This window comes from Anthonomus grandis, chromosome 3 (genome assembly GCF_022605725.1).
Source record: "Anthonomus grandis grandis chromosome 3, icAntGran1.3, whole genome shotgun sequence".
NCBI lineage: Eukaryota > Metazoa > Arthropoda > Insecta > Coleoptera > Curculionidae > Anthonomus > Anthonomus grandis.
The window spans coordinates 45,019,150-45,091,238 of record NC_065548.1 but is presented as its reverse complement, the minus strand read 5'-3'; the positions used below and the strand labels follow the sequence as shown (position 1 = coordinate 45,091,238).

General features: G+C 33.3%; 3 protein-coding genes across 3 annotated transcripts; 1 reads left to right on the top strand and 2 right to left on the bottom strand.

Moving 5' to 3' along the window:
- Positions 1-28,427: 28,427 nt before the first annotated feature.
- LOC126734290 (procathepsin L-like) lies at positions 28,428-31,322 on the bottom strand. The gene is made up of 4 exons (XM_050437848.1): positions 31,237-31,322; positions 31,074-31,154; positions 29,210-29,542; positions 28,428-29,155 (listed from the first exon to the last, which is right to left on the bottom strand). Exons 1-4 carry the CDS (start codon positions 31,237-31,239, stop codon positions 28,592-28,594), a joined length of 981 nt encoding a protein of 326 aa, XP_050293805.1. The 5' UTR covers positions 31,240-31,322; the 3' UTR covers positions 28,428-28,591.
- Positions 31,323-41,887: 10,565 nt separating this feature from the next.
- LOC126733960 (procathepsin L-like) lies at positions 41,888-67,793 on the top strand. The gene is made up of 4 exons (XM_050437458.1): positions 41,888-42,036; positions 65,539-65,637; positions 65,710-66,045; positions 66,209-67,793. The coding sequence occupies exons 1-4, from the start codon at positions 42,034-42,036 to the stop codon at positions 66,773-66,775; spliced, it is 1,005 nt and encodes a 334-aa protein (XP_050293415.1). The 5' UTR covers positions 41,888-42,033; the 3' UTR covers positions 66,776-67,793.
- A 1,047-nt stretch (positions 67,794-68,840) lies between these two features.
- Positions 68,841-71,851, bottom strand: LOC126734664 (uncharacterized). The gene is made up of 2 exons (XM_050438365.1): positions 71,336-71,851; positions 68,841-70,897 (listed from the first exon to the last, which is right to left on the bottom strand). Exons 1-2 carry the CDS (start codon positions 71,352-71,354, stop codon positions 68,841-68,843), a joined length of 2,076 nt encoding a protein of 691 aa, XP_050294322.1. The 5' UTR covers positions 71,355-71,851.
- Positions 71,852-72,089: the final 238 nt, after the last annotated feature.

Below are 72,089 nucleotides of genomic sequence, written 5' to 3'. Positions count from 1 at the left end.
AGTTATGTCTAAATTCATTTAAAATTCAGGGGTGTGTTTGGAAAAAAAACGCTCGGACCCGTCGATTTATATTTCAAGTTGCGCATTTTTGTACGTGACGTTTGTATATACAGGGTTGCTAAAAAATAAATTACGACCATCAACTTCATTTTTTCAAATGAAAGCACCTTTTTTTATTTCATTTTTGAATTTCGCGTGGAATTCTACGTATGTTTCATGCATCATGTCCTATACCTAAAGTCAACAGTTATCAAAAAAAAGACGATTCATGTAACAAATAAAAAAAGAACAAAAATTAAGTTAAATGTGTAGCATTTTTTTTGTTCCCTTAGCATCATCTTAAAAAAAATACTACATACTTTCTTTTTATTTAGTTTACTTTAATTTGGAAAGAATATTGTTTATTAATTATTCTAATTTATTTATGTTAATCTCGGCAACATCGCTTTCGGAGGTATCCGTAATTTAAACAAAGTATGTACTGTGTGTTGCCTAAAAGCTCAAGGGACTTTTAAATAATTAAATGGACTCTTGAAGTACTTTTAATTTATTTCGACATCATTAAACCTGTTTTTTACATTGTGTTACATATTTTATTATTAACAACACAGTTTACGTTTGCATTTAAGTATTTTATTATCAAAAAATGCATAAACAAAATCCAGTCTAACTTGACCTTGCTTTAAACAATCAGCGCATATCGATCTTCGGGTTAAGGTTCAGAGTTGCCATATTGTGCTGGAACGGAAAAGCGGCTGATTTTATTATTTTCAATATTCAAAATGAATTAAAATCATTATCATTATTGATTGAAAATCATATCATTATTGAAGGATTTTGATAGGTCCTGGTTTATGTTCTTCAGTCGTACCTAATTATTTATGTAGATTTCCTAGCAGCTCTATTCCTTTTCCTGGTAAAAGGTACGTTGGCAACAACGGCAATGGTTCGATGGTGGGAGGTCACCAAGCACCAAGGTGAACCTTGATGCCCATCCATCTTTCTTTTTGGCGTGCGACCGAAGATCTGACAAGTCGTTCTAATTTTGCCTAGAAAAAAGGGCGAATCAAGTAAAGTTTTCCATTTCGAGATGTGTTAATATTTTAAACTTACTTATTTTTCGCACTGCATCTACCGATGTAGTTTTCCTTTTGCTGACGGGCGTGGTTTATCTGATCTTGTGATTTTTGAGTTTTCCCATGACATCACGTAAGTAGCACGTGGTTCCTTTGTAAGTATCTTTAAATCAGGTATTCCTTCCTTTATTTAGAGATTCCTTCGTCCTGCGTTGCTGCCAATTTCGACGCCGAGCCCTGCCTTCAATCTTTGCTGATAGCTGTCATACAGTTGACGGTGTCATACATCACGCTCAAGGCCGAGTCAACGCCTTGAAGCCATTTTCAACGCCGAGCCCTGCCTTCAACCCTTGCTGCTTCCAGACTGCTGACCTTCATCCTCATCCACCTAAGGTCATGCCTTCAGGCCTGTCAATCGCTGGATAATGCTTCCCTAGCATTCCTACGCAGTAACGCTGAGCAGGAAGAGTTTAAGCTGCGTGGCGGAATTGGTAAAATTTCATCATACTTATATGAACTTGGTTTAATGATTTATTTATTCTATTTTAATTGATTGTGGTATTTATTTTTGTTGGTACACATATTTTGATTTATAAGTAGCCCTGCGCGTACTGTCTATTTAATCCTTTTTTCCTGCGCAGAGAATTTATGAATTTTCCCCAGGTTTAACATCATATAATTAATGTCATATTCCCATTTTAATTTAATATAAACCCATAGAGCTACACGTTCTCTTTGTGATATTTGAGTGTTACTATCACTATTTTCAGTATCTTTTTTATCCATTTTTTTTATCACTATCACACCATCATTTGTAAATAGTTGTAAGTATTTTATTGACCGCACGGAATGCAATGTTTCAGTTGACATCTAGGGTATAAAATAAATTTTGTTAAAAAATTAAAATAAACCGTTTCACTTGAAGTTGATACCAGTCCAGACTATTGCTTTAAAAAAAAAAAACATAATTAACTTTCTTGATTTACTTAATTATAAACAACCTTATATCTTTAATTAAATCTTTAAAATCTTTAAATTTTAATCTTTAAAATTTAAATTAACTTTAATTAAATTAAGTGGCGTCCAAAGATGAAATCAGTAAGTATAAAAAGGGAGGGATGATCTGCCCACCACCACGCTCACCAGACTAAAAGCTGCCGTGCATTTATGAGGCAAAAAAAAAATATATCCATAGTGTAGAAAAATTGCCACATAAAAAAAAATGGCAAAATGGTTGCCATTCATGGCTTGACAATATCCAAGGCGATCAATAAAGTCTCGTTGCACATTTTTAATCATTTCCGGAGTTATGGCGCGCACTTCTCTGCGAATTCTCTTTCTTTTCTCTTTCAAGTCATCTAGACTATTTGGCCTATTAAGAAATACCTTCCACTTGAGGTAGCCCCACAAAAAAAGTCCATTGGTGTTAGGTCAGGCGACCTTGCAGGCCATTCAATGGGTCCTCTCCTTCCTATACACCGATTAGGAAAGGTTTCATCCAAAAATGTACGCACAGTGGCAGCATAGTGCGAAGGAGCGCCATCTTGCTGGAAAATTAGTTCTTCGTCAGGATAGTCTGGGTTCAATGGATTTGGAATTAAAGCTAGTAATGCTGGAACTAATTCAAATTGGAGAAAATCGAGATACACTTGTCCCGTTAAAGTCTGTTCAAAGAAAAAGGAACCTATTACTCTTCCGCGCACTATTCCACACCACACATTTAGTTTTTGAGGGCACTGGGTATACCTCCATCATCCAATGAGGATTTTCTGTTGCCCAATATCGACAATTTTGTCTGTTCACGCTACCATTCAAACAGAACGTGGTTTCATCGGAAAAAATAATATTTATTACTAAATTATTATTTAGATTGCACATGTTTTGTAAGCGTTCACAAAACTCATTTCGCCTATCGAAATCGTCATCAAATAACTCTTGCACAGGAATAACTTTGTAGGGGTGATATTTGTGCTTTTAAACTATTCGGTGAGCTATAGATTTCGCCATGTGTAAATTTGCCCCAATCTGCAACAGAGGAGTGCATGGATTTTCTTCCAAAGAAAGCAAAACGTCAAGTTGTTCATTTTCATCTCGAGCAAGATGACCAGATTGCGGCAGATCTCTATCATGACCGAATTCTCTAAATTTAGCCTCTATTCTACTCACCACCTTTTGACATATCGGAGGACGATCAGGATGGATTTCATTAAATAATTGAGCAGCATCTCTTTGAGTACGTGTTCTACTCCAAACCCAACCATGCACAGAATTTCTATTTTTTCTCGTTCCGTTAACTTTTTTTCGATAACTGTTGACTTTAGGTATAGGACATAATGCATGAAACATACGTAGAATTCCACGCGAAATTCAAAAATGAAATAAAAAAAGGTGCTTTCATTTGAAAAAATTAAGTTGATGGTCGTAATTTAATTTTGAGTAACCCTGTATATACAAACTTCACGTACAAAAATGCGCAACTTAAAATAAAAATCGACGGGTCCGAGCGTTTTTTTTTCGAACACACCCTTGAATTTTAAATGAATTTAGACATAACCTTTGGGATGCACTGTATACATACATACATACATACACACATACATACATACATACATATATACATACATACATATATACATACATACATATATACATACATACAACCCGAGCTAATAATAAAAAAAGCGTCCTAAAAATAAAAATAAATATTATATAAAATCAAATAAGTCAGTATATTGTGACGGTCATTTAAACATACCTATAGTCTTTCAAAATATTTTTGTTGTTCGGTTGAACAGTTGTTCGCGATATGCCAAACTCAAATTGAACTGACTTCGAATTGTAAATTAGTATTTTAGCATAAAATAATTAAGTTTCTTTTGAAATCAGTCATATACATGTCTTTGCAGCATTTATAAAATAAAACTTTTAATATATGGTACATTTATATAACAGTATAACTAATTAAATTCATTGTGTTTTCACTTACAAAATTACCTCTCTACCTAGGTATAAAAGTTATATAAAAAAATATGTACTTATTTCAAAAAGATTAATAACATTTATATATTTATTCCATTTATTTATTTTTTCTAAATATACAATACCGTATTATTTAAGTTGGGCTTTTCCTTTTGATATGTCCACATATAGAGAACTTAAAAAAATAATAGTTATTTGTATAACAAAAGGGAGCAAAGTGAACAATTTCCTTACGTGGATGAAGTTTGATCCAGCAAAAGCATCCACAGTGAGGAAATGACACTGCTCCTACAGTATTCATATAATGTTTTCTACTTTCATTCTTATTAATAAGTACAATTTAATGTAAAAAATTAATTTTATAAAAAAAAATAAGCAAGATATACTCAAATAAAAAAATTCAATTAGGCAGGGAAATAAAATTAAAAATTTTCTTATAAGGTAGTAGAAAAATAAATTTCTCAAATAATACTTTCTCAAAAATAAACTATAGTAATTTTATATAATATCCAAAATCAAATAAATCCATGTCCGCCCAAAGAAATTTTAAAAAATATTTATTCAAAAAAAATAATTCATTTTCCAATCCATTGGATCGTTCAACCAAATTGCATTTTTTTGATACATTAGGGTATTATGTATAAAATTAATAATTCAATTTTCTTGTTTGCATCCTTTATTTATATTTAATTTATTTAAAGAATCAATAATTATTACTATTCCAGGAAGGTTATTTTTTATTTTAATTAAATTATTATTCCATTAATTATTTTTTAAATTAATTCTTATTGCCAGAAACCGCTGCTTCTAGCAGCAAACATTGCTCTTTTGTTAGTTGCCCACCATTCACATAATATTTAAATATCCGAATGGGACAGTCGCCGAATGGTGACGGGAATCGGGTGCTTTTTAGTGGCGTCTGCCGAGCTCCTCGCCGACGGGGAACTAGCAAAAAATTTAAAGGGGAATTCGGGTAAAAAATAGCTATTATTTTACGAGTTTCGTCTAATTCGAACTGTAGGGGATGACGGAGCACGATTTTATAATAACTTTATTATCTGGCATAAAATTATTATTTAATGTACCTAATGTACCTACTTGGGAAAAATATGTAAACTGATAATACTTTAAATTATTTGTTTTTATAGCCACCAAACTAAATAAATGTTACATTATCAAAGTTTACGTAATTCAAGAACTAAATGGTTAAATTTTTTTCGTTAATAATTAGGTACTTGGGTATCTTATTAAAGGTTGTTTTGGTACGACTGGTTTCATTAGGATTTATTTTTAAATCAAAGTCTAAAGTTTGTGTGAAAAAATGCATATATTACTGTTACTAAACGTAACAACTAAAGATAGACATAACTACTAAGTAATGACATGTTTGAATTTTAAATGATTGATTACTACACTTTTTGACGTTTTTTTTATTTTGTCAGACTAATAATAGCATTACCAAAGACATGATAAGTAATAAACGTAATGTTTCATTCATAACCAGCCCAAAAATGTGGAATTTTATTGTTTTAAAATCAGTAGTGAGAGAGAAAAGGATGGAGAAAGTGTTGTTAGTACCCATTGGCAACAATGCATATTTCCAATTAATTTTTGTTTGGTTTGTTGCCAGTGGGGTAGAGCTTATGCACTAGTGCAAATAATATAGTAATCGAAAAATTTGTAATTTTCATTTTCCCTCCCTTACAAATCGGGTTAGGATTGTGTACTGTACAAATAATTTTCTATATCTATACGTGTTGTTTTCGTCGCTTTCGTGCAATTTTAAATAGAAGCGAAAAATGTCATTACATAATTAATTAATCTTAAAATTTTTTATGTGACGACGCTGGTGGTAAAAATACAAAAGTCTTTTGCTGTTTAAACGTAAACACGCTCTTAGACTCAATAATTTAAAGCGTTTATTTGTTTTAATTCCTTGGCAACATCGCTCGGGATTCATTCATTCATAATTTTTGACAGAACTCGAAAAATAGTAAAACGTGCGTAAGACTGTAGCGCAATGTTGCCGAAGTGACTAAATTTTTTAATGCTCCAAGATATTTTTGTTTTGACTACTGCTTTTATTAATATTTTTGCTTTTAAATTAAGTCGATTTTTTTATAAATTTTATTAATTTTCGATTAGTTTTTTTCATTATAAGCTCAGTTATGTTTCCGATTCAAATAACCTTTAAAAGGTATTACATTTTTTAATACTTAAAAAGCGGATAAATAGCTCTGGCAAAAGTGCAATATTGCAAAAGAAGGACAAAAGATTGAGAGGAAAATATATTTTGCCATTTTAAAATGTAAACAATGTAGTCTCTTAAGCTGAATTTATACAGACAAATAAAGTAAAATAAAAATAAAATAAGAGTTAAATGTACAAAAGTTCCATAACGCATTTATATAGCAAAATAATATAAGAATAAAGTAAGATAGTAGACGCGATGCCGCCGAGCAGTACACACGTGTGTGCGTCCTGCAGCGACAATTTTATAGTAAATATTAAGCAGATTGCGTGTTATTCTTGTAGTAAAATCTACCATTGTGTGAAGTACCATTCATTGTGCGAAGTTAAAGGATCAGTTAGTAAAATCAATAGGTGAATGTAAAAATCTTTTTTGGGTGTGCGATCGATGTGTTGATATAGTTAATATCAAACTGGATTTAGCTGCGAACCTATTAAAATTGGAGCAAAAGATCGAACAATGCAACGAGAATACGCAGGAAATCCTTGAAAATTCGGCAAATACTTCAGTAGTAAACAATAATGTGCAATGGTCTAGTGTTGTTAAAAGGAATCCGCCGTTAATAATCCGACCCAAGAATGTAAACCAAGATAGTGCTACAACAAAAAGTGCACTCGAGAAAAAAATTAAACCATCGGATTTGTCGGTAGCCGTAAACAAAGTCAAGCCTGCGAGCAATGGATGTATTGTTGTTGAGTGCGGCGATAATGAGTCACTGCAAAGGCTCCAAAATAAAGCAGTGGCGGAGCTTTCAGCTAATTATGATGTAGAAATTCCTAAAATGTTAAGTCCCAAAATTACTGTGGTTGGTGTACGTGAGGAGTATCTTAGGGAGGAAAATAACTTTGTACAAAGGATAAAGAGTCAGAATAGTCTTAAAAATGTACAGAATTTGGAGATAAAGTTAATAAAAAAATATAAGCCGAGTAATTCTACAAAATATAATGTGGTAGTGGAAGTTTCTCCAGAAGTTTTTAACATGCTTATAATGTGCAAAAGAGTGTTTTTAGATTGGGATTCATGCTTGGTGTATGAACATATAGGATTACTCAGGTGTTATAAATGTTGGAAGTTTGGACATAAAGCTGCAGTGTGTCGCCGAGAAGATGTTGTGTGCCCATTGTGTAACCGAAGCCATAAAAGTGATGAATGCAAGTCAGAACATAAGGAATGTACAAACTGTAAATATGCATATGAAGTTTTAAAAATCAAAGATATCAAATTTGATCATACCGTGTTTGACAAACAGGGTTTATCCTACCAAAAGACCATAGAAAGACAAAAATCAAAAACGCATTATTAGCAATTAAGCAATAAAAATGTTAACATTCAAAAAATATCAGATATTTTTATTTTACACGTTAATATACAAGGTCTTACAACACACTTTGATGAATTCTGTCAATTTATGGAAGACAAAAAACCTATGGTATGTTGTTTAAGTGAAACGCATGTAACGCATGAAACGCATTTGACATCTGACATCGAAGAAAATGAGTTTTTTATTGAAGGGTATACTGCAGTAAACTGTTTATCTAATAGTAGACATACCGGTGGGGTTGTTACTTATGTGAGCAATTGTGTGCCTTTTTCAATTGTTCTTAACGATTCTCAAGACTACAATTTTTGGTCCCTGGTTGTAAAACTAAAAATTTCGCAGGACAATATTATGATTGGTGCATGCTATAGATCTCCAAATGCAGACCCAGCTCCCTTTTTCCAGTATTTAGAAGATAGCTTAGGTGGTGTGATGTTTCATAGACAGCGAACCATTTTTTTAGGAGATTTTAATATATGCTGGTTAAAAACTACTAGTGACACAAGAAAAATAAAGAACATCATTTAGAGTTCAGTATTTAAACAAGTGGTAACAAAGGAGACTAGAATAACAAAAACTTCTTCTTCTCTTATTGATTACATAATAACCAATGATTTTAATCTGCAAGAAGTTCAAAGGGATTTTCAAAGCATAAGTGACCATGAAATAATTGGGGCAAATATACAAATACAGAAACCGCCAGAAGAAAAATCGGTTTTCTACTGCAGAAATCTGAGTGACGAGAATATTGCTAATATAGCTGAGGAACTAATAGGAAAAACATGGAATTACACCTCCGTAAATGTAAATGTTATTTATTCGGCTTTTATCACTAACATTCAGACAGCCTTAGATAAACTTGTACCAAAAATGAAAATTAATCCTAAAAAAACGTGGATAAATCAAGATGTAAAACAGTTACAAGAAAAAAGAGACAAGGCCTATAAAATATTCTCTATTACAAAACAGGAAGCAGATTGGGAAAACTTTAAGAAATATAGAAATGAGGTTGTATCTGTGATAAGAAAAAATAAAAAACGGTACTACGAACAAAATATTGACAACTGCAAAGGGAACAGTAAAAAAATGTGGAGAGTTTTAAAGGACTTAGTCGGAACAAAAAAGCAGGGCAGTGAGCGGTTTACTGAGCCAAATTTTGAAAATTACAACGGCTTATTAGAGGAAAACTTTAACAACTTTTTTTTGGACTCTTTGAATGAAGTTTCTGAAAGTATAGAGGATAGAGACTGGGAGGCGCCAGACCTAAATATTAAATCAAAACTCTCTCAATTTAAAACAATAATTATTTCACAGTTGAAAAAAATTGTATATGGTTTAAAAAACAAAGGCTCAAGTGATGATTGTTTAAATGTTTAATTGGTAAAACAACTTGTTGACGTGATTGGATATCCTCTACTATATTTAATTAACACTTCAATAGACACTGGGAAGGTACCTTATGACCTAAAAACTAGCGTTGTAATTCAAATCCCCAAAGTGAATAAACCAACTGTTCCTTCGGAGGTTAGACCTGTAAATCTTTTACCAACTGTAGATAAGATCTTAGAGACTATGATTTGTAATCAATTGAGGGATTATCTTGAGAAAAATCATTTGTTGTTTGAGGGACAATCAGGATTCAGAAGTCAACATTTCTGCGAATCTGCAATCCAGTATGTATGTACAAATTGGAGAGAGAAAATGAACAATGGTGAAATAGTTCTTGGTGTATTCGTAGATCTTAAGCGTGTGTTCGAAACCATTGATCGTAGAATTCTTTTAAAGAAAATGAGGCTTTATGATATTGATGATTATGCTCTAAGTTGGATTGATAATTATCTAAAGGACAGGTTTCAAAGGACAAAAATAGGACATAGGGTATCTCAAAAAAAGGAAAGTGTACTGGGTGTACCCCAAGGACGTGTTTTGGGGCCCTTATTGTTTATTTTTTATATAAATGACCTGAATAGGATATTAAATAGATGTTTTATACACTTATTTGCAGACGATACCGTCATATCCGTCTCTGGAAAAGATTATTTAGAAATTGTAAATATATTAAATAGTGAGCTTAATGTGTTGTATGATTGGTTATGTAAAAATAGATTAAAACTGAATTCTTTAAAGACTAAATGTATGATAGTAGGATCAGTAACAAAATGTAAATATTTTTTCGATTTAGGATTGTCTTATAAATGGTTCACCTATAGAGTTTGTAACTGAAATTAAATATTTAGGTGTAATCCTTGATCCGCAATTAAATTTTTCAAGTCATGTAAATTATTTATGTAAGAAAATAGGAAAAAAAGTAGGGTTTTTTAATAGAATATCGTATGTTGTTTCTAAATGGTCAAAAATGTTAATTTACAAAACTATAATTTTACCTCACTTCACGTATTGTAGTTCATTATTGATTTCTTTCTGCAACAAAGAAGAGATATAAAAATTACAAATACAGCAAAACAAAATAATGCGTGTATTATTGAATTGTAGCAAATATGTGCCAACTAAAGACATGTTAAATTCTTTAAATTGGTTAAATATTGAGCAAAACATAAAAAAGGCAAATCTTTCTATTGTATATAAAATTGAAAATAACTTATTGCCAGGGTATCTCAACGTTTATTTAAAAAGAAGAGTACAATTCCATAACTATAACATTAGATCTAAGCAAAACTTTAACATTAGGCAGGTAACGACATCCGCGTTACAAAAAACTTTGTTTTACGAGGGACTCTGCATGTTTAATAAGTTGCCTGAGGAGGTAAAGAATGCACCAAGTGTACATATGTTTAATAGGGGACTATTTGTTTATTTACGCAATCAAAATTGATTTTTTGTTTTCTGTTAAATAGATATAAGTAGCCAAGTGCTAAATAAAAAGATTATTTATTTATTATTTAAGAAGTTGACCAAAATCCAACTTTCATATTTTATTTTATGTGAAAACGAAACTGCGCACGTTATTTTGGTCACAACACACCCTCTCAAGACAGAGATGTACTATAACCTGGCATGTAATTGGTTACCCTTATTTCTTATTTGTTATTTTATTATATATATAAATATATATTTTATATATATATATATATATTTTCATTTTTCGAACATCTTAAAAACATTAAACCACTTCCACGCTTTTAAAACAACTGTCTAACGAACAATAAGTCGACATTTTAATATAATTGATTATAATAATTTGCCAGTCCACTGAGTCCACCCGGTACAACTAGTAATAAAACGCTGGCACATCAAAACGATTTAAACTCTACACACTGTGTAACCCAACAGATTCGATTGTTGGAGCGTCGCCCGGCAAATGAAGTAAGGGGCGGTGAATAGGTAATTCGGCGCGTGGAGCCGAGTGAAGCAACTTGTATTTAGGGATGGGCGGTTATTAAAAAATAACCGATTATCAGTTAACCGGTTAATTTGAGACTTAGGTTAAACCTTGAACGGTTAACCGTACGTAAAAAACCGGTTATTGTAATAACCTATTAAATTTCAACATTCAGGACATTAATTTTGTATTTATGTAACCAAAATCGAGGGTATTGAGATTGGTGAGCACAAAACAATCTGATATTTGGTTACACATAATAAATAACACCTCACATAAAATATCGATGTCAATAAAAAAAAAATTTAAAAATTTTGGGATCATTTTTATTAATACTTAAATTTTCCAAAAACTATCTTTTAGAGAAACTAAAAATACTAATTGATTGGAGTATTCGGGTGTCAATCTGCTCCTATGGTCTGTGCAAATATTATTTAATAATGAAACCACCCTTTCAGATGGGACTGATGCCCCTAAAACAGTCAGAAATCGCAATGCAATCCTGCAGGGTTTCAGGAAACGCCCCTTTGTTTTCTATCCAATAGCGGATTGGATCACTATTTCTTGATATTAATGGCTGAGTCAAGTATAGTTTAAACTCTGTTAGCAAACCTCCACTTGTATAATCCTTATCCATAGAAAACCTTACTATTTTAGCATCATGCACTTGCCAAATATTTTTTGTTATTCCTTGCTCTTTTGCACCTAAATTTTTATTTTTTCATTTGATTAAAAGCATCACCATGTAGTTTAATATTTTTGTCAACCTGTAATTTAATGTGACTAATAGCATTTGCAGCATTAAGTGGAGAACTGAAATTACATTTTTTGAATCTTGGGTTTCCGGTTATTGCTTCAATTAGTCGGTTGTCAGGTTTAACCTAAGGACAAGAATAACCGGTTAATAATCGGTTATTCGATATGAAAAAACCGGTTATTTCAAAAACCGGTTATCTTTGTCCATCCCTACTTGTATTTTATTCAGTAAACTTTGGCTGAACTGCCAATGTGTATTTTGAGATTTCTCTAGGTTTCGTAGATTCGGATTTTAGTCGTTCTGGTCGCTCTTAGGGTGAAGTGGAGAGTAGAAGGCGGATGGCTTGCCTCTGACTTTGCCAGCTTTGGTCTTGGCTTATTTCTAGGTGTAGGTCAAAATTAATACTAAAACAGCGGGTCTTTGCAATCCATCTAAGACTAAATCAAAACTATCTGCTATTGGTTAGTATATCGACGAAAATTTTTAAGCTTGTACGGACATAGAATGCTGCATCTACCTCATTAATAATAAGCTTAGATCACTATACCGATCTTAATCACAATTGCTTCTGACGAAACTATACTAAAAACAGGGTGTTCATTTGAAAACTTCCCACCACGGATTTATCGAAAACCACTGTTAAAAAAAACGCCGAAATAGGTCAAAAGGTTTGGCAAGGGGGACAACAACCTAAATTACTTCAACCCCTTTCACCCTCTGCCCCAGGGTCATCCCCTCAAAAATTTTAAATGGCAACGGGTATCGAGTAATAGCTTGTTTAAAAGGTCTTTCGAAGTCTTTTATTTTGACGTTTGATTTTTTTCAAGAAAATTAGAAAAATCTTTGTTTATCTTAATTTGCTCAGATAGAAAACAAAAACATGAAAATATCAGTTTTTATTTCAATAAGTGTTCAAAATGTTGCCCGTTAGGGTTTGCCAAATCTACAATTCGTTTATAATTTAAAACGGAAACTACCAACATAAACAGCAATTCCGAAGATTAGACGTGGAAAAAACTAAATAACAACCTGAATTTTTTTCCGCATTATTTTCATCAACACAGATATCCTGGGCGAACTGTATTTATTGTTATACCTGCTTATTTATTTTGCCGTCAGTTACATTTGTGACAGTCTTGGAATAGTGAAAATTTATTTTTTGAATTGAAGATTTTACTTCCAAAATGGTTTACACACTAGCCAAAAGAGTGGAAATCATTCTAATTTATGGTCCCCAAAATCAATGTGCTCGGCAAACTGCCGTCACGTTTAACGCCAGACATTTGGAGAAGATAACTTCGCATAGGTATGTTTTGGACCTTGTTACTAAGTTTACTAAAACTGAATCTGTTGCAAATAAAAAACCTGATCATCGGCGAATTTTGGATGAAGCCGCTCAATTTGAAGTTTTGGGTCATTTTGGAATAAATCCTAATACTTCATTACGCAAAATTGTTGCTGCCACTGGTATTTCATTAGGCTCTGTTCACACAGTTACCAAACTTCATAAATTTAATCTATTCAAAATGAAAATATTGCAAGAGTTAACCAAAGACAATTTCGATAGGCGGGTTGAGTTTTGTGAAAAAATGACTGAAGCGATTAATGATAATACTATTCATGTGATGAATATCTGCTTCAGCGATGAATGCAAATTTTATCTAACTGGATTTTGTTAATAAGTATAACTGTAGATATTGGAGCAATGAAAATCCTCATGCATTTGTAGAAGGGCATACCCAGTACCCTCAAAAAATGAATGTATGGGCAGGCATTTTAGGAAATAAAATGATTGGGCCATTATTTATTAACAAAAATTTAAATGGAGACATTTATTTGGATATGTTGGAAAATACCATAAATCCGCTTATCACTGAATCCATTGAAAACCAAATCGATGATGATGGAAACTATATACTTGATCAGGCTGAAATATATTTCCAGCAAGACGGCGCTCCTCTTCACTATGTTCTTTCCGTTCGGCAATGGCTAGATGACGAGTTTCCAGATAAATGGATAGAGCGAAGGGGGCCTACAGAATGGCCTGCTAGATCTCCTGATACAACGCCGTTAGACTTTTTTCTATGGGGTCATTTGAAATCTATTGTGTATACTCCTCAACCGGAACTTCGTCAACGCATCATCGATAGCTGCTATTATATCCCACAACATGTTTTTAAAAATGTCCGGCAGGAATTTGAATCGCCTATACTGTTAGATATTGCGGCCTAATAAAAGCTCTGTTTATTAGTCCGGCCCATACGTTGTCAAAAAATCTGGTCTGAAATTAATTTGGTTTTTTCTGGTGCGGATTTTCGTTCTTGGAGCCTATATCTGGAGGTTGTGGAAATCAGTAATACTCTCCCTTGAAAATTTAGACTCTTCTTTTTACAGAACTTACAAACAATGGGCCTTTAATGTCCATCTTCAACAAAAACCGGCAAAACTGGATTCTTCTTGCAGGACCTTCTTCTTGCTTGGCACCTTTGTACCATATAACATGAAAAGGATACTTTTCATCTTTGTGCATAGTTGTCCACATCTTCCATCTAGAAAGCGTCAAGGTCTCCAGCTACTTTTTTGCGCTTGCCGTGGGATCCGCGTTAAAAGCTTGCAGTATTTGCTGGTCAAACTTATTTTTAAACTATGTCTATATTATGAACAGAGTTGACAACACGTACTGGATTATTGGCAATGCCAACTTTACTAAGGCAATGAAAGGTGTTTTGAAACACCCTGAAGTTTGATAATCTTCGATTTGGATAACGCTCTTGGCACAAGCGCCGCGCCAAAGCTCTATTACCGTCAACTCGTCCATACGTGAAAACAATGTCGGCGTACTCTTCATTGGTAAATTCCATTTCATAATAGCGTCCAATGAAATGTAAAAGAATTGTAGATAAGCACTCAACACGAAGTTTATTTCCCCTTATTTTGGTATCATATCGATTCTTTTGATAACCCCGCTGACCTTGGTACCCAAGGTTAACTACCTTTGGAATTAATCTATTGCTCCAAATGGTGAGTAAGTCTATAATGGCTTTTATCACTCCGATCTAATTGGCCTAAAATATATGTATACAAAAAGAAACAAGTTTTCAAACAGATAAAAAAAAAAACAATTTACTATTTGAAATTCAGATTGGACAAAAATTTCTAATATTGTTGCTTATTTAAAACGTTTTATAAGTAATACAAAATGCAAAAAATAAAACGATTGGTGTTACTGGGGTGGAATATCATATAGGCAATTTATCTTTTAATAACATTTACCTATTGGACTTGTTTTGCTAAAGATATAGAATATACATAGATATATCAAATAGGTTAGCAACAAATATGCTTAACAGGAATCTGAATTAATTTTTAGACTAAGATGGAATTTTGAGTTGAGAATAGATTGTCACGTAGGAATTCGGCACCTTCAATAAAATGTCACGTTGGGTTTGCCACTTTGTTGATTAGTTGGCGAGTTCCTTGATCAAAACCTAATACTTGGCACGGTCACCATTAAATCAGGAATAATTAATAAGCTCTAAAAATATTTCAGAGATCCTGGTACTATTCTGAGACTCTTGTTATTTCCCATGAGTGAAAGAGAAACTAAAGAGATAAACATAAGCAAAATAATAAATTATTTAAACAACCTTACAATTTATTAAATCCTTCTCCTCAGTCGTCCTAATCCCTTTAAGTCTAACCCTCGATTAATAAGTATTTTTGTTTGATCCACCCATTGGCTTGGAGATCTTTCTCTAGACTTTTTTTTTCAACTCTGCACTCGATTATCGGTTTTTCCATCGTATCTGTACTTCTAATAATAAGTCCAAAATACTGCAAATATCTTATTTTTTTAAGTAGTCTATCTTTTACTTTGTGTTGTAGTATTGCTATTTGTTCGATGTTCGACCCAGGATATTCTTAGCATGAAGCGCTATACCCATATTTCAAAACGTTTCAATGTTGTGTTTCGATCCACGTTTTGGATTCACATATTGGATAAATGAGTTAAGGCTGGTAGGAGAGCCTGAATGTTGTGTATATTATTTTATTCGACTTTTTCCAAATTGTTACTAGTTTAATTGTAGCTGCTCTTGCAAGACTACATCTTCTACGTATCTTTTTTTCACATTCTCCTTGGTTTGTTATGAGAGATCAGGTCTATTTAAGAAACTATTTACTACTTCGAAGCTCCTAATTTCTCTAATGTGTTAAAAATTGTTCTGTGCTCTGTCAATTATTATAGTTTTTGTTTTATTCCTATTAAGCACATATTCTTTGCTTTTCTTCTCCAAACTTTTCATTATGTTTTTCATTTCTTTTTGATTGAAACCGATTAGTTTAAAACTAAGTTAAATTTTAGTTCTAAGTAGTAAATCATTGTTTGGCAAGGAGTTTTAATCGCAAGTAAAATACTTCTTGTACGTTCTTGTATTATATCGAGGAATAATATATTTAAATTGATTTCTGGTATTTATATCATGGACGCTCAAATTGGTTTTAAATTTATTTTTTAGAGATTTAGATATGAATTTTGAATTAGTAATTAAACCATGTATAAATACACCCAAATGTTGAGTTCTATGACTTGACATATTTAACCAATTCAACTCATTAATTTTATGTAATATGTGATCTGATTTTCCTAAATTAAAAATTAGACGAATACATGTATTCTGCACCTTTTGACTACGATATTGTTTCGCCTGACGAAGACAAGGACCATAAATAAAATCAGCATGGTTAAAGTGGGAAAGTACAAGAGTTTCACATAATATTGTCATTAACTTGGTACTTAAAAGGTTTCTATTGGAATATAGTTATTTAAGCGATATATATGATATTTTGTAGAAGTTGCTTAACATGATCGGGAAAATTAAGCTAACAATCAAGTATAATACCCAGGTTACGAGCAGAATTACAAAATGGTAACATTTGGTCATCTATTTTGATTTTAATATTATTTTTTAAATATTGGGTTTGATTTGTTTTGCCAAAAAGCATAAGTTTTGATTTTGGTGATCTTGGGATCTTTTAGGTTGTTTAATTAGGTTGGGTTAGGTTAGGTTGTTCGTTACAAGTAACAAAGTCTTTTGAAGAGAAGCCATAGTACACCTGGGTTTCGTCAGCAAAAACTTGTATCATTCCGACATGAAGAGAGCTTACAAGTTCGGACGTAAAATAATAAAGAAAAGGGGACCAAGGATAGAGCCCTGAGGTACTCCTGATAGTATGGCACTAGACTCAGTACACACCATTAACAAACACTTTTTGTGACCTGTTAGAGAAGTATGATGCGATGACTGATAGTGAGTCGACGTTAAAACCGTAATATCTTAGCTTTGCCAACAATAGTCGATGATTTATAGTGCCAAATGCCTTGGAGTAATCTAATAGTATCGGAATACTTTCAAGTCCATGATCCAGTGCCTCCATTATATCATCAGTTACCACAACTAAGGCGGAGAATGTAAAATACCCCTTACGAAACCCGTTTTGCAATTCTGAGATCATACCATTCTCATTTAAATATAAGTATTGTAGCGCGTAACTCGGTTCAAACCAATTTATTTCCAACCCGTGTAAGTCATACCTACATATTACTAAGTCCAGACAAGCAAATTTTGTTTTAAAAGATTCAGAGATTTGGTGGCCGTCAGCTTTTAGACAGTGGAGAAGGTAGTGGGAGAAATTTTAATAAGAGCGCCACTTGATTTAAATATTTTACACCAAACCCTGATATATTATGATGGTAATATAAGCTCCCCTTAATCAAGAAAATGATGACCTATATTTATGCTTGTACCTAGATCCTAAAAGCTGAAAATAATTTGGGAAAAACTCAAATAACAATCCATAGGTCCACCAGATTGTTATAATCATCCAAGAATTTACATAGTCACTTCCATTTATATAAAAAAATTAAATTCCACTGAGATATTTAAATTTAGATAATTATTCAAAATGTAATACTGTAGTAATTTTAAGTAAATAAAAAAATTGATAAAAGAATTAAGAGTTACTGAGGTATGCTTAAGGCGAGGAATTAGTAAGAAAAAAAAAACAAATCCGCACTGAACTAAGGGGAAAACCCAAAACGTGATCACGTGTTTTTTACAAGAAGTATATGTTTGGAGCCTAATTCACAATACCTCATTGGCCCTAAATACCTTTTACAAACTCTAGTCAAGTCACATTAATCTAAATAAAACCTTTAAATAGTAAGGTTCGAATTTGAAAGCCTATTAATGGTATGTTGGTGCAATAAAACCTATTAACCAACAACCAACACTATGACTAAATATGTTATTTGTAGCAAATAGCCGATCCCTTACTAGGTGATCCAGGCTCAATGTTAAAATCAATTATGTCGATGCTCGACTCAAATGAAAACCCTTAGGTTAATATTAATAGACTTAGCAAGAACCTCTTAACGTTTTTGTTTTACATAAAAGAAAATAAACCCATAAAATTCAAATTAATAAATCAACCCCAACCCTAAATCAAACCGTTCAATAAGAGAAAAATAAAATAAAATGTGCAAAGACTTGCGTGTCTTCTAATCTCTTGTGTATTTTGGCTAAGGTAGCTTAACTCGACAGCTCTAGAACCAGTCAGCTACAACCAGGGTAATGACTACATGGGCAAGTCGATTTCAATCAGACAGTACAATGCTCAGTCCAGCCTGTGTTAAGGCTCACTTCAGCCGGTTGCCAACAGTGTTGGGATGACCAGAAAAAAACAGAGAATAGGAAGAGACCAGAGAATAGAGGGGAGAATGAGAAAAAGGAGAGGCCTCTAAAATAGAGGACAGAAAAAAAATCAGTAAAATAAACACACATACAATTCTATGGCAATTACCAACATGTTGCTACATACCTAAGGTGGTGAGCGAGGCCTAGAGTCTCGTTTTGTGGTTAGAAAATTTCAAAATCCCATAAATGGTGTAGGAGCAGCCGACCGAATCCAAAAATATCAGGCCAATCCGAAATCCTCTCGGCTACAACTTCCCACTAGACGTTCATCAAATTAAACCCCAAAACTTGGGAGGAATATTTTTCCATTCAACCGAATTACCGGCAAGATGAACTTAAATTTTCCTTAAAACCACAAAATGTCGACTGTTCTTTCTGATAACGGGATGGCTACCAGGTGACAGGTGACACTAGCAGGCTGACAGGTGACACTAGCAGTGAACTTCTCACTCTCTCTCTTCGACACGATCTGACCCTGCCTCTTGGTGCAAACTACGCGGGGCCTCACTCTATCAAAATAGAAATTCCGCAACACCACAGCAAAATAATACTGCTCGGATACTAAAATATGGAAAACTAACAAAATTTTCCCAACGGGGCTACGAAATTCCAATTTTCCTCTTACGTCGCTCTGCCTGATTTATGCCGCTCCGTCATCCGCCAAATGGAAACCAAACTTTAATGGGAAACAGCAACGCTGCCAAACCTCCACAACAACAAGTGTGTCAATAGTCATTACTGTCAATCACAGTCACTGTCAATCGGCTAGTAGGGTTAGAAACCAGATGTCAAGGCGCGTTTATTTACTAAAACTTAACTTGAAGAATTGAAGGGAAATATAGCAAGCAAAACTGGGGAGGCCAATCCGAAGCCACCGTAATATAGAAAGCCAGAACCCTAGAGTCGTGACGTCACGTCGAACGTCTGAGTATCCCGTGTCGTTCGTATGTTATAGCCGTATTTATTCAATACTACCGCTGTTAAAATCATAATATTATCATTGTGTATCGTTTAAATGATAATATTGTTTAATAAAATTAATAGTGTGTTAGTAGAAAGAAGTACAAATAATAAAAACATATACTTTATTAAAACAAAAATGATATAAAAAATCTCGTGAGATCAAAGACTGGGAGGCCTATAAAACCTTAAGAAATATGTTTACCCAGGCTGTCCGCAGCGAAAAGAAAGCATATCTAGAATATGTGACAAGCAGCAAAAATGATAAGTTGATGTGGCCATCTATAAATCAATTAAATGTTTACAATAAAACAAAAAATAATTTTAACTTACCATTAAACTTAAAAAGCCCAGACAAGATTAATAATTTTTTTATTGAGTCAGTACGCAAAATATGTCCCACTGTCGACCAAGACACAATAAATTACTATAATACAAACCGCGGGACTAATGGCAGGTTTAAGTTAAATCTTGTTACTGAAAAGGATGTTGAAAGTGCTCTATCCCAACTAAGATCGAATGCTGCTGGCGCTGATGGCATAACTCTTTCCATGCTTAGACTATGCTGTCCTCTTGTTATTCCATTTTTGACCAATATATTCAATACATCAATAGAAACGGGTGTTTTTCCATCTCAGTGGAAGACAGCTATTGTTATTCCTATACCAAAAACTCCAGGTGTAAAACAACTGTCAGATTTGAGGCCAATTAGCCTTTTGAGTGTTTTGTCTAAGGTATATGAGCGGCTTATATATAATCAAATGCTGCTTTATTTTCACGACAATCATTTACTTTTTGAGGGCCAGTCTGGTTTTCGTGAGGGATTTAGTACAGCAACGGCCCTGCTCAATATTCTTGATAACTTAATTAAGGCATCAAATCGTGGATATACGTCCGCGGTTGTGTTTCTTGACTTTAGCAAGGCATTCGATACTTTGGATCCAAAACTTTTTCGAGCAAAGCTGAAATATTATGGTTTTGAAGAAATAACTTTAGATTTGCTCGGGGATTATTTGGAGGGGAGATGGCAGCGTGTGTCTTTAAATAATAATAAATCTGAAAGTCTTCGCGTGGAGAGGGGTGTGCCACAAGGATCAATACTGCGGCCACTGTTGTTTATTATTTTTACAGCGGACATGTGGAAATCTGTTAGAGGCTGCAACCTAAGTCAGTATGCTGATGACACCCAAATAGGAGCAGAATTCTCAAAAAATAATTTTAAGGCGGCTGAAGACAGACTTAATAAAACGCTAAATAGTATATTAACATATTCAAATAATAACGGTTTAAAGTTAAATCCCAATAAATCCGCAGTAATGTTCTTTGGGCCAAATACCGGGTGGGCTAAATCGAATATAAAAATTCAAATGGGTGGTGTTGATATACCAGTGGTTGCAGAGTACAAGAACTTGGGAGTTTGGTTCGATGAAAAAATTAAGATTTAGGCGACATATTTCAAGGGTTAAACAAAAATCCTATTTTTCATTGCGTAATTTATATAAAAGCAGGCACTTTCTCAACTTCGGTATAAAGAAGCAGTTATGTGAGACCCAAACCCAGTGCAACTACTGCAACTTTGTCTATGGCCCTTGTCTTGATATGAGTAGTAAGTACAAGTTACAAAAAATACAAAACTCCTGCATAAGACTTATTTTTAATCTACGCTTAAAAGATCACGTCAGCCATAGACTAAAGGAGCTTCAGTGGTTAAGTATTGAGGACAGACAGCAGCTTCATTTTGCTTCTTTTCTTCATAGGATGCTCAAAACTGAATCGCCAAACTATCTATTTGCAAAAATTACACCTAGATCAATCCTTCATAACCGAGATACTAGATATAGAGACTATTATGAAATTCCAAGGCATAAGGGAAGCTTCTTTAAATCTTGCTTTAGCTATACTTCTGTTAATTTATTAAATCATTTGCCTGGAAGCATAAAAATGTTTAATCAATCAACTTCGACTTTTAAGAAGTATAAAAGTTACCTTTTTTCTAAATACTAATCACTTTATTTATTTTATTTATTGTTTTTTTTTGATTAATCACTTGTTTTTTGTCTTGTGGATTCTGGAGAGAATTTTGCCTTATTTTTTTGCTTTTGATTTACTTTTGTCTGGTAGACTAGAGACTATTTTGTGTTGTTAGAGACTATTTTTTATTTTGATTTACTTTTTGTTTTGTAGATTTTTTAGGGACAATTTTCAGTTGTATTTTCTATTTATTTGAATATTTAATTTACCTTACTGTATGTTTCGACGTTGTTGTAATTATTGAAATCTTATTTTTTGTTTTTGTTATGAATACTCGGCTAGCAACAGCTGTGCTGAATCTCACCGAGTATAAAATAAAGTCGTTTTTTTTAATTTTATATAAAAATCAACAAATTCTTTAATGAGTTATAAATATAAGGCAAATAAGGTCTATATGATACAATAGTTTTTAATAACTACTGAAACATATATATATTTATATATATTAATTAAAACAAAACAACATAAAAAAAATCTAAAATACTTCAACAAGCTATAAATATAAGACAAATAACCCATACAAGTTTTTAATAGCTACCAAAGTATACTATATGTATGCACATAAATAGAATAGAATAAATTGAAACATAAATACAAAACTCTTAGGAAAATAATAAATATAATATAATGTAAGATTGTTTAAAACAATTTTAATAAAATACTAAATAATTGTTTAAAATTGATAGTGTGCTGGTAGTAGTACAAAATACATAAAATCATCATAAAAATATCATAAAGAAATATAACATTCTTTAACAAGGTATAAATATAAGGCAAATAACCCATGCAAGCTTTTAATACCTCCCGAAATATATATTTATAATAAATTAAAACATAAATATAAAACTCTTAAAAAAAATAAATATAATTATAATGAAATAATAAATATAATAATATGAAAGTTGGTTTAACACAAATTTAATAAAACACCAACAGAAATAAAACAGAGAGAAATAGCTAGATAAAAAAATTTGATAAAAACAGAATAAAAAATTTAATAAATTAATTTTATGAACTGGAAAGTTTTTTATATTTTCTGGTCATTGGTTCTGGTTTTCATCTTTTGATTTGGACACATTTTGTTTTTCTTTTCTCTCTATAATTTTTTTTAGTTTGGCGGCATGGATTGTATTATTTTGGACTTTTCGGTAATTATTTAATAAAATGTTTGAAAACTTAAATACCGCATTGTTTACAAGATCTGACATAAGAATTCCACAGTCACATGTTATTTCAGGATTGATATCTGAATTGTCGAAAATAATTTCAACGGCAAGCAGCAAGCAGCAGCAGTGAGGACGGCTCTCTGAGATGAGCATTTTAAATAATTTTCTTTTCTTCATATCTGTCCGATATTAGAGATTTAAAGATGTTAAAAGTTATTATTAATACTTCCTAATGCCTTCCTACCGAGCGCATACCTAATGCCGGGCCGGGCGAGGAAGTCAAGTCGTTCGGGCAATAGACGTTCGACGTGACGTAGCTGCTGGAGAGTGGAATGATGTTTCTGGCTTTCTATATTACGGTGGCTTCGGAGATATACTCATATTTAAATGATAATGGTATGATCTCAGAATTGCAAAACGGGTTTCGTAAGAGGTATTCCACATCCTCCGCCTTGGCTGTGGTAACTGATGATATAATAGAGGCACTGGATCATGGACTTGAAAGTATTCTTATACTATAAGTTTACTCCAAGGCATTTGACACTATAAATCATCGACTCTTGTTGGCAAAGCTAAGATATTACGGTTTTGACGTCAACTTGTTACATGCAGATTTTGCCCTAAGCATGTAACATGGGATTTCATATAAATTCGGGCAAAAGTTTATGGGTTTTGGTATCGGCTTGAAAGGGTTGTGTGATTTACAGTTTTATAAATGGAATTTGGGGTTCGGTAGTAATGCAATTTATTTTTTTAAGGCTTTTGGGGTTTGATTATTTTTAGGAATGTATTTACCTACCCTATCCTGTCAGCACACCTCTGTGGAGTTAGTCGTATTATGTTTCCTTAGTCCCTATTCATGTACCTAGTGTTGGTAACTTTCTGACCTTTGATTTGTTTGTCAAGAGTTTCTATGAGGCCGGTATATATCTGGGGTATAGAGGGACTTCTAGAGGGTGCTGTTGTGCCACAGATTGCGCTATGAGTGGAGTAAATGAGACCTTTTAGATGGTGATCCGTTAGTGTAGGAAAACTTACAAATACTTTCTTCTATAGCGGAATCATGTTGGGCAAGGTATCCTAATTGATTTGAGATTGGCCGAAGCCACCGTAATATAGAAAGCCAGAAACATCATTCCACTCTCCAGCAGCTACGTCACGTCGAACGTCTATTGCCCGAACGACTTGACTTCCTCGCCCGGCCCGGCATTAGGTATGCGCTCGGTAGGAAGGCATTAGGAAGTATTAATAATAACTTTTAACATCTTTAAATCTCTAATATCGGACAGATATGAAGAAAAGAAAATTATTTAAAATGCTCATCTGAGAGAGCCGTCCTCACTGCTGCTGCTTGCTGCTTGCCGTTGAAATTATTTTCGACAATTCAGATATCAATCCTGAAATAACATGTGCCTGTGGAATTCTTATGTCAGATCTTGTAAACAATGCGGTATTTAAGTTTTCAAACATTTTATTAAATAATTACCGAAAAGTCCAAAATAATACAATCCATGCCGCCAAACTAAAAAAAATTATAGAGAGAAAAGAAAAACAAAATGTGTCCAAATCAAAAGATGAAAACCAGAACCAATGACCAGAAAATATAAAAAACTTTCCAGTTCATAAAATTAATTTATTAAATTTTTTATTCTGTTTTTATCAAATTTTTTTATCTAGCTATTTCTCTCTGTTTTATTTCTGTTGGTGTTTTATTAAATTTGTGTTAAACCAACTTTCATATTATTATATTTATTATTTCATTATAATTATATTTATTTTTTTTAAGAGTTTTATATTTATGTTTTAATTTATTATAAATATATATTTCGGGAGGTATTAAAAGCTTGCATGGGTTATTTGCCTTATATTTATACCTTGTTAAAGAATGTTATATTTCTTTATGATATTTTTGTTTTAATAAAAAAATATGATTTTATGTATTTTGTACTACTACCAGCACACTATCAATTTTAAACAATTATTTAGTATTTTATTAAAATTGTTTTAAACAATCTTACATTATATTATATTTATTATTTTCCTAAGAGTTTTGTATTTATGTTTCAATTTATTCTATTCTATATACATATAGTATACTTTGGTAGCTATTAAAAACTTGTATGGGTTATTTGTCTTATATTTATAGCTTGTTGAAGTATTTTAGATTTTTTTTATGTTGTTTTGTTTTAATTAATATATATATGTTTCAGTAGTTATTAAAAACTATTGTATCATATAGATCTTATTTGCCTTATATTTATAACCCATTAAAGAATTTGTTGATTTTTATATCATTTTTGTTTTAATAAAGAATATGTTTTTATTATTTGTACTTCTTTCTACTAACACACTATTAATTTTATTAAACAATATTATCATTTAAACGATACACAATGATAATATTATGATTTTAACAGCGGTAGTATTGAATAAATACGGCTATAACATACTAGTTCAGGACTATTAGACGAAAAGAAGATCAATCTGCTGAAAAAATCCCATCTGGCTGAATTTTTTACCAGAGCTTCTTTTCGACATTACAAATCATCCCTCAAAAGTCCCCATGAATCCAAGTGGAGCTTTTTTTTTATGGGGGGTCAAAGGTCACAAAAAACACTTTTTTACTAATAACATCGAAACTATCAATCCTACGATAAAATGAGCTATTACCTTTTTTGTTCAGTATGAAATTCTCCACAAAAAAGGTCTTATGCATTTTTTTCGTAGAGACCTTCGATTTGCAGAAAATTGCGGTCAAAGTGTCGTAACTGTCAAAAATCATAAAATTCGAGTCAAAACGTGTTTTGAAATCGTTTTCTCGTTGAATATTTATGGTAGGGGCTCTATGGGTATTCCCCCTTGTGACCTAGAGCACAGCTGGCTCTTTTTTTCTATGGTCGTATGTGCGTCACTGTATACTTGGCTGTGGGACATTGACGTCATTTGACCAGTCTTCAGGCCAGTATTCTGTTATTCTCAGTTGTAAACAGACGTGTAGAATAATTTCTCACAGTTTTTTCGTGATATTATTCACCTACTTATCGAGAAATGGCCGAAAATTGCATAATTTGCGACAAATCGCTGTCAGACGGAGCGACTGTTTGTGTCGAGCGCGGTATTAAAACCTTACGTGACGCCAGTATCGAGCGAAATGATGAAAAATTTGTGTTTTTGCGGAGTGTCGATACGATAAAAGTACACGTGGTGTGTCGCAAGGAATATACTCGGGCAAGTAGTATTACTGCGGCTAAAAGGGAGCGAGATGCTGTCCCCAGTACCTCGACTGCTAGCCCTCCTCGGCGAAGAATGCGTTCTGCCGAGAGCGAGCAATTTGAATTCGACAAAAATTGTTTATTTTGTGGATTGGAGTCTTCTGAAGAACATGAAAGACGAGTTCCTATAAGTCGTCGGCGAAAAATCAAGCAGGTCTCCACATCGACATTTAAATCGACAGTGCTTGCTACAGCTCAAAAGCGTAATGATTCGCTTGGTAGGCTAGTTGAAAATCGTATTGTTTATGAAGAAGATTTAGTAGCAGTAAATGCGAAATATCACAGTGAGTGCTACGTCTCTTTCGCGCGACCTTTATCACTCCAAAAGCATGGGAGACCCCAAGATATGAGGATCTCTTCAGCAATGGAAGAAATTTTTCATTACATCGAAAATAATGATGACTGTCAATTCACGTTATCTGAGTTGAAAAAGGTATGTACAGATTTTGTTCCTGACGATGTTACCGTCAAATCAAAACTCGTTGAAAAGTACGGTAAAAAAATCGGCATTACCACGAAGAGTCGAAGTTCGACTATGATTTGCTTCTCCGATGTTTGTCATGATATCTTGAACAAAACCTAGTATGAAAATCGAAAATACGATGAAAAAGAAGAACGATTCAGAATTTTAGAGGCCGCTGCAGCAATCATTCGAGAAGATATTCAATCCACACCTATTAATAGCGATTACTATCCTCCTACAAATCAAATGTTCGACAATATTAATAAAGATATTCCTGAAAGTCTGCAATATTTATTGGAACAAATTATCATTAAAAATAAAAAAGGAAAGCTGGAGCCACTGAAATTAAAGTGTACTGCTTTGAGTCATTGTATTATGTCAGCAGTGCGACCACGATCCTTCATATCGCGTTTACAAATTGGCTTATCAGTTTTTCTACATAGAAGATTTGGGTCTAGGCGCATTCTTGACATATTATCAAGCTTGGGATTATCATCATCATATAAAGATACACTTCTCTATGAAGTTGCTGCTATTCACCATCCTCAACCGTTCATATTACCACCTGAAACTGGAACATTTATACAATTCGCTGCTGATAATGCTGATATTAATGTTTATACAATCGATGGTCATAATACCATTCACATAATGGGAGTAATACAAATGATTACACCACTAAGTTCAGTCATCGCAGAGGATCCAATTGCAAGATTGATGACCATCCCAGCGGCTACTGAAATCGCAAAAATTGCTGAAGTTCCAATTGAAGTTTATGAACATTATGGTAACACTGGGTTGAGCAAAATTACCATGGAAAATCTCGATTATGATGATTCAAGACCCCTGTCATTTATCCGAAAAGTTGATTTGTTATGAATGTATGGGAAGTGGCGTTCTATATCAAAGGTTCCAGGTTGGAATAATTTTATGGAGTTACTGTTGACTGACGCCCTCAATTTTTCAACATCTCGTGTTTTATTTCTACCGTTCATTCATCAGCCTGCTAGTAATTACAATACCATCTATACCACTTTAAAATGTGCATTAAATAATGGACATCGGGAAAGGTTGTGGAGCTAATTGCGGATGTAGGAAACTTGGACTACACTGCTCTCCGATTTGCGGCTACTGCCATGGACAATCTTGTTTAAACATAAAATCGGACAATGAAGAGTCCAAAAACATTGAATTTGATGAAAATTTAGATCCAATGAATTTTTTGTGCTCAACACTTGAAGTTGGGGAAGACTTGGAAGATGCCGCATCATGTCACACTGATGACTAAATAAAAAATCCTATTTACTTCATTTTTTCTTTGTAGCTTCGTGGATTAGGCCTATTGGGGAGACCACATGAAAAAAAAACGCGTCTGGTACTTTACCTCTATGGTGACGTGGAAAAAAGTACAATATTTTACAATTTTTTCAATGTCCATCATTGAAAGTAAAATTTCTATAAAAAAATGACCTCTACGAAAAAAATGCATAAGACCTTTTTTGTGGAGAATTTCATACTGAACAAAAAAGGTAATAGCTCATTTTATCGTAGGATTGATAGTTTCGATGTTATTTGTAAAAAAGTGTTTTTTGTGACCTTTGACCCCCCATAAAAACAAAAGCTCCACTTGGATTCATGGGGACTTTTGAGGGATGATTGGTAATGTCAAAAAGAAGCTCTGGTAAAAAAATTCAGCCAGATGGGATTTTTTCAGCAGAGAAAGTCTAATCGTCCTGGACTATACGAACGACACGGGATACTCAGACGTTCGACGTGACGTCACGACTCTAGGGTTCTGGCTTTCTATATTACGGTGGCTTCGATATCTGGCTGTATAAAATTTTCTCCATTATTTTCGAAATGGCAGAATATCGAAAACAGAGAATGAAAAAACAAAGAAAATATCGAAATAAAAAAATAATAATGAATTTGATAGTTTTAAATAATCGCCGTTTTTTTAATAATCTAATTATATTTTTTCTTTATTGACTAAACCTTAGTGATAAAAAATGCTAAATTTCATGTTTATAACAGGGTTTAAGATATTAAAACAATACTATTGAAAACACTGTTGTATTCAAAACAAATCATCATCACAGTCGATTTAACGTACTATTTATTTTAAGGTACAAATTTAAACAATTATTAAATTAAAATCATTAAATATAAGTGCTACGCACTAGCTTGCGTAGCTATTTTACGTAGTTAATTTTCTACTTATGCTTATAAAACTGGGTAACTGGAATAAGTTGCTATACCACATTGGTTGTCTTTGTTCCTAGACATCCTTATGTATCCATTTTCTCCCCAATCTTGTCCCCATGAATTTTTAACAAGCCAATATTCAACACCATCTTCAGTTGTTCCATAACCTACTGCCAATATCCCATGGTTCAAATAGCCACGACTATTTCCGCAAGCCTGGCTATCAAAAACTCCACTATCATATAGTTGGAAATAAGAAGCATCCACAGCAACTGATATCGGTCCTACTGTAGCAACAGCTGCTTGAAGATCATCTTCACTTCCAGGAGTAATATCAACAAAAGATGCAACTTTGGTGACCATTTTCGATTCGTCAAAACGACATGTGTTGTCATAACCTTCATATGGATAGTCACTCTCACTCATTATTCCATTGTCAATAACATATTGAAAAGCGTAATCCATAATGCCTCCGCTGCATCCATAGTCACCATATGCTCCAGAGCAATCAACTAAATTTTGCTCACTAAAGGAAACTAGTTTATTAGTTTTTAGAAAGTATTGGCCCTCAATAGCACCGGTCTAAAAGTAAATGTATATGTAGCAACAGTTTTTACAAATAATTTTAGTACTTACAGCGCTAAAACTCCAGCATGATCCACAGCTTCCTTGATCTTTCACGCCAGTAACAGCCCCCGCATCAATCCAGTTTACTGATTCGGGAAGATTAACGTTTGATGGAGCAGAAAATGTAGTGCTTTCGGTGTTATTATTTTGATTTTTACCAAAACCCAGTAGTGAAGCGAACTCTTCTGCAGTCAGGTCAGCAAATTTATTAAGACGCATCTTATAAGATACTAAGCCTTGGTCAAATTTTTTATTATGTGCCTCTACTTTTTTTAGGTTATCCAGAAATATTGAATATCTGACTTGTTCTATCTTTGGGTTATAAGTTTTTTGATGAACAGTCTAAAAATATTTATTTAACTATAGAATTAAAATAAAATAGGCGATAAGACCAGTGTAAGTTACTAGCTGGTATAGGTATAATCTTTAAATAGCTCTTAGAAAATATAGTTAATTTTAATTGGATTGGTTTTTGAATACACCAGGTTGCATTATCATAATATAGATTCAATTTATTATTTAAAGGAAATATTTATTCCATAATTTTTTCGCTACTGCAAAAGCCAAATTCTGCAAAAATGATTATAAACTGCTTTATTAATTTTGATATGTAGCATTACACAGTGCATCCGTAAAGTAGCGGATAAATTTAATAAAAATGAAATAGACCGTTTCTGAAAGAAATGCCCGAACCCGTCGATTTTAATATTTTGTTTAGGGTTTTTTTACGTAGAAATTAAATATACAGGGTGACTCAAAAAAGATATACATACAAATTAATGAAATCAGATGTATTCAGAGCAGTTTTATTTTAAAAGCTTAGCAGAGCGCTTTCGGCGTATGAGCCATCATCAGTGCTAACTGAAATGAGTTTGGTGTTATATGCGTAAAAAACATTATAGTTAAAGGTCAACGAATGGAATGTACTCACTTGTCAGTTAAGCCCAGAAGTTTACCATAGTGGGAACACATTTGATATTATTAAAATTATACATAACATTTAGACACACTTAAGACTATACAGAACACTAAACAGGACGAACAGTATTTTAAAAGGGGAGAACGTTTTAAATTACTAAACAATTGAACCACTTTCTTTTGAGTACGCGACATATCACCGAAACCAATCATGCACAATATTTCGATTCTTTCACGTTCAGTTAATTTTCTTATATTTCATACAATAACAGTAGGTAATAAAGTGTAGTTACTAATAAAACGGAGGATGACACTGCTTTCGCCTCTCAAAAAGAATAAACACTACTTGCAAATATAAAAATACGTCAAATAGTTGCACCAAAATACGCTCACTTTTTCACACTGACAACAAAACAACGACAACAATAACAACTAGGTATTTCTTTAATTTTACATTTTATCATTATTTTTCGTTCAAATTTGCTTATGTAATCACTATTCATTTGTACCATATCCTTTGTAAAAAAATGCGTTCTTTCTGATTCTGTATTAAAAAATGGTGGCTTCCGTTTAAAAAACATATTCATGGCGTCATATCTTTTTTTTGAGTCGCCCTGTATATTTAATTTCCACATAGAAAAACCCTAAACCCAATATTAAAATCGACCGGTTCGGGCACTTTTTTAAGAAACGGTCCATTTAATTTTTATTGAATTTATCCGCTACTTTGCGGATGCACTGTATAGCATGTCTACAGACATAAAGACATGTTTAAAAAAAATTGCGGCTATGAATTTTAATTTGAGTTAAATTTTAATTAAAATTGCACGTTTTTTAAATTATCTTATAAATAAACTACCGTTTAATGAAAAAAGGATGGTTGATTTTTTATTTTTTTGATATGTAGTAATTTTTTTATAATTTGAATACTTTCCTTAGCAAAATTCATGCTTACCTTGAAAGTTGTCCATATTTCTTGCTCTCCAACCGCACCTATAGTGACAATAAGCCCAAAAATAGCAAAAACTTTGGTCAACTAAAAATGAAAAATTTTAAAATAAAGTATTTTTCTATAATTCTTTCACTATTTCATTTCTTATTAAATATTATATACTGACCATTTTTTAACTGTGATCCTAACTGGTAACTAATCTAAACTGTTGTAATTTGATTTGCAAATTTTTTTGCTTTATATACGATTTTTCATTCAGTTTCTGAAATATGTATTGCACCATATCGACCAAAAATTTATCTCAGCCGATACAACTAGAGATAGGTCAATAACATATTTTGATTATTATCGATTAATTTTGGAAAGCGGATTTTGACTTTTCTATTGTTCTAATAACAAAAAAACATTTATCAATAATAAATATTAATTTCCGGATTAATCACTTGCAATTTTTCGTGATTGCTAAACTTTCCGTGCGTCCTGCGTGGTAGACTACGCAAACAAAGTTAATATCTTTAATTTGAAGCACACAGTAAAAGAATATGATTTTTTCTTAAATTTTATATTGTAGCGTTTTTTTTAGAGATGTAGGTAAATAAATATTGCTACACAGCGAACGGCAGCTCTATATTAGCAAGCCTTTGGTCGTAGGTTGATAAATACTTACCACATTGCCATAAATCAAAAATAAGTTTCCAATCAATTTAAATTACAATACCTTTTAATTGTTTGGAGCCACTTGAATTGAAAAACATTAACTCACTATTGAATTGTTCTTAAATACTGAAAAAGTATTTTGAATAGAACAACACTTTTGTATCAGGTTTCAATCAGGTTTATTATTTAAAAAAATGCCCAATCAAATATGTACAGAAAATATATGAAATAACTCTTCTGATTCCAAAATGAGAATCAAATTAAAAATGTAGTGATTACCATGTGGTCACTTCGAAAGCTGTAGCTGAATTTTGGACAGGTACATGAGCTAAATCAGGGTATAGCTGTCGGCAATCAGTGATCCAGGACAATATCCAATCAGCACGTAATCCAGTGAGCAGGAAAAGTTACAGTTAAGGAAAAATCGGTTGAGGTTAGGTCAACATTCCACTCTCAACATTCTTGCATAGACAGAAAAAGAAAATCCTGGAAGGACAAAAGCCTTCTTATAATCACCGGTATTATAAATGTATAATAGAGGTTTTAAACGAAAATAGATAAAAAGACTTACCTCAACCCTGAGGGTTATTCATAAAAGAAAGTTTCGAGAACACGTGGCACGTGACTATCGAATTTTACTTTATTATAACTGCATATAAAAGATTTTAAGAAATAATCACTCGGCGGTGTTAATGTTGAAGAGAAAACACCCGAATTTAGAGAAAACACCCGAAAAAGGTCTTCAAAGGTATGCCTTTCATCTGCTCCCAAAGTGAAAATAAAGAAACCGTTTCTGTTAAAAACGTCGTTCAACCGAGTGACATACGACAAAACATGCGTAAATGATGGATAATGGCAGTACAGTCCGTGATCGTGATGAGAACGAACAAGTATCTCACAACGCGTAAACTTGAAATGACCATAAACTTTTAAGGCGCGTTTAGGCGGTTCAATTTGGGTGATCATTTCGGATGAATCATCCAAAGTGAAATAGAAGTGAATCATCTAAACTACTATTCATCGAAAGTGATCATCCAAGATGAAGATGAAATAAAATTGAACCCGCTCTACTTTGTTTCACTTTCGGTGATTCATCGCGGATGAATCATCAAAAGTGAAAAAAAAAATTGTGCATGAACGGAAAAATGTGTATGAACGTGTGTGCAATGTACCATTCAATTTAATAAACAGTATCTATTTATTTCAGATTTCACAACGTAAATCAAGCCCGACTCAAGATATTGACGATACAGATGCCACACCTGTAAAAGCATTAGCAAATGACGATGCACATAAAAGAGTCACAAAAGACAACATCCAGAGAGACTGGAAAGCTCCATTTTCAAAAAAGAGCCGTTTTTCTGAAGTCGAGAATGTAGAAAGGGCGATTGATAAATTATCTGCCCTTTCTGCATATAATTCTGCCACAGAAAATGAGCATGAATTTGATCACTTCTGTAAAAGTCTGTCAACACAACTGAAACGGATGTCCTTGAATTGTGCCTTACTTTGTCAGAAAAAGCTGCAAAAAGAATGTATTTATTCCGATTGCAGACTATGCCCACAGATGTTTTCCAATATGCTCCACAATGGAGCTACTCGCCTTCGCCGAATAGTCAGATGTCAAACTCGACAACATCCTATGTAATAAATTCCTACTTTGCCACCACCATTACAGTTGCCTAACCTGCCGAACTTTGTAGAAAGTATTGTCCAAAACGAAACTAACCCAGAACAGTCATCCCAGGTCATATATTGTCACAAGCCTTGTCTACTATTGATTACCAGTAAATTCATTATATTCACAGATTATATTAAAAGTACGTGCCTTATTATTTTAATGTAAAATAACCATATTATAGCTAACTACTACTTACCTTTAAATATACTTTAAGAACTTTGTAAATAGCGTCCAATACTTCTGGTAAAAACTGAGAGATGAACATTTTGGTACACGGTATAATGCTTCTAGTGTCAAAGCAATCGCCTGCTACAAGATATCTAAGTACAATGTGCAGTTTTAGCCTGGGGCAAAGACTTTCTCTCATATTTGTATTTTCTTTTTAAATTAGTGGAGCCACTTTTTAAAGTAGCTGTCAAATTGAGCTGCAGACATTCTTAAATAATTTTTAAACATTGGTTGATATTTGGCAATCCATTCTTGTAACAAACAAGTTGACGCACCTATTATACTTCGCCGATTTATCCATCTTCTTATTTTTCTACGTTTTATTTTTCTTAATTTACTTAAAAGATTCACTGGTTATCACAATGCCTGTACAACTTCATTTGGCGCCATTTTTTAGTAAACATCACTTTGGATCACTTTGGATGATTCAAAATCACTTTGAATGATTCATCCGAAATGATTACCCAAATTGAACCATTTAAACGCGCCTTCATATCGATTTTCTTCAAGATATGAAGGCGAGATATGAGGGTGAAAGCTTCGATATTGACATAATAAATAGTAGGGCTGTAAAGGATTTAAATGTAAAAATAAATAATAAATACATTTAGAAAAACTAGTCAAAAAGATAAAACGCTATAATATGACGAGAGGTATGAGTATCACATAATTTATTTACTTTAATATAATATAAGGGACAAAGTAACATTCAAAGAAATTGTTTTACCTGATTCCGAATAAGGTGAGTCATTTGCTCACCATACTCTTCATACTCTTTTCTCGAAATAACTATTAGCTCTCCTATAATGTTTTTATTAACTTATTTTAGATTTATAAAATAACCTATTTATCCATATATTTTCATCTCGTATTATGTTGCTTGATCACAAGTATCATGATACAAGCATTAGTAAAGATGCATATGACGTAATGTTTGACTACACCATATAAATACTTAAGTTAGCTAAGGCGAATTCAAGCTATTCACTTAAGATGTACGCTGCGAAAGATTCATCTGCAATGAAAGGTGTAAACATTATTTTCATCTACATTTTATCAATTACGAACATCTAAAGTAAATAGTAAAGAAATTAGGCGATGTTCCTACTTCTGAAATAAACCGCTAGTGTCAAATGTAAACTTGCTTTTCAAATTCTATGAACATCGCATACAATCGAAACGCAGTGTATACAGTCTGTCCAAGATAAGGATGGGGATCTTAGAAAATAGGAGAGATTTGATGATGATTAAATTAGAGAACCTTTGCGCATTTTCAAGCCTAACAATAGGCTCCTAAGAAAGTTTTAAAATTTCGAGTAGTTTCGAAGAAATGCCTAATAAACAGAAATTTGCCGATTTCGTTTTTATTTTTTTCTAACATTATTTACGGAGATATAGAAAAACAAGACACTTTCTCAAAGCCACTTTCTAAGTTCTAAAAAACAGCGTCTAACCTTTATTTTTTTATATGGCGCGTAAAATAAGGATAATCTGTATTAAATAGCATATTTCATTACGAATACAACAATGTATAACACAATATGATTCTGCAATACTTAAATTGGAAAAAATTTTGGTGTAGTAGGCGACGAAATGATGGAGTAGTAGGCTATTATTACTCTTGTTTCAAAATATTAAATTAAAATTAGGTTATTGAACATTCAAGAAATTTATTCATATACGTAGGTACGTCATATGTTAGTTAATTAAACAAATTACTTAAGACCTACTTACCAGAAACCCAAAAAACCTAATTTAGATTATAGATTATGTTCAAACAACTTACCAATATTCTCCAAACACAGATTGTTACATGCAGATTTTACCCTAAGCATGTAACATGGGATTTCATATAAATTCGTGCAAAAGTTTATGGGTTTTGGTATCGGCTTGAAAGGGTTGTGTGATTTACAGTTTTATAAATGAAATTTGGGGTTTGATAGTAATGCAATTTTTTTTTTAAGGCTTTTGGGGTTTGATTATTTTTAGGAATGTATTTACCTACCCTATCCTGTCAACACACCTCTGTGGAGTTAGTCGTATTATGTTTCCTTAGTCCCTATTCATGTACCTGGTGTTGGGAACTTTCTGACCTTTGATTTGTTTGTCAAGAGTTTCTATGAGGCCGGTATATGTCTGGGGTATGGAGGGACTTCTAGAGGGTGCTGTTGTGCCACAGATTGCGCTATGAGTGGAGTAAATAAGACCTTTTAGATGGTGATCCGTTAGTGTAGGAAAACTTACAAATACTTTCTTCTATAGCGGAATCATGTTGGGCTAATTGATTTGAAATTGGCCTCCCCAGTTTTGCTTGCTATATTTCCCTTCAATTCTTCAAGTTAAGTTTTGGTAAATAAACATTCCTTGACTTCTGGTTTTTAACCCTACTAGCCGATTGACAGTGACTGTGATTGACAGTAATGACTATTGACACACTTGTTGTTGTGGAGGTTTGGCAGCGTTGCTGTTTCCCATTAAAGTTTGGTTTCTATTTGGCGGATGACGGAGCGTCATAAATCAGGCAGAGCGACGTAAGAGGAAAATTGGAATTTCGTAGCCCCGTTGGGAAAATTTTGTTAGTTTTCCATGTTTTAGTATCCGAGCAGTATCATTTTACTGTGGTATTGCGGAATTTCTATTTTGATAGAGTGAGGCTCCGCGTAGTTTGCACCAAGAGGCAGGGTCAGATCGTGTCGAAGAGAGAGAGTGACAAGTTCACTGCCAATGTCACCTGTAATTGTCTGGTCGGTTGTCAGTTCCTTGTCCAGCCGGTAGCCATCCCGTTATCAGAAAGAACGGTCGACATTTTGTGGTTTTAAGGAAAATTTAAGTTCATCTTGCCGGTAATTCGGTTGAATGGAAAAATATTCCTCCCAAGTTTTGGGGTTTAATTTGATGAACGTCTAGTGGGAAGTTGTAGCCGAGAGGATTTTGGATTGACCTGATATTTTGTAATTTTCTAACCACAAAACGAGACTCTAGGCCTCGCTCACCACCTTAGGTATGTAGCAACATGTTGGTAATTGCCATAGAATTGATTGTGTGTTTATTTTACTGATTTTTTTTGTCCTCTATTTTAGAGGCCTCTCCTTTTTCTCATTCTCTCCTCTATTCTCTGGTCTATTCCTATTCTCTGGTTTCTTCTGGTCATCCCAACACTGTTGGCAACCGGCTGAAGTGAGCCTCAACACAGCCTGGACTGAGCATTATACTGTGGCTCTGCGATTTTGGATTGGAACTTGCCTGAAATCGACTTGCCCATGTGGTCGTTACCCTGGTTGTAGCTGACTGGTTCCAGAGCTGTCGAGTTGGGCTACCTTAGCCAAGATGCAGAAGAGATTGGGGGACACGCAAGTTTTTGCACATTTTATTTTATTTTTCTCTTATTGAACGGTTTAATTTAGGGTTGGGGGTTGATTTATTGATTTGAATTTTGTGGGTTTGTTTTCTTTTATGTAAGGCGGGAACGTTGAGAGGTTCTTGCTAAGTCTATTAATGTTAACCTGAGGGTTTTCGTTTGAGTCGGGCATCGACATAATTGATTTTGACATTGAGCCTGGATCGCCTTGTAAGGGATCGGCTGTTTGCTGCAAATAACATATTTAGTCATGGTGTTGGTTGTTGGTTGATAGGTTTTATTGTGCCAACATACCATTAATAGGCTTTCAGATTCGAACCTTACTATTTGGAAGTTTTATTTAGATTAATGTGACTTGACTGTAGTTTGTGGAAGGTATTTAAGGCCGATGAGGTGTTGTGAGTTGGGCTCCAAACATGTGCTTCTTGTAAACAACACGTGATCACGTTTTGGATTTTCCCCTTGAACAGTAGTTCAGTGCGGATTTGTTTTTTTTTTACTAATTCCTCGCCTTAAGCATACCTCAAGTAACTCTTAATTCTTTTATCAATTTTTTATTTATTTAAAATTACTACAGTATTACATTTTGAATAATTATCTAAATTTAAATATCTCAGTGGAATTTAATTTTTTTATATAAATGGAAGTGACTATGTAAATTCTTGGATGATTATATCAATCTGGTGGACCTATGGATTGTTATTTGAGTTTTTCCCAAATTATTTTCAGCTTTTAGGATCTAGGTACAAGCATAAATATAGGTCATCATTTTCTTGATTAAGAGGGGCTTATATTACCATCATAATATATCAGGGTTTGGTGTAAAATATTTAAATCAAGTGGTGCTCTGATTGAAATTTCTCCCACTACTTTCTCCACTGTCTAAAAGCTGGCGGCCACCAAATCTCTGAATCTTTTAAAACAAAATTTGCTTGTCTGGACTTAGTAATTTTTTTTGTGGTTGGATAGTAGGTATGACTCCCACGGGTTGGAAATAAATTGGTTTAAACCGAGTTACGCGCTACAAGATACCGCCATCCAACGGTCGAATTTAAAACACTTCTTAACATCTCAGGTAAAGTGGTCTTGAACGCTTTAAAAACTATTCTCCTCAGCTGATTCTTCCAAATCGCATTCGAATAAGTTGCGATAGAGCTCTGGATAAGACATTTTTTGTAAAAAAAGGGACCTATTGAATCTGTTCCAAACATTTCAACCCACATATTAAAACCAAAACGGTGCTGATGCCGAGCCGGCCAAATTCGGTTTATTGAGGAATTGTCCCTTGACTACTAATGGATATTTTTTCAGTTCAAAATTTGTAACCGTACGTTGTTTTCCAAGATCCCCATGATAGGCATGCTTGTCTTGGACTTGGACTTTTCAAGCATCTAAGTTTGATGTTTTTTTCAACAGCCTGGCCATTAAATTAAAGAAAATGCCTCTTTCGTTTACGATTCCAAGAAAAACTTCAATTTGTTACAACACAGCATTGGTTATCTCTTATTTGTACTAATTTTACAACCACATATGACTATTCTTCTGAACTTTTCGCAACTGTACAATGAATTTGTACAGTAATTTTTTTCCAGATAAAGTAACCGATGATTCTGCTATTTTAGTCAATGGAACTGACAAGAAAAAACACATTTTGTTTCCAACTTTGACATCCTGTATATTTGCATAAAACATTTTTGAGCAAAATTTTCTTATAAAAGTCTAATTTTTTAAGAATTTTCTATTAGGCATTAAAATCAATGACGTTTAAACCGGACTAACCTGTATACTTATATAGTATATTCTGTTAACTTTGGTTAAGGGTTATCGAGAAACAAAAATAGTTCGTATTTTAGGGTATTAGGTACACTACTTTAGTATAGTTCCTTCGCCACCCTTTCATGTAACTGGACTTGACTATGCTGGTCCGTTTTTGGTGAGATCAGGATTTGAAAGGTCTCGATCTGGCAAGTTAGAGAAGTGTTACATCTCAGTTTTCGTGTGCTTTGCTACAAAGGCATTGCACTTCGAATTGGTTTCTAGTTTAACTTCCAGTTCTTTTATTTTGGCCCTTAGGCGTTTTATTTCGCGAAAAGGAAAGCCCTCTAAAATAGTAAGTGACAACGGCATAACCTTTGTGGGAGCACACCGCGAACTTAAGGATTTTCTAAAATCGCACCAACATGAATTGAAGGGTACCGCTGTGTGTGAAGGAATAGACTGGCAATTTATCTGTCCATACTCACCGCACATGGGGGGTTTATGGGAGAGTGGGGTTAAGAGCGTTAAACATCATTTGAAACGTGTCCTTGCAAATGCTCATCTTACCTTTGAAGAGTTTTCTACTACATTGTCACAAATCGAGGCCATCTTAAACTCTCGCCCTCTTTGTCCCCTCTCATCTGAACCTAACGACCTAGTCCCGTTAACCCCTGCTCATTTCCTCATCGGAAGACCTTTGACTGCCGCTCCTGACGAGAACCTTGACGACGTTAAGCTAAATCGACTGTCCAGATTTCAATTGGTGCAGAGGATCTGCCAGCATTTCTGGCGACGTTGGCAACAGGACTACTTATCCGAGTTACAACAAAGGCAGAAGTGGAAGGTCAGCCAAGGTCAATTGTCTATTGGTTCCCTAGTATTAATCAAAGATGATCAAGCTCCGCCGACTGCCTGGAAATTGGGACGAATAGTTCAGCTTCATCCTGGTGCAGATGGAATCTCTCGCATCGCTTCTCTATTCATACGAGTACCGGATGCATCAAAAGGAGTTTCCAGAAGATATGTCCTTTGCCTTTAAGTGATTTGAAAGTGTAGTCTTTTCAAGGCCGGGGCCATGTTCATGCCAGTGAAATATAACAACTTTGTGCAAAAACTATTGAAAATTGAATGAAACTGTGAAACATAGTATTTCCTGTTAGACACGGCAACGCCGCACCGCGCAAGTGTCCATGGCTACTGCTGCTTCATGTTCCGTGACATCACGGCGCGTCAAAAAAGACAGACACAATCAAGACTCGCGTCAAACAAATCGAATTCTTTTTAATTTTAATTTACGCTGTTACTAAACCGAATTACCAATTTTGTATGTAGTTAATAAATACTATTTTTATTCTAACTACCGGGTTTAATTTGCGTAAACAAGAGCAAGTTACAAGAAATACAGTCCACTTCGAAGACAAAACAAACAGACTTACAAGAAGAAAACATAATAGGTATCTTGTATCCAACTGATAAGAGAAGGGGCGTCAAGGAGCCTAACTGTGTATTTGATTTTTATTTTTGCTAAGAAAGTACTGTATCGAAAGCTCACTGTTGAGAAAAGTGAACTGTATTTATTGTTTTTTGACAATTAATGGTTGTGAGACCTTACCTGGTTTTCTCTCGATTGCAGTTTTTCACTCGCGTTAGCTGGCCAGCTTTTTCTCAGTACGAAATGCGGTTTATCCCATAAACACGGGATTGTATCGGGTGGTACTAGAACTACTAGATGCATGAGCGATGCGGTTTAGCGAATTTACTGATAATGGGTTTCAACGAACTGGCTCAGTATGTTGGACGCGCACCTTTTTATAAGGCCTCAAAACATTCTTTGGATGCATTTGAATAGAAATCCTTTGACTAACTGTTTCTACACAGTGAGCCAAGCGAAATTGAGTTAAAGTTTAAAGTTTAATGAAAATTTGAAATAGAATGAAGAATGAACTACTTGATTAAAATTATTGTAAAATTTAAGAAAACTGAACACTAACCTTTGCAATCAATACTAGGAGACTAAGGTAGTAACAAACGCCTTAAGCCAGTTTAAGACTAGTTTAAAGACTGTACAAAACTGGGAAGATTTGGCCTTACCTTAGAGCAAAACAGGTGAGAAATAATCCTATCACCGAATATAGGCGATGTAAGAATATTAATTCAACTTGTAATGAAGGGGATCAGCAACAGACTCATAGGCCCAGAACCTACATTCTGTATCAGTGATAAAACCTGGAAAAGTGATCAAATACTGGTTGGAATTTGAGCATAAAAAGTAGCGGGAAAGCTGGAACTCGTAAATAACTTTTGGGCCGCCCGCCCTTCAGGAAGGGTGAGAACATACTGGCCCTGGACTTACTTAAGGCAACAACTACGAAAGGTAGCAGGGTTGCTCATAGGCAATGCACCCTACACAGGAAACGCTTATATAGACTCGGGAAAGTAGATACACCGCTATGTAGAGGTTGTAAGGAAGAAGAATAAATAGAAGATTTAGCTATTACCATGGCCTGCGCAATATCCTGTCCTAAATCGATGTTCTATTGAGCACAGGTGGGATATGTCTTAAAATGTTTTAAATCGAGGAGCAATGGCTACAAATTAAAAAGTAAAATGATATTGACAATTTAATTAGGAGCATGCCAAACAGATGGTGAGATGTTATTAACATCAAGAATGGTGGTTGTACGGTGTACACTCTATTATAATAAGGCTTTTTCTTTTCTATTGACTTTTCCTTAAATTTTGTTTACTTCTTTAAATTGCAATACATTATGAATACCCAGGTATACTAAGATGAATTTTAGTATTTTTGAAAAATTAGTTTTCACCAGATGCATATATTTTCCAAAAAAATTCCATACTTACCTTTGTTCCCCCAGACCATTTTTATATGTAAATTTATCAAAAATAAATATTTTAATTAAGATATATTTGCAATCCACTTACAAGATAAGTAAAAAATTAAAGATATTATAAAAACACGTTGGTACAGGTCAAGTACCATATATATGAATATTGTGACTGTAGATAAAAATCATTGAGAAATCAATTTCATTGTCCATGCATGCACTTGTTACATGAAAAAATCACTTAATCTTGATCAAATTTTCCAAAAGTTTGACCCATTATCGGACAAAAAGTGCAACATTACAATGGTTTTCAAAATATCAATCAAAATTTTGATGTCAAGATATAAATATGGTATAAAGGAAATTAAAATGTAATTACTTTAAATATAAGCTTTAAACTTTCGTGAAAACCCGGTTTGATTCAACGTATCTAAAATGGTAAGGACAATTGCTTTAAAATTTGCAACAATAATTTAAAATAAGCTTTTATTGTTTGTCTAGTTCATTTATGTAATATATAGACGGTTTTATTAAAAGTGGTCAGTTATGATATCTTAAAGATTAATAATTCAGGTGCTTTTGGGGGAAAAATTGGGTGGAAAAAAAGTTTTTAAAAGAAATGACTGAAAATAACTTTTAAGTTTCCAACTCTGCCTCTAAATTGCGCAAGTGCTATGGTCAAAAGAAAAAAGTAATTTTCTGAAAAAAAATATTTCCACATAAAATTAAAAAAAAATATTTTAGAAAATGGTTTTATAATCCTAATATTAAACATTAGTTCTTTACAATAAAATAATTAAAATAATTTATTTATATTGATTATGATTATATTTAGAATGTTTTAAATAATATTTGTGTCGCAGTATCTGTTATATTTTAAATTTGGTTATTCAACTCAATAATTCAACCGGTCGTTTAAATTAAAATTTTGACAATTAATCTTTATCCACAATGTCTATGTGTATCTATTATATTATACGAGTTCATCATATCATAGACACTACAACCACTGCAATCTAATAGCGAAATGGGGACAAGGTCGTCAAAGTTCGTGCACAAAACAACAGACTATAAAAACAAAATAAATTGAAACTAACAATGCAACCAAGTTAAACGAGTAACTTGGTTGCATTGTTAGTTTCAATTTATTTTGTTTTTGTAGTCTGTTGTTTTGTGCTCGAATTTTGTTTGCAGCTGTTATTATGCCATCAAATTTATCTAAGAGTGTACCTATAACTAAAAACAATTACTGTATTCCTTTATAGGAACTTAAGAACTAGACGTATGGCAACCAAATTACATTACAATGATGTAATTTGGTTGCCACATTCTATGCCCCACAAATCCAAAAGACATGTGAAATAATAAACTTTAATTTATTATAAACTACTTTAGTATTTAAAGAAAATAAACTTATTATAATGTACAAGTCTTAACAGCAAGAAAACAATTCTCTGACTAACTCACAGCAAACGTTTTCATGCAAATTGCCCAACATTCCATTCTCAGCAATCTGCATAAGAAATATATATTATAAACATTGGTAAATAACTGCGACGCAACGTCAACAATATCCCTTTAGATTCCTCTCTCGAGCGAATAACTGCAATGGGTAGATTTATTCCGGTCAGCTTTATTACGAGCCTCTCACATTCGGCCATCTTGACTGGATATTGGTGGACTGTCTATTGTTCATCACTTATATCTGGAATCACAAGAATGGAAACAAAACAGGGCCACATGCTCAACGGGCAATATAACTAAGTAATCCCGACAGTAGTCAGGCTCGGGGAACTATAGTTTCCGACATCCACATCTCAGGGATGCACTTTACTCAAGAAGGCTGAGCGGTTGAAAACCCAGAGAAGCTCACCAAATTTCAATTGATCGAACCCAGAGATCAAAGCCCAACGGTATGAAAATTCATTGAAGCTCAGGGACATTACTTCCCGACGGCTTATATCTATTTACAGCTCAGAGATTCCTAACTCTGACGGCTTCTTAAGGTGCCCAAGAGTTATCTCAACGGCTTAAATATAATATATTGACACGCATTTTGACTGTCTTACCTCATTCAACGTCATCAAAAGTGACCCATTTCTTCATTTGCTCGGAAGCATGACTCCGGTAAAAGGGATCCTAGGCCTTGTAGGTCAGTCATCTCAAACCTATCATTTTCAAGGCAGTTGGATATTTTAAATGGATCTTTCCATTTGGGCACCAACTTCCGACTGTTGCCGATGCTAATAATAGAGGAAATTTTTGCAAGCACCAAGTCTCATTAAAACTGGCATTTTGTCGTTGTTGACTGACCTCTATTTTATCTACCATTGACTTGCGTAATCCCAAAACATCAACAGGATCTTCAAGTTCTACAAAAGCTAAATTTTGTGGACCAGATCGGTAGCCTAATAATGCTTCAGACGGTGAAGTCACAATGGCCCTTGAGGATGTTATTAAGGCCCAGTTGAATATTGATGATGTTTTCGTCCCATTCATCGTCATCTTTGTCTGCTCCTATTGTGGCCAACGAGTCAAGAACGGTCTTTTTATACGCTCGACTTGGCCATTACCACGTGGCATTCCAACCGCATTAAAATGTAATTGGACTTTTTCTCACAAAACTTTTTAAACGAACGTCTTAGACGTAAATGCTCTACCTCTATCGGTAATTATTCTTCTTAGTACCCCCAAATATTTTTATAATTTCAAATACTTCCTGGATAATATATTTAGCTTTAGTGTTTTTAATGGCTTTTATGAAACAAAACTTTGTGAACACATCAACAATGACAATTAAATAACTATTGCCTTCTTTACTTTTACAAAATGGACCAAGGTGGTCAATGTGGATTGTATGAAATGGGCGGCGAATTTTTGGTACGGAATGCAAATAATCAGACCGTTTACCTAAGGGAGTCTTATGAAACATACAATTTATACAAGAATTTACAAACTTATAAACAAATTTGCGCATTTTTGGGAACCAAAAACTATCGGATATTCATTCAAATGTTTTGTTAAATGCAAAATGTCCTATATCGTCATGATTTAGCTTTAAAATCTGCCACCTACAAGCTTTTGAAAAAACTACTTGACTTCCATGATCTGTTTATCTATATACTAAGCCCCTAAGTAGCTCATAGTCATTGAAAGTTATCTTGTTTTCATGCCGTTCACCAGATCGCAAAATAGTTTTTATGCTATTTATATTCTTGCCGCTTTCCTGACATGAAAGTAACCAATCGTTCTCTGTAATGACTGCAGCATAAATACCCTTACTAGAATCAAGTACAGGAATTCTGCTTAACGCATCTACATAACAGATGCGAATACCAGATTTATGCAAAATTTCAAAGTTATATTCTTGCAAATCTAAGATCCACCTACCAATACGACGATTAAGATCTTTCTTCTTAAAAGCACTTCAAACAGCATTGCAGTCAGTATATATCTTAAATTGGACTCCGATTAAATAATGCCTAAATCGCTTTACAGAACAAATAATAGCTAGGGCTTCTAATTCGAAAGAATGGTATCATTGCTTGGTGGGTGAGGTCATCCTGCTGTAGTAGCCAATAACTTTCTTAATTCCATCTCCCAGTTGCACAAACATCCCGGCTAAACCAACTCGACTAGCATCAGTGTAAAGGTATTGGTTTGGAGTTATTAAACAAAGTTAATATAGGGGTAGAAATCATGTGATGTTTTAAATACTCAAAGGAGTTTTGCTGCTCTTCTGTCCACAGCCATGGTTGCCTCTTTCTCAACAAAATTTTAAGAGGCTAAGATTTTTCTGCAAAGCAAGGTATAAATTTTCAAAAATGTCCAACGAGACTTAAAAATTGTCGAATTTGGTGAATATTCTTTAGGGACGGAAAGTTACTAATCGCTGCTATTTTTGTAGAGCTGTGTCTCACTTGTCCATTCATCACTATATAACCCAGATATTCTATTTCTGTAGAAAGAAATTTACACTTCTCCAGATTCAGACTGACTCCATGATCCTGTAAGCGAGTCAGCACAAGCTGAAGAGCTGCGAATCCTTCTTCTATAGTCAAGGAAGGGATCAGAATATCATCTATATACATAAGGATTTTATTAAACCTGATGTCGCCTAATATTTGATCCATGGCTTTCTGATAAACATACGGTGCGGTGCGTTAGTCAAACCAAAAGGTACTTTAACGTATTCAAATTTCCCTTCTGGAGTTATAAAGGCGGCTATAGGAATCGAATCTTCAGAAAGACAAATCTGATGGTACTCTGAACGGCAATCTAAGCTAATGAAATATTTCTGACCAGCTAACCTATCGATCAGATCTTTAATAAAAGGTAAAGGATAATTTATTGTGACAGTCGGTTTGTTGACAAGTCTTTAATCGACGCACAACCTATGGTCACCTGTCTTCTTTTTTACCATAATAACAGGACTGGCGTAAGGTGACTGAGATGGTCTTACTGTTTCATCTTGAATAAGGCCGTCGACAATCTTACGCAGAATAGCCTTTTCTAACTCAGCTAGTCTATAGGGTCTTTGAAGTATGAAGTATATGTCACTGTCCCTGTCACTTGAAGAACTCGAGCTAATGTGTCTTGCACGATGACGATGTTTTATTTTACCCATATTGTCACAAAACAATCAAACAAACAACGGCAAGTAACGGTTCACTAACACTTAAAAGTACTATATCCCACTTCTGATGTGAAATAATCTCTTCAGTGAAATAACTTCAATTTATTATAAACTACTTTATCATTTAAAAAATATAAACATATTATAACGTAAAAGTCTTAACAGCAAGAAAACAATTCTCTGGCTGACTCACAGCAAACGTTTTCATGCAAATTGCCTAATATTCCATTCCCAGAAATCTGCATAAGAAATATATATTTTAAAAATTTGTTAAAAAACTGCGACGCAACATCGACAATATCCCTTTAGACTCCTCTCTCGAGCGAATAACTGCAATGGGTAGATTTATTCCGGTCAGCTTTATTACGAGCCTCTTACAGACATCTACTAGAGAGTTCAGATCTTTGCTAAATTAAGAATGTCTCATAAATATTTGCTTATTCTATACAATAAATAAAAAAATACTTAAGTCAAGTGTATACGTTATTCTAAAGGTATCCCCATAAGAAAAAATCTGCTGGTACCAATTCTGGACTTCTCGGTGGCCAGTTAATGTCTTCTATACGTTTCTGGGAATAACTGATGAAGAGCATCAAAGAATCATTCGTGACATGAAAAGTCTTGCTGAAAAAACGTGTTTTTATTGAAGCCATCATGGTTCTGTATCACAGGAATGAAAAAAGTCCTTCCTCGAGCTTTTATCCCTTTCCAGGATATAATATGTTGCTAAAATTAATAAACAAAATATATTGCTTGTTGGTGATTGTAAATTCGACAAGTTTTTTTTTGTTATTTTTTGTCACAATTATGAAATTAGTTTTATTATTATTATTAATATTCTGCTCGGCGCTTTTGTTTCCATACCGGTATATTATACTTAAAATTATTTAATATATACAGAATATGTCGCATAAATAATGGTAAATATTTTAACAACAGATTCCTTTTAAAAGAAAATGCGGTTAAGTTAAAAACTTAATATAAATAACTATAATGAATAAATATATATAGGTATCATTTAGGGTATTAACAATTTGGAGATACTGAAGAATAGGCAAGAACGTTAATATTGTCCCGATGTTTTACCTGTTTTTGTGAGTTTTTTTTAAGTTTGATTATCCTGAGAACTTTTGAAAAGTGAAGTTGAAGGTGTGTTTGTCCGCTGTGAATAAATGTGTTAAGTTTCCGCCACTGATTAAGGTGAAATTTGCTGTTTTCCTGTAAAATTTTTCCAGCGTGTTTTCATTGGACTTTGGACCTGTCACTTTTTTAGTTTGTTTTGATTGTTAAGTCAAATACTCCAGTCAACCTCTCTTTCTCTCTCTTTAAACTTGGACCTCACTTCACGAGGTCACATGTCAGACGAGCATCTAAAGCTGGGTTTACACTTGTGAGCAGGGTTACACTTGGGTCCAGTTTCTCAATCGTGGGTTAACCCATGGCGGATCGATATGTATGCTCGATTTGTGAACGTGATATCAGACGAAATCAACATGCTGTTGAGTGCAAAAAGTGCTGCACATGGATTCACAAGGGATGTACGGAATTGAGTAATGCGCAATTTGACTTGATATTTTCGACATTCGAGAAAACGGGTGCACATGATTGGGAATGTAAAGTATGTGCCAGAACTGAAGTCAGGAGAGTCTCCATGGGTGCTTGCGGACCTAGTACAAGTGGCTCGCAGGGTGTTAAACCCAAGGTTTCTACTAAACCATTGAAATCTAATTCAAACAGCGGCAACATGACTGTCACCAATGGGACAAGACGCAACAATAGAAATTCCCTCAAAGCCCCGGTCAGCGGCTCCCTGACCTCTCCCTTTGATGGAGTTAAGGACCAGATGTCATCTCTTCTGAACAAACAGAATGTGAACACCAAAGATGTTATTGCATTATTTTCAAATATGCTCAATATTATGCTTGATCAGAGAACTGAATTGCATGAGATTTTGCAGGAAATACGCAACCTGACCAAAGAAAAATCAGAGCGTATTGAAAGTCTGGAACAGGAAGTATCTACCTTGAAACAGGCGGTAAGTGACCTCCAAGTAGCCTTTTCTAGATCTAATTCTCAGAGTGAAGGTGAAAACAGAGCACTCATTGCCTCAGATACAGGTGGCGATTTTTTTGAGGAATTTGAAGAGCGAAAGAGGCGATCCAAGAACATCATGCTGTACAATGTGACTGAGTCGACATCTGAGGATGCTAGAGAGAGAGTGGCGTTTGATACGAACAAAGTTAGAAGCTTGCTTCAGAACGTGGTGGAGGACAGATTAGAGGATCAAATTAGTACAGTTTTTAGTGTTGGGGAGAGGGGTACAGGAGTGAGACCTATCAAGGCTGTTCTTGCTAATGAACAAGTGACATTGAAGATTTTGAGGAGCAGAGTGTATAGTAACTGACGAAATGGCAGAGTCTAGGGAAGCAATTACTGATTTGTTTGCAAAGTTTTTTGCTACAGTTTACGACAACTCCACTTATCCCATTTCTGATTCTCTTGAATTTGGTTCCCAGAATATTATTGTTGGACGCTTCACTCTCTCGGAGGTATTTTCTAAGATCGAGAAATTACCTAACAAGTTTATCTGTGAGCCAAGTAATATACTTAATGTATTTTTAAAGAACTGTATTTATACAGGACTCTACCTTCCCAGAAGCTTGGAAGCACAGTTTCATCATGCCGATATTTAAGGCTGGCAATAGGGAGGATATTGCCAACTATCGTGGAGTATGTATTCAAAACTCATTAGCCAAATTGTTTGATAGTTTGGTTTGCGGTCAGCTAACATGGCAATGCAAAGGAATCATTAGTGAAAAACAGTCAGGAATCTCTTCTGGCTAATCCACAACCAGCAGTTTGGTTCAATACGAGTGTGATTTGTTGGGGGCTTTGGAGGGGGGGATTCAGACTGATTCGGTCTATACCGACTTCTCCAAGGCCTTTGACAGGGTGAACTTTGGTCTCTTGCTGGCCAAGTTGGAAAGTGCTGGTTTTCATGACTCCCTCTTAAAATGGCTAAAGAGTTTTCTGATAGGAAGAACTCAGAGTGTGAAGGTGCATGGCTGTACTTCTGCACCTACTAATGTAGTCTCAGGGGTTCCTCAGGGATCTCACTCTGCCCCTCTGCTCTTCAATCTATTTGTGAATGATATTGTTAATGTGATCAATCATAGTTCTGTAAGTATGTTTGCTGATGACCTGAAGCTCTACATGCAGATTAAGCAGGTGAATGATATAGCCAAACTTCAGGAAGACCTTGATGCTTTGTGTGAGTGGTCAGTAATGAACGGATTGAGGCTCAATATTTCCAAGTGTTGCTACATATCATTTCATAGAGGTTCGAAGAGATTCAATTCTACATATAGTATTATTGGTAAGTCTTTGCAGTATGTGAATGTAGTCAAGGATTTGGACGTGTGGTTCGATGAGCATCTGAGATTTGTTCATCGCATCTCTAAAATAACTTTAAAGGGACTAAGAGTGTTGGGTGCTGTAAACAGGTATAGTTCACATCTCTCTCTGCAAGCCCATAGAGTCCTTTATCTCTCACTGGTTAGATCTAATCTTGAATTCTCTTCAGTAGTGTAGTCTCCTCTATATCAGAATTCAATAGATATGATTAAGAGAGTACAAGATGGATTTTTACGGTGTGCTGCATTTAGAATGGGCATTAGCTTTGACGAGTACCATCGTGAGGACATGAGAGTAAGACTTAACCTGGATACATTGGCTAAAAGGCGTGCGAACGCTGATCTTTGTTTTGTCTTTAAGCTGGTTAATGGCATGATTAATACTGCTGACCTTCTTTCTAAAGTGGGTCTCATTGTTCCAAATAGAACTCTACGCAGTTTTGAGCTTTATCATGTTCCTATGCACAGAACTGAATATGGCCGTCATTCTCCTATCGATAGATCTCTAAGTGTCTTAAACGCTCATAACATTGATTTATGCAGTAGTTCACTGTCCGTTTTTAAGAATAGCTTGAGCAGACTATGGCTGTAATGGTGTCAACTCAGTTCTTAGATATATATATATATATATATATATATATATATATATATATATATATATATATATATATATTTATTTACATTGTATCAACTCACTAGGTTAAGTTATCTATTATGTAATAATCTATCTTGTACATTTATTTTGTAAAATGGGTTTCCCGTAAATTTAATAAAATAAAAATAAAAATATATGGTTTTTTGAATTTTGGCAATAAATTTAGCTTTTCTTGGAACATGGTTTTCTTTTCATATGGCAAATCTTGAAATTAACCTTTTTTTCTTTAATTATTTCGTAGAGGGCCCCAGCAGCTATATTTTGGTTTTTTGAAATTCCGTAACTTTTTTAGGCTTGGCATAATTTAATTTATTTATTTAAAATATGTATTGTGCAAACAGTTTTGCTTAGGCAGGTATACTTTAAAAATCGCGCTACGATTAACTCTTTTCGAGATATCTACATTTAAAGTTTTCAATGCACTCAACAAAAACGACATTCACAAGCTATTTAAATTGCTTTATTACACTTCGTTTGAATGATAAAATACAAAATATAATTTAAAAATAGAAATTATTTATATTTGCCACTAAATGATCAACATAATCTCCATTTGTCTTAATACATTTTAAAATTCTTCTACTTTTTAGTAGAAGAATTTTAAAATCGCCAAATTTTCAGCAACAGTTACTTTTACCATTAATTGCTTTCTAATAATTATTTTAATTTTGTAAATAATTAATTTAATGTATCCCCATATGTAAAAATCCAATTCCAATAGGTTAAAGTCTGGACTTGCAGGCCAAGGTCTTTGACTTCTACTTCATGCGCAATAAATAACAATTAATCACAATAACTAACAAAAGTAACAATAAGAATGCAATAAAAGGTAATAGATTAAGTTACTAATTGTATGATTTTTATTTTTCATAACTACTCATCAAAGTCACTGACATAAGCCCTGACAGTGACAATGACATTTATAATAATTCATCTTATAAGGTACAGCAGTACTTAACCCGCGATCACTCGCGCAGTTAATTATTACGTTGTCACTCGCGTGTTAGATTTAATCTAACATATGAATTTCAGACAATTTTATATAAAAATAAAATACAGTGTGGTATTATTTTGTTTTAACATTTATTCAAGAAACATAAAACATAAAGTACATTCGTAAAATAAACAGAAATTCGCACTTTGGACATTAAAAGGATACATTAAACAAACAAAAATGTATTAGAAATTAAATGAACAGAATCGTTGTCAAAAAGACAATTATTAAAATAGTGCAATCAGTCTATTCGTCTTTTTGCATAACACAGTCCTGGCATAAAACTGTAGTTTTTATCGTATCATTCCTTACAAATAGGTTTGGAGCATACATCACACTGGTAATTTGTAAATTAATTTTTTCTGATTGGACAAAATGAGCATCTAGGTTTTCGCTGGGTACCAATTCGTTCTTCGCTGGCTCGTTCTGCTAGAAGTGCTTCAGAACCTTTTGATTTCCCTTTCTTTTCCCTTCAGATTTCCCTTTTGTTTTTCCTTAGCGTTCCTACTAAGGTCAGTCTGTGATTTTGATATAGATCATTCGCTAGCGGTACCGAAGTAAAGTAATTGTCAACGGTTACATTCCTATCACTTCCACTGCAATGCGTAAGAAGACGTTTTACGACACTTGCTGCATCATTAGGTAATTGAAACTGGCTATTGGGTTGCTTTCCAGCGTATATCTCCAAATTGTGATTATAAAATGTTCTTGCATCGGCTGCTGCATATATTTTGATACCATACTTTGCTGGTTTATTGGCAATATACACGGTGGTCCGGTTTCGATGGCGGAAAATTAAATGGCCTACGGAGAACGAAAAAATAATAAGTTTGATATATATGATAAATAATATTCGAAAAAGATTCGTTAAAAAATTACAGGGTGTCAAAATTCTAATTAAAAAAATCAATTTTTTTTATTTTTCTTAAACCACTTTAGATATTTTAATGAAATTTGGCACGTTTAGACAGTTAATCAAGACGCATCTTTTTGTGCAAAAATTATTAATTTTATTCACCACTGGCATGTGTGCGGGCCAACCTTCATACAATTTTAATTAATTTTAATTAAAAAAATGATGCGCCACTGTTTTTTTTTAAATTTTTTTTTATGAAATCCCTGTTTAATTTAAAATAAAAAACATCTCTTTACTTTTTGTCGTACGACACACTGTTTGTGAGTAAAAAAATAAATTTTTATAAATGCTGATTTTTTTTTATTAAACAAAAAATATGAAAATACTAAATTTAATTAAAGACTAAATTATTCTGTTGGGTTCTAAAAAAGACACAAGAATCTGGATTCCAAAATTCAAATAAATAATGAATATAATAATGCCGGCCAGAAGGCAATGCATGCATAAAACAAAAGACGGTTTGTTTGTATTTTATTGTATGACAGTTAATTATTTAAGTAAGTCAAATTATTGCGTTGGTTAACTTATATTATTATATAAGTTTTGCTATTGTTAACAGTGTTGTTAAAAGTATTATGAAAAATGCGTTTTTCAAGTAATGAATACGCTGATATTCATTTTTGTTATGGATTTTGTGATGGAAATGCGGAAGCAGCAGTTCCTGAATATCGAAGACGGTATCCAAAAAGAAGAATTCCAGATGCTCGCGTGTTCATTAGAACACATCAAAAATTTAGGAACTTTGGTCTACGTGGTAATAATGAACAATACCGAAACCAGAGAAATAATAATGAAAATCGTGTACTGCGCACTTTTGACAATAATCCAAGGCTGAGCTCTCACAAGGCAGCTCAACAACTACAAATTTCGAAATCTCAAATATTGCGAACCTTACACGCTGACCACAGGCATGCATATCACCTACAGCCTGTTCAGGGTTTACACCCTGGTGATGCTGAAAAGAGAGTAAGATTTTGTTAGTGGCTTTTAAACTCAACAGAGGAAAATCCCGACTTTTTACACAAGATGCTTTGGACGGATGAGTCTTGTTTTACAAGACGCGGAGTGATAAATTTTCATAACATTCATGTTTGAGCACAACAGAATCCTCATGCAATTCGGCCAAGATTGTTTCAAAATGAATTTTCCGTTAATGTTTGGTTGGGCTTTATTCGTGATAATGATAAACATGACGCCTCGGCAGCGCAATGAGCTTATGGCAGCCAGATCGGAGTTAAAGCAGCGCAAAGAGGAAGGAGAAAATAATCTTTATATAAGATACATCAATGGTTCCCCCAGAATTGTAGCAAAAAACTAGATTCGCCTTTATTTTCACATGCTAGTGATGCCCACTTAACTTGTTTTTATCAAAATGTTCGTGGTCTTAACACTAAAACTGAGACTTTTTTTCTTGCCGCCATTGCTCAGGATTTTCACACCATATCGAGACATGGTTGAGGCCAGAGATATCTAGTGGTGAAATATTTCCAAAGACTTATGATGTTTACCGGTCGGACCGAAAATTTGAATCCGTAATTGCCACACGAGGTGGCGGAGTTCTCTGTGGAGTTTCTAAAGACATTGTGTCTGAAAAAATTAGTTTGTCTGATTTTTGCAACAGTATTGCGCCCTCTATCGATGTTGTTGGCTGTAAATTTACTATTAGGTTACAGATATTTTACATGATTGTTTTGTACATCCCACCATCTATCACATCTGTAATTTTCGAGCAATTTCTAGATCAGTTTACACTTTTAATATCAAAGCTAAACCATAATGTAATAATAGTGGGCGATTTTAACGTGTCTGATTTCTCTATTAACTCACCTACAGGTAATCATGTTAGTCAGAAGTCTATTGCTGTGAATAATTTTGCTAACACTTTTAATCTTGTTCAGTGTAATCACATCCTAAACTATAATAACAGACTATTGGATCTTGTTTTATCTAACTTCACCTGTACTGTTTCGCGTAGTGACGTGCCTTTTGTCTTGGAGGATTTGCATCACCCTGCACTGGAAATTGATTTTACCGTCTCAGGCCAACGTGTCCATAATTTTCAGCTTAATAAAAACTTATCTCATTCTTTTAATTTTAGAAAGGCCAACTTCCATCTCCTTTATGACTCGATCCTTGAAGCTGACTGGTCTACTGTGTATTTATCCTCTAACGTTAATGATGCATGTGGAGCCTTATATGATATATTGAATGGCATATTTGCCGCACACATTCCTCTTAAGCAGCAACGTAAAAGAAGATTTCCAAATTATTATTCTCGAGAATTGATTAGGAACATTTATAGGAAAGAAAAGGCTTTCAAGGACTTTAAAACGTACAATTGTCCATTCTTTCAAAATAAATTCCATTCTCTTAGACGCCTTATCAAACTACAAATACGCAATGAATATAAGTTGTATATATCAGACACCGAAAGGAATATTTCTTTGGACCCATCTAGCTTTTGGAATTTTATTGGTTCTAAGAAGGCTGGCACCAGGATTCCTGGTATGATCAGGCTACCCGATGACGTGGTAATAAAAGACCCACAAGACATAGTTGATGCTTTTGCACTGTTCTTTGGTGAGGCATTTATACAATCAAATTTCATTAACCATTCGTCGACGTCTGATAATGTGCCCCACTTTGACATTGCCAACGTTGATGCTTCCCAGATTATTTTGGCCAGTAAAAAACTCAAAAATAAGTTAACATCTGGTGTAGACGGTGTGCCTAGCTCCTTGGTTAAAGATTGCATTGGTGTCCTGGCAGATCCGCTGACCTACATTTTCAACTTAATACTGTCAACAGAACAAATCCCTGAAATTTGGAAGACTGCTAAAATAATACCTATTTTAAAAGCTGGGGACTCTGATTTAATCATGAACTACAGGCCAATCTCATTACTCTGTAACTTCTCAAAACTTTTCGAAATTATCCTGAATCGGTCGCTATTTAGTCACGCAAAAGAACTCATCTCTGTAGACCAGCATGGATTTTTTAGCGGGCGATCTTGTGTTACTAACTTATCCTGTCTGTCTAGCCACATCTGTGAATCACTTGATGTTAATACTCAAGTCGATGTTATTTATACCGACTTCCAAAAAGCCTTTGATCGAATAGATCACTATATTTTGCTGCATAAATTAACTCAGTATGGTTTTTCAGGGAGATTATTTAATTTATTTCATTCCTACTTGATTGGTAGATCTCAATATGTTGAATATGAGGGCTTTAAATCGAAACTTTTTAACGTAACGTCGGGTGTGCCACAGGGCTCGAACCTGGGTCCGCTCCTGTTTAGTTTTTTTATAAATGACTTGATTGAGTCACTCACTTGTCATAGGCTGGCTTTTGCCGATGATTTGAAGCTATATTTAAATGTATATGGTTTGGAGGATTGTGTTTTTCTTCAGAACTGTCTAAATACATTGGAGGTATGGTGTGCTGTTAACAGGTTAGGCTTGAATGCGGCTAAGTGTAGTGTGGTCAGTTACTCTAGATCAAAAACACCCTTAAATTTTAATTACTTTATTAATGATACTATTTTGAGTAGATTAGAGCAAATTACTGATCTTGGTATAACCTTTGACTCTGAATTTACATTCGTTCCACACAATAACATAGTCAAGTCAGCCCTGAGAGGGCTTGGGTTCATGATTAGAAGTTCTCAGAGTTTTACTTTGGAGTCTACATTAAAACTGCTTTTCTGTTGCTTTGTGAGATCAAAACTGGAGTTTGGCTGCATTATATGGAACCCGCTCTATCAGAATCATGTTGGTCTCCTTGAATCTGTTCAGCGTAGATTTGCTAAGTTTTTGGCCTTCAGGCAGGATGGCATATATCCGGTAAGAGGGTTTGATCATCGACAACTATTGGAACGCTTCAATCTACATCCATTACAACTCAGAAGAATGATCTTCTCTGTAAAATTCCTGCATGGGTTACTGAATGGATTCATTGATAGTCCTGTACTTCTTTCCGGTGTACGTTTCATGGTGCCTAGGCTTAATGCTAGACATCCCCTAACATTCTTTCTGCCAAGGCCTCATACTAACATCCTGTTGAAATCGCCACTATATACAATATGCGCTATATTTAATCGGATCTGTCACATGTGCGATATAAATTTCTCTCCGGTTCATGTGATTGTCGATATCTTGGTGGATCATTACTCTTGGGATTAAGACCCATGTGTTTAAGTTATAGTTAGTAGGTATATTGCAGTTAATTTAATTTAATTTAATTTTGTTGAATATGTGATTATCTTGTTAAACTTTTATAATTGGGTTTTTATATCATATTAATAGTTATTTGTTCTAATTCTTTGGATAACTTTTGAGAATGTGACTTTACTTTACTCTTTTTCTTTTCTTTTCATTCTTTTAGGTTTGTTTGTGTGTGTTTTTTTTTAACTATATTTTTCATTGTTTTGCAACTGTTTCCTGTTATTGGGCAAGTTGCCTGTTGGAAATAAAGGCTTATTATTATTATTATTATTATTATTATAATGTTTGTGGTCCGCATTTCCTACCTCCAAGGCTAAACTCACAACTATTTCTGGAGTTTTTAAATAATAGTCTGCCGGACTACATTGAGGATTTACCCATTAATTTGAGACATGAAAGTTGGATACAACTGGATGGAGCCCCCCACATTTTGGAATAGGTGTAAGAAACTGGCTTAATAATAATTACTCTCGAAGGTGGATTGGCCGGCTAGGGAGGAATGATATTAATGATCAAAATGGTATTGGACCAATACCCTGGCCACCCAGGTCACCGGATCTTAATCCACTAGACGTTTGGGAAAACATTAAGGATAAAGTGTACGCTAATCCCGTATTTAGCAAAGAGGAATTAATCTTAAAAATTCAGGAAGCATGTAATGACATGCAAAATCAAAATTTTGTGGTACTGGCTGCAATAAACTCCTTAATAACTCGGTGTAGAAAATGTGTTGAGGTCGGTGGGCTGCATTTAGAACAACTTCTTTAATTATTAATTGTTTTTATTTTGTTATTGTTTTTAAACGAATTAAATGTGTTATCTTCTTATGTGTTTTTATAAATCAGCTTTTTTACTCGCAAACGGTGTGTCGTATGACAAAAAGTAAAGAGATATTTTTTATTTTAAATTAAACAAGGATTTCATAAAAAAAAGAAATTAAAAAAAAAACAGTGGCGCATCATTTTTTTAATTAAAATTAATTAAAATTGTATGAAGATCGGCCCGCACACACGCCACTGGTAAATAAAATTAATAATTTTTGCACAAAAAGATGCGTCTTGATTAACTGTCTAAGCGTGCCAAATTTCATTAAAATATCTAAAGTGGCTTAAGAAAAATAAAAAAAATGTTTTTTTTAATTAGAATTTTGACACCCTGTAATTTTTTAACGAATCATTTTTCGAATATTATTTATAATAGCAAACTAATTATTTTTTCGTTCTCCGTCGGCCATTTAATTTTCCGCCATCGAAACCGGACCACCCTGTATTGTCTGAAACGGCAACGTCCCCTAAACGCCTCTAGCATTTCGTCTATGGTAATGTATTCCCCAAGGGAATAGTACTGAACACATTTTTCCACAAAATTATCAAAAATATAGCGCAGTAGAGCCAGATTGTCTTCTTTTGCTCTTTCCTGCCTAGTTGCCTTATGGTCGAATCGAATACCTTGTACTAGCAAGTGAAATCGGCTCTTAGACATAACTGCCGAAAAAAACTCCGGAGCTGTTCCATCTGTCAACCATAGCTCATTTGTATTTAAATTTTGAGATTTTTTTACCCCAGCTAAGTACAGAACTCCCAAAAAAGCGTGCATTTCTTCAAAGTTAGTCGGCAAACAATCTCTCTCACGTTGATATTTAGGTCTCATCAGGTCAAGCTGTAGATTTGTACATTCCACGATATACCCAATAATTTCATCTGGAAAAAATATTTTCCAGCAATCCATATATGTTTTAGCATTCTTGGCAGCATTTTTTACTCCCGGTAATTTTCTTACAATGTTTTTAGAACGCGTTTTACTTACTTTGCCTGGCAACGTTGCCCATAAACGGTTAAGTTCTGTTTATAAATCGTTCTACAAAGATTTTTTAAATTTAGTGTCAAATAGTATCATTTAAATACTGTACTATCGATAGATCTGATCATTAGCGTATATAGAACAATAACTCTGATTTTGTAGTGCCTAAGAACTTCTTTTTTACCTTCAAATCACCAAAATTTAAACGGTGTTTATTGCCAAGTGAACTTCGACCCGTGCGCTTTTAAACGTCGATCACATCGATATCGGGTACGTAGTATTTGGAATCTCGAGCGGAGTTGCCGTGATTTACGGATTATCTTAGCAGTATTAAAATGCCAAAAACCAAGACTGAAATTTGCGACATATGTCTTAAGGACGTTCTTGATGATCATCAAGCACTACTATGTGACAGATGCAACATATGGAAGCATAGAGAATGCTTGTCTATGTCAAATAAAACTTATGTCAAATTAAGCAAATCCAAGGACGAGTGGCTCTGTGGCAAATGTAACACCAAAGATGGACCTGGTTCTGCTTTACGTGGAAAGAGGGATTACACTCTGGCCGATATTATGGCAAAATTGGAAAAGATGGAAAATGAGTACAGATCTTTATTAACTAAATATGATGATCAACTTAAAATAAATAAGGAATTACAGGATGAACTTGGTCAAATTAAGCAACAGTTAAATAAAAATGAACAAAAGGAACTTAAAAACAATTTGTTGGTGCAAGGAATCCCATACAAAGAGAACGAGAACTTACCTGAAATTGTAAATAAAATTGCCAATTATCTTGATGTCCCAAACGTAAACAAATTTACTGTTTATAGATTGGGCAGGGATAAGAATAAAAATAACCCTGTTAAAGTCATCTTTGAAGATGAATCAACTAAAACAAAAATTTTAAAATCAAAAAAGAAATTTGGCCTAAAAAGTTCAGATTTGGGATATACTACGGATAACAAAATCTTTCTCAACCATGAACTTACAAAAACTAATCTTGATTTATACATGGCAGCTAAGGCTTTTAAGAAAGATCAAAATTTAAAGTTCCTATGGATTGGCGATGGTAATATCTTTTTGAGGAAAGACGAAAGTTCAAAAGTTCTCCTTATCAATAATAAAAGTCAGTTGGAAAACTAGCGAGGCCTCGTGAACAACTAAAAATTGCTTACATGAACTTACAAAGTATAAGAAATAAACTGGATCTGGTGCAGTGTTTGGTTGTGAGTGAAAATTGGGATGTACTATTGGCAGCTGAAACATGGTTAGAAGAAAGTGAAACATTTCTGTTTGAGTTGGATGGTTTTAATGCTGTTCATGCCTGCAGAGCTGGTAGGGGGGGTGGTGTGTCAATTTATGTGAAAAAATCTATTAAGTTTCGTGAAATTGAGAAATCAAGGAAGGGTGAGTTAATAAACTGGATATGTATTAGCTTAGGGGAACAAAACTTAAAAATAAGTGTTATATATAAACCACCCACTGTTAATAGTGGTAATTTTTTCCCATATTTAGAATATATTATGCGTACTCACCCTAAAAATCATTTAGTTGTTGGAGATATGAATATTAATTTGCTTGATGTTTCGCAAGTAACCAAAGAGTACAAAGATTTAATAGCATTAAACAATTTTAAAATTAATAACTCGATGAATGAGGAATGCGCTACTAGAGTTACCAGTTTATCAAAATCTCTTATAGACCATGTTCTTAGCGATTATAGTGGTAATTTAAGTTGTAAAGTTAATGTTAAAGAAAATGCAATTTCAGATCACAAACTTATATTGCTTGATATTAAAACACCTGTGCAATTTTATAAACCAAAAGTAGATTATGAAGTCAAATCTGTAGATTATAAAAAATTTGTAAACTTATTTATACAAAAAATATTAAGCATTAACGTAACAACTTTTCAAGAATTAATTAATTTAATTAATGAATGTAAAAATAAATCTCAATATACAAAAAAATTAAGAATACGAAAAAATAACACCTGGATAAATATTGAACTTATTGAGCTTATCAAAAAAAGAGATAAAATATACAAAAAGAAAATTAACCAACCCGAAAACCTAACTATTATCTCTGAATTTAAAAACATAAAAAATAAAATTAATAATAAAATACGTGCTTTTAAAAATAGGTATTTTCAAACCCAATGGAATTTAGCTGGAGATAATGTTAAAAAGCAATGGGCATTTATCAACAGCTTAATAAAAAATAAAAAATCTAAAGTAATAATTAATGAATTAATAATTGAAAATAACATTATTAATTCTCAGCTTGACATTGCAAATAATTTAAATACATATTTTTCTCAGGTCGGTGAATCAATAGTTAAAGATTTGGAAACGGAGATTCAACTATCAAACGAGATTTTTTCTATTGATGAAGTCTACAATGATAGTTCTATTTCTATAACATTAACTAATAAAGAGGAAATATCAGAAATTTTAAAAGAACTAAAAATAAACTCAGCACCTGGATATGACGATATTACGGTTAGGGACATACATAATCTTGGAGAATACATGATACCTGTTTTGGTACGGTTAATTAATAAAACTATACAAAAAGGGATTTTCCCATCAGAGTTAAAAATAAGTAAAATTACACCTCTTTTTAAGTCAGGTAATAAAAGATATATGAATAATTACAGGCCCATTTCAGTCGTTAGTGTATTCTCCAAGATTCTTGAAAAAATAATCATCTTTCATTAACTCTTGCAATCTATTGAATGATAAATATCAATATGGCTTTATAAAGAACAGTAGTACACTTGGTGCGGTTGTGGATTTTGTAGACTGTATTTCAATGGCATTAGATAAACAACAAATAGTTATATCTGTCTTCATAGACCTAAAAAAAGCCTTTGATGTAGTAAGCATAGACATTCTTTTAGACAAATTATTTAAAATGGGATTTAAAAATGTATTGTACAGCTTAATTAAAACATATTTGTATGACAGAAAACAGTACGTAAAGCTTGACAATATTATTAGTGAATGGTTATCTAACACCTACGGGGTACCACAGGGATCCGTTCTTGGACCTCTCTTATATATTCTTTATGTACTGAATCTCAAGTTAGCCAAGCTAAAAGCAAGATATTTTACCTTTGCAGATGACACTGTACTGGTATATGCTGGAACAGATGAAACTTCTTTAACACAACTTATTAATAATGACCTAAAATGTTATCTTAAATGGCTGTTTTCAAATAAATTAAAAATTAACATTGAGAAAACCAAATACATGATATTCAAACAAAAAAATAAGTCAGTCAGCAATAATCTAAATATTAATATTAATACTGTAATATTAGAAAAAGTGTCGAATATTAAATATTTAGGTTTGCAAATAGATGAAAATTTAAATTGGTCACTACACTTAAACAAAATTTTTGATAAAACAGTTCCAATGCTATCTGCCTTATATAGGAGTAGAGATTATTTATCTGAAAAAAGTAAATTTCAAATTTATAATGCCTTCTTTCTCACACATTTTAGGTACCTCTTTCCAGTATGGGGTATGTGCGGTGAAGTTAATTTTAATAAGGCTCAAATTTTGCAAAATAAAATTTTGAAAATTTTGTTTAATTTTGATTGGCTTACAAGTTCTAATACAATTTATTCAAATTTAAGTTTAAACAAATTAAAAGTGATATTGGAGATAGAACAATGTAAACTTGTATATAAAATTATAAACAACAGACAAAAAAGTAACATAAATATTATGTTTTACCATAATGTACATAATCATCAAACAAGATCACTAAATAATGTTTATCAAGTTTCTACAAGAACTAACATAGGTTTAAGAAATCCAATTACAGATGCAATTAAAACATTTAATAGTTTACCTCATTGTATAAAAGATATAAATAACTATAGATTTTTTGTTAAAAAATTAAAAGATTTAAAAAATGTTAATTAATTTATGTATAAAAAATTATAAGCAACATTGCAACATTTGTTTACTATAGATAATTAATTACTGTTTTGTTATTCTCGGGGCCAGTGTTTTCAAACACTGATTGGAGAAATTGTTAAAACTCGTTATACATTGTATTATTGTGGTTAAATAAATTGTTTCAAAAAAAAATAATGTCTTTATGCTTTAACCACTTTGTTACGCCATCTTTCCCAATGTAATATAGTTCATTGGGAGTCACCGTTTTAGTCCTTTGAGGTTCAAGGTCGTCGACATCAGATTGCTCGGTGTCCGTGTCATGGTCGCTGTGTTCAGATGGTGCAACTTCATCTAAGACATCACACTCTACTACAGGTAAAAAATCTGTTTCTTCAGAAGCTTCCCAAAGTGCTAATAACCTTTGCTGTTCCTTTTCATATGACATTTTGTAAAAGTGCAACTTTAAATACTTCCTACAGGCTCATTCGCGTAGTTAGATATTTTCTAAGAACTTTGTAAAAAAACGTGAACGTAATAACTCGCGCGTTAGATTTCGTCTAACAGCTTCGTCATGCTCGATTCGATTGCAGCATACGGTTGCGGTCTAACCGAACTAAAATAATTGACATTTATCACAGTCGGTAAAATAGTTTACTGTAATACCGATCCGTCATAGAAATGAAAGGCAGGCTATTCAAAATTTTAGAATGGCGCGAAATTTAAAATTATTGACCCATTAAATCAATTTTTAACAGCGTAAAGGCTGTGAATCTCGATCACAAACTCTAAGAAATTATGAAATAGTGCAAGTATATTAATTTAATTTTTGAAGAGGCTAAGAGTGATAATGTATGTAATTTAAGTTTATTTTTTAAATTTTTTAATTGAATTCGTTAGTTTTTTGACATTAAATTCATCAAATTTGCTTTTAAGCTGTTAAGTTAATGCATTTAGGCCCTTCAAAAAAATAAATTGTTAATAATGCACTTTTTCATTGATTTTTAGAGAATGTGAAAGAGATTTTACAGCCCAATAGGCTATCAAAAAAAGATTTAATGGGTCTTAATTAATTTTAGAGATTTAAGTATAATATATTAAGTCCAATTTTGAGAATTAAATGCTCGATACTAACAATGTTAATTTCACTGTTATTAACAAATTAACAAGGGTAGGGATAGAATTAAAGTTAATTGTAAAGTAAGTTTATAATTTATTGTCTTAAAAGGGATCCTGATACAATTTGTTTTTGTGCTGCTTTAGCACAACACTATCCATGGTTCTATTTTGCTTTTTCTACATTTTGAGGATATGATACAAAAATTACAATTTATCAAATTTATAAATTAATTATTTATAGACATAAGAACTATATTTCTCAAAAATATGCCCTAAAAATTTTACGTTTACTACCTACTTTTTTGTACAGAGGGTACCCAAAAATGTTAGCAGAGTGGTAATATATAAAAACTAACCCTGTAATTAAAATATTCTTTATGGGGAGTATGATATTAAAAATTAGTTAACACTGATGTATACCCTAAATTCTAGATGTCATCGGTCTTTTTCTTAAATATTCAAGGAGAATCCCTGGATCTTACTCCCACCTTACCGAGGTGAGGTACCTCTTTGAGTAGTGACCTGGTAGAATGGAAGTTGTTTCACTTATTGTGCTTTTGGTACTTCCTAGCAGCAAAGCACTAATGATACCTTTCGTCAGACCTAGTAAAAAGTGGTCTAGCATAATTATGTTCATTCTGAACATTATATTGAGATTGCTGGATTATGATAGCAGGTAATAAAGTCAATGTATCTTTCCAAGGTACTTGTGCCTCAACCAGTACTGAGGCCTTTTGAATAATAGTTGGGCCAGCAATTGGGAGAGCACACTTTCTTAAATGAGTATGTATAGTACTAGTAAATGAAATATCATCAAAATGGTCTTGACATAAATAACACCTTGTTGAGGTTGGGCTTAAACCAAGTATTTTAAACCATTCGGACCTCCTAATAATGTCACTTTCAGGAAATTTAAAGAAAATTTTATTTTTTTATGAATTCTTAATAGGCCAATAGTATGTATTAGAACAAGTAGGTGCCTTGCATTTAAAAATGAATTTTCCTGGTGATAACATTATTAGGGCAGTTTTAAAAAGGTAAACAACAATTTTAGGTGACCTACAACATGGTAAAAACTATTTGATAAAAAAAATTGCACTTACCCTATCCTAGGGATCTGAAACCACACAATAAAACAACAAAAAAGCTTCTATATGATGAAATTACACTTTAAGCTACATTTTGACTATTTTTTGTTGAGAAAAAAAACAAAAAGACACACCCAATGGACGCCAAAATAAAAAGGAATAAGCAATGGCGACGATCGATGATGCGAAGGTGGGTGGTGGCAAGGAACGAAAGAAATTCGATAATCTAATGACAATTATGACAGAAATTGGCCCTCGATGCGGTCTAACCGAACTAAATTTGTTAGGTTAAGTTTTAGAACTTGATGATCAGGTTAGGCTACCTTTCGAACACTCTTTTAGTATTCATTTTTCTATGTAAAACACATTTCGTGGATGGCGGTAGACAAAACGCAATATGGGGGGGAGTACTGCGATACATGAACTAGGAATTCACCAGACCGACGTTGCCGCACTACTGTTCTTGGTCTTTTACTGATGGAAAATGTTAAAATGTTAGAAAAAATCTAACAGCGCTAGTGATCGCGGGTTAACAAATATTTTAACCTGACGTAAAGGAAAATTAAATTTAATTTTAAACGCATTCAAATCTTTAAATGTAAATATCTCGAAAAGGGTTAATTGTAGCGAGATTTTTGAAGTATATTTTTATAAACAAAACTGTTTGCGCAATACATATTTCAAATAAAAAATTAAATTATACCAAGCGTAAAACAGTTACGGAATTTAAAAAAATAAAAATAATGCTGGTGGCGCCCGCTATGACATAATTTAACAGAAGGTTAATTTCAAGATTTTCCATGCAAGATAACATTGTCCAAATTTTGTTGAAAACGAAGAATAAATACTAAATTTATGACCAAAATTCAAAAAAATATATATTAAGTTTACCACTCCGTATCTTGGTTGTCTTTGCGTTTTGGACTGAGAAAATTTAACTTAAGCTCTTTTTTTTTAAAAGGAATCTGCTGTTAAAATATTTTCCATTATTTACGGGACACCCTGTATATGCAGACCTATACTCTTTCTAGCAGAGCTAAGCTATACAAAATAAGTAAATAATCCTTCTAACGCATTTTGTATTTTTTATGGTTAAAATTGTATAATTTAATGTTGATCTCGTTTGGTTCTTACTACCAGAGATTACTTTTGTTCCCAAATAATTTAAAACATTTTTAGCTTAACAACTATACTAAACTATTACCAATCCTGGCTTGTTTTATGGGATCAACCATCGCTTTTTTAAACGAAAGCGAAGAAATGTGGAAATCATTTAAAGTAAGTATTACTGTTAACTTACAACTCTATAACTACTTTATTACCAAGACACTAAATCTAAATATTTTTTAGTCTATGAACAACAAAATATACTTTTCTGACGTTGAAGAAAAATTAAGATTCTCAATTTTCAACGAGAATTTAGAAAAAATTAAAAAGAATAATTTGGACTACGAAAATGGATTAGTAACATACAGACTGGGAGTCACCCCATTTGCGGATTTATTACTTGAAGAATATTTGGCTCTTCTTAATTACAAAAGTGTAAACAGAACATCGTCCTTGAAAAAAACCACTTTTGTTAATGCTAATACCAATTTACCTGAATCAATCAATTGGTTAGAAATCGGTGCTGTTACTCCAGTTTTAAACCAAGAAGCTTGCGGATCCTGTTGGAGTTTTAGTGCTGTAAGTATTTTTTTTTTTCATCTTGTAATTAAATTTGCAAATTTATTGTTTTTTTCTTAAAATCAATATTTAAACAAGACCTTATAGTATAGAGTATATTTAATTCGAGATTTAAATTAAATTTTTTTAAACTAACTCCCGCTTTATTAATGATAATTTTTAGACAGGAGCTCTTGAAGGTCAATACTTTTTAAAAACCAATCAACTGATTCCACTTAGTCAACAAAATCTAATTGACTGCTCTCGTGACTATGGTAATGAAGGTTGCCAAGGAGGACTAATGGATTATGCCTTTAAGTATGTCGAAGACTACGGTATAATGGCTGCATCAGACTATCCATATACTCAACAAAACAGTATTTGCAAATTTGATGCGGAGAAAAGTATATTAAAAGTACAATCAATTGTGGACATAGAATTCCAAAACGAAACTCAACTCGCAGCAGCAGTGGGTACTATCGGTCCCATATCCGTTTCTGTAGATGCTAGTTATTGGCAGTTATACTCCGGTGGTATATTTAATGATGTATACTGTGGTACTGAAATATACAGTCTAAATCATGGAGTGTTAGCTGTCGGCTATGAAACAGATCCTACTAATGGAATAGAATATTGGTTAGTCAAGAATTCTTGGGGTGATACTTGGGGGGAAAATGGATACATCAGACTAGCTAAAAATGGCAGAAACCAGTGCGGAATAGCTACAGAAGCTAGTTATCCAGTTGTTTAATTTTTAAAGCACTTTAAATTAATGTAGTCGAAAGTGCCACAAGGGTCTATTGTGGGGCCACTCTTGTTTTCTGTATATGTTTCAGACATAAATCGAACTTTGCTAAATTACAACAATATGCAGATATACAACTTTTGCACTTTATTAAATTACAATATTATACAAACTCAATTAAATAGTGACCTAAATAAATTAAATAAATATGCACAAAGTCATAACTTACATTTAAATCCCACAAAATCTTGCATATTGCTGTTTGGTAATAATAATATTAATTAGAATCACATTAAAAATAACATTAAAATTCAAATTGAAAATAATGTGTTGCCTATTGTTAAAGAATCAAAAAATCTTGGCCTAATTTTAGACTCATTTTTATCATTTGGGGCACATATTGCTGCTAAACATTGTATTGCTTAGCGGTTAAAGAGTTTAAATAAATTTAAAAACTTCTTATCATCTAAAGTAAAATATAGCTTATGCGAAAGTCTTGATTGGTTGATTATGGAGATATGGCTTATAGTGAATCACTCACAGGAATGTTGTATCGTAAAATCCAAAAATTACAAAACTCTTATATGAGGTTTGCCTATAATATTTCCTATGGGTCCCACATTACTCCTTATTTAAATAATAATTTGATTTTAAATATGGAAAACAAGAGAAAGAGTCATATGTTTAATTTTATTTATAGAATTCTCAAAACAGGTCAGCCAGTGTATTTAAAGGATTTATTTAATAGTTTTTATCATAATTATGTAATGTGTGCCCATCAACGCCATATGTTTTTATGCTGACATAATCACTAGTTTGGCCCTTGAAGTGTTTGTGGCGGTACGAGACTGTGAAATCAGCGCGATTATTGTTTATATTATTTTTACGCTAGCGAGCCTGCGAGCTCAAAACAAAAAGGTTTTAATTTTAAATTTTAGATTTAGATTCCATTTGTTCGTTGTAACGTGCACAGCTTTTGTAGTATTTACTTGTTTTTTTCAAAATTATTAAATAATTTTCTAAGTGTCCGTCGTTTTATTGTAACTGGCGCACTCGGTAGGATTCCGGGAAGATAACACAGTTAATCTTTTGCCTTTTCGCATTAATCTCGGTATTGTGAAACCTCCTTGGGACGACCGGACGAAGAAACAAAAAACCACTATTAGCTGCTGCATCGAGGTAGTTTGGTTTTCATTAAGGAAACGCACCTAAAAAAATGCCAGAACCTTGAGTTATCTAACCTGATTCTCTACATCGAATTATTTTGGTTCTCACCGAGAAAACTCATCTGGAAAAACGCCGGAAGCCTGAGTTCCTAAACCTAGCCTTAGCAGTCAACGACCCCTGATATTTGAATATGTGCTGTGGAAACACTAGCAAGGTAGGGTAAGTCGTTTGCTACACTATACAAACTGCTACTAGATTTTTTATATACAGGGTGTCCAAGATAAGAATCCTAAGCATGGGGATCTCGGTACCTGTTGGAGATACAGCTTCGGTTAAATTAGGAAAAAGTTGTGTTAGGAAAATGCCGCACACAGGCGAAAATCGGGGAAAAGCCGGCCATAAATAGTAGTAGTGCTGATATGAACCACAAACATATTTAATCATAAGAAAATGTTAAAACTAAGATAACACGTTCATTTTAAACATTTTTTTAAATCCCTCCCGCCCCCCTTGTGTTCATTTATTGCATTACATAGGCGCTGCGTAAGTACGCATTTCCTTAAAAAAATTTCAGAATGTTATTATTTCAACAATTTTTCAGTTAAGAGTTTAAAATTCATAATACGGAAAATTTTTGAAATAAAATTCAAAATGTTGAGACTTTTGATAATATAAGTACCTGAGTTTAATAAAATTTCTTATTATAAATTACTAAATAAAGTTGTGATTTGTTTGTTTTTGTGCTATTTAATTTTATAAGTAACCTTTGCTTTGTGTGTAAAAATAAGCAATTAAAATACATGTTAAGAGTAATATATTTAAGTATGTAAAGTATATACAGAGCTTACTTAACAATAACTTTGTAATAATAGTAAAGCCTAACCTATCTTAATAATAATTAAAATCAATCAATATCTTTACTATCACTTTCATCAGCAGAAATTGTTGGTTCATCAAAAAATGCCAAAACTTCTAAAGGGTACTGTCTAAGCTTTTTAGCAGATGATTTTTTCATATTGGATATTAAAGGTTCAGAAGATATTAAGAGATTACAAAATATATCTTCCATGTTTTGTTTTCTTGAAAACTTCCGTGCCTGAAATTCTCTGAATCTTTTAATATCTTTATTTCTTGATTCCTGGGCTTCTTCGCCAAGTTGCCCAATTGGAACCAAAAAATATGATATTATATCAGAACTGTGCATTAAGATTTTATGCACGGAAGTTGGCATATTGTACCACAAATACAATTCTACAAATTTTCTGGCCGTATCATGACAGTAATCCTTAAAACTATCGATTTTAATATTAAAACCACTAGAAATTGTTAATAAAATTACTCTGAATCTAAATATCAAATCTTGATTAATGCCTGTAATTTCCGAAGCTTTAGCAGCATTCTCAAAAAAACGGCGAGCAGTGTTGCCGTCATTAGTACTTCCAAAACCAGGTTTTGGTCGGTCAACCAATAGTCCCATTTCTTTAAAAAATAAGTCTTGGATTCGTTTTTTGGCATTTGCAAGTTTTTCTTTGTTTTCCTGGCCTCGCGCTTGCCATTGTTTAAATTCCATCTTATAAGATAGATGCAGCAAACACTCAAAAAAACGAATCCAAGCATGTAAAGATGACAAACCAAATTGAAATCTAGATTCGTCAGCAATTTTTTGTTTTAAAACCTTATCGATATTGTTAAAATCTTTGGATGTTAGATTACACAAATAGCATCTCTGAGTTGAAGTATTTTCAGTAACAGCATTACACAATTTGCCATCTATCATTGTAAAATATAAAATGTGTTTTAAAAATACATTGTTTCCTTGAATATCAAGCTTTGTTGGTTGCAAATCTGAAATTTGTTGGTCAAAATATTGCTTTTCTCTCACTGATAACTCTGTTGTTTCATGCCTAAACTGGACTATAAGAGGTCTACAGAATCGTGTGGAGGAAGTTCTGGGATTTTCCCAGATTACAAACTTATCTTTTGATTTGGGATCACCGTTAATAAGCTGAATTGGTACCATTGATGTTAAAAAAATATTAGCATCTGAAATATTGGACTCTGCAAACTGCTGTTTGTATTGACTCATCCCAGAACTCCCGTCACACCCCCATTTGCAAATTAAATTTAAATTATTATATTTTTCTTGGTTTAAAGAATTTAAAACTTCTTTTAGGGACTCAAATAACCTTAAAGATGTATGATCCAGCAAACTTTGAAGAGGCACTTCAGCAACATCCTCAGAAATGCTTAGATTTTCTGGGTAGCACTTTTTTTTTGCGGCAGTTATTGACTTATAATTAGGATAGAGAGTTGACCTATGGCTTTTTGCCGAATTTCTTATAAGATTGTATTGAAATTTTGTCAATTTAGCCTCTACAAAAAGCGATAAGGCTTCGTCCGCTGAAAATGGTATTTCACATTCTTTTTCAAGAGATTTTTTATATTTTGATGCATGGGTTGGTGATGAGAATGCAACATTTTTTAACACATCTACTTCATCCAGTTTACCTTCGGACCTAAATTTCATTTGAGCAGCAAATGTTAGTTCTTCAGGGCTTCGATCTGCTCGCTTCTGTTCAGTTCTTCCTCTTTTTGATCGGTCACTTAAATCTAAAAATCCAGTGAATGGCCTCCCTCTACTCGATAGAGTTGTATCCTGCATTTCGGCTGGTTGAGCTTCATTCATTGCAGAAGAAAATTCCAACTCAATATTTAACCAATCTCGATTTTTATTTTCAAATGCAGTTTTATTTCTTGATGCTGATGACCATTTTGTGTCATATTTCTCGATGAATTTATATATGACTTTTGAAGACTCTTCTGACAAGCGTTCAACTCGCACGGTAGAGATCACTTTTTCTGCCAAATAACGGCACTGCTCCATTCTTTTCTTGGACTGACAAATTCCTAACCAACTGACAAGTTGGCTTCTTTTAAACCAAGCAGATTTTGTTGCTGTCCCTGAAATAATAAGTAATTTTGTTAATTATTTTTCATAAGATTTTGCCATTTAAAATTGGTTGCCATATTGAATTTTAAACCCATATGGCAATTTTTTTATTCTTCAAGTTAGTAGCAGAAAATTATTTCTTGCGTTTTGGACCTACAATAGCATTTTATACGAATTTGGACCCGGACTACAAATCTTTAAAAATATTTTTTCGTCAAGATCGCAAATTATCGCAGCAACTTAAGATTGAATCTTACAAAGGACTTATTAAGCAATAATTTAAAACTAATTTAAATTCGGGAAATTACGCGAAATCATACTTTTAGTTTAGCAAAAGATCAGAAATTTAAATTTTAAAAAAAAATGAACTGTTAACTTTTCAAAAAATCAGTAATAAAAAAAAGTAAAGAAATATTTTTAATTAATATAATTTGTAATATTCTACTTACCACTAGCAATAGGCTCCATTGCTGCTTTACAAAATTTTCACCCACACTTTGCCGAAAAACTAAATTTAAATTACTACTTTTTACAGGCGCTTTTGAATCACAATGAAATAGTCTCCACGAACATCAACTTTCAACTAAAATATTTCTGCAAGTGACAAGACGAAAAACAAAAGGGTAATTGTTTATTATACCCAGGTAACTAGATAATTGAATTATACTCAGAATAGGCCTTAATTGGGAAGTTGGTATTTCCGATTTATGGCCGGCTTTTCCCCGAATTTCGCCTGTGTGTGCCGTTGAGAAACTTCAAAAATTTCCATGGCCTGCTGAGATATTTGGAAAAAACGGAAATTTGCCAATATCGATTTTATTTTTTCCTGGCTTTATTTTAAAAGATATCAAAAAACTATTGACACTTTCTCATTGACACTTTTGAAGTAGTACGTGATGGCGCTTTAAAATTTTATATCCGACGTTTCGTTTCCGAGAAACCACCATCAACTTTATTTTTTTATATGGCGCGAAAAGAAAGTACACCCTGTATCTGATTCCATTTTTTATTACAAATTCAACGATATATCAGATGTCACATTTTTTTTGTTAGTTAAAAGGAAAAATACAATTTTTCTTTTTTTTTAAACATATTATTAAGTAGGCTTTGGAAACAAATGCTTTGACGTAAATACCTTTTACCCTGTCACATATTTTTTATTAAATATTAATTGCCGTTGTTGTTACCGTGATTGTCGAGGTG

Excerpts from the sequence above, each read along its gene's own strand:
- LOC126734290 (XM_050437848.1), bottom strand. Across the intron at positions 29,543-31,073 it reads AAATATGGACAACTTTCAAG|ACTGTTCATCAAAAAACTTA; the intron begins GTAAGCATGAAT and ends AAATATTTTTAG. Across the intron at positions 29,156-29,209 it reads CATGCTGGAGTTTTAGCGCT|ACCGGTGCTATTGAGGGCCA; the intron begins GTAAGTACTAAA and ends ATTTACTTTTAG.
- LOC126733960 (XM_050437458.1), top strand. Across the intron at positions 65,638-65,709 it reads AAATGTGGAAATCATTTAAA|TCTATGAACAACAAAATATA; the intron begins GTAAGTATTACT and ends AATATTTTTTAG. Across the intron at positions 66,046-66,208 it reads CCTGTTGGAGTTTTAGTGCT|ACAGGAGCTCTTGAAGGTCA; the intron begins GTAAGTATTTTT and ends GATAATTTTTAG.